The sequence below is a fragment of the Somniosus microcephalus genome, chromosome 4 (assembly GCF_052327205.1).
Source record: "Somniosus microcephalus isolate GS21.2 chromosome 4, FLI_Smic_1.0, whole genome shotgun sequence".
Classification (NCBI taxonomy): domain Eukaryota; kingdom Metazoa; phylum Chordata; class Chondrichthyes; order Squaliformes; family Somniosidae; genus Somniosus; species Somniosus microcephalus.
The window spans coordinates 6,115,747-6,179,572 of record NC_140990.1 but is presented as its reverse complement, the minus strand read 5'-3'; the positions used below and the strand labels follow the sequence as shown (position 1 = coordinate 6,179,572).

The 63,826-nt window shown below is 50.0% G+C and overlaps 1 pseudogene; it reads left to right on the top strand.

Annotated features, from left to right (window-relative positions):
* The first annotated feature begins 3,604 nt into the window (after positions 1-3,604).
* Positions 3,605-37,492, top strand: LOC147118216 (uncharacterized; annotated as a pseudogene).
* The last annotated feature ends 26,334 nt before the right edge of the window (positions 37,493-63,826 follow it).

Sequence of the window (63,826 nt, the reverse complement as noted above, 5' to 3'; positions counted from 1 at the left end):
TCAGGTCGAAACCCTTCGTCAGGACTGAGAGGAAACACAGGAAATGAAACAGATTAAAAGGCCAGTTTGGAGGCTGGGAAATGGGGACGAAAGAACAAAAGAGAAGTGAAGATCGGACCAGTAAAGAGACAAAAGATGGCTCGAGATGTTTATTCAATGGATGCAGTGTGAAGTGTGAAATGTTCGGGCAGAATGAGAGACAGCTGCCATGTAGGAGAGAGAAAAAGGGGGAAGGGCTGAAACAAAGGGGTGGATAAAAATATATAAAAATATATAAAAATGTAATCGGGGCCGAGGTTATGATCTGAAATTGTTGAACTCGATATTGAGTCCGGAAGGCTGTAAAGTGCCTGATCGGAAGATGAGGTGCTGTTCCTCGAGCTTACGCTGGGTTTCCGTGGAACAATGCAAGAGCCCGAGGATGGTGAGGTCTGAGTGGGAATGGGGCGGTGAATTAAAGTGACAGGCGACCGGAAGCTCGGGGTCACCCTTACGGACTGAATGGAGGTGTTCCACAAAGCGGTCACCCAATCTGCGTTTGGTCTCACCAATGTAGAGGAGACCACATCGTGAGCAGCGAATTCTCTCTGTATCCACTCTATCAACATTTTTCATAATTTTAAAGACCTCTATTCGGTCACCCCTCAGCCTTCTTTTTTCAAGAGGAAAGAGACCCAGCCTGTTCATCCTTTCCTGATATGTATACCCTCGCATTTCTGTTATCGTCCTTGTAAATTTTCTCTGCACCCTCTCCAGTGCCTCTCTATCCTTTTTATAATATGGCGACCAGAACTGTACGCAGTACTCTAAGTGTGGTCTAACCAAGGTTCGATACAGGTTCAGCATAACTTCACTGCTTTTCAATTCTATACCTCTAGAAATCAAACCTCGTGCTTGGTTTGGTTTTTTATGGCCTTGCTAACCTGTGTCGCAACTTTTAGTGATTTGTGTATTTGTACTCCGAGATCCCTTTGCTCCTCTACCCCACCTCGAGTCGCACCCTCCAAGTGATAAGTGACCTCCCCATTCTTCCTACCAAAATGTAATACCTCACATTTAGATTATGAAAGTAAATTAGCAAAAAATATAAAAACAGCTAAAGTAAATGTTGGTCCCTTAGAGGATGAGACCGGGAAATTAATGGTGGGAAATATGGAGATGGCAAAAACACTGAATGAATATTTTGTATCAGTCTTTACAGTAGAAGACACTAAGAATATCCCAACACTGGACAAACAGGGGGCTAAAGGGGGGGAGGAGCTAAACACGATTAAAATCACTAAGGAAGTGGTACTCGGTAAAATAATGGGGCTCAAGGCAGATAAATCACCTGGACCTGATGGCTTACATCCTAGGGTCTTGAGGGAAGTGGCGGTAGGGATTGTGGATGCATTGGTAATAATTTTCCAAAACTCCCTGGACTCAGCAAAGGTCACGGCAGACTGGAAAACTGATAATGTAACACCCTTATTTAAAAAGGGCAGTAGACAGAAGGCTGGAAACTATAGACCGGTTAGCCTAACATCTGTGGTCGGTAAAATTTTGGAGTCCATTATTAAGGAGACAGTAACAGGACATTTAGATAATCATAATTTAATAGGACAAAGTCAGCATGGTTTTATGAAGGGGAAGTCATGTTTGACAAATTTGCTGGAGTTCTTTGAGGAAGTAACGTATAGGGTGGATAAAGGGGAACCAGTGGACGTAGTGTATTTAGACTTCCAAAAGGCATTTGACAAGGTGCCACACAAAAGATTATTGCTTAAGATAAAAAATCACGGGATTGGGGGTAATATTCTGGCATGGATAGAGGATTGGCTATCTAACAGAAGGCAGAGAGTTGGGATAAATGGTTCATTCTCAGACTGGCAATCAGTAACTAGTGGTGTTCCGCAGGGGTCAGTGCTGGGTCCCCAACTCTTTACAATCTATATTAATGATTTGGAGGAGGGGACCGAGTGTAACATATCAAAGTTTGCAAATGATACTAAGATGGGAGGGAAAGTAGTGAGTGAGGAGGACATAAAAAACCTGCAAGGGGACATCGACAGGCTAAGTAAGTGGGCAGAGATTTGGCAGATGGAATACAATACTGGAAAGTGTGAGGTTATGCACTTTGGCAGGAAAAATCGTAGAGCAAGTTATTATCTTAATGGCAAGAAACTGGAAAGTACTGAAGTACAAAGGGATCTGGGGGTCCTGGTGCACGAAACTCAAAAGGTTAGTATGCAGGTGCAGCAAGTGATTAAGAAGGCCAATGGAATGTTGGCTTTCATTGCTAGGGGGATAGAATATAAAAATAGGGAGGTATTGCTTCAGTTGTACAAGGTATTGGTGAGACCGCACCTGGAATACTGCGTACAGTTTTGGTGTCCATACGTAAGAAAGGACATACTTGCTCTCGAGTCAGTACAAAGAAGGTTGGCAGACAGGAAGCAAAGAGTTGGAATAAACAGCTCTTTTTCCGAGTGGCAGGCAGTGACTAGTGGGGTACTGCAGGGATCGGTCCGAGGACCCCAGCTATTCACAATATATATAACTGATCTAGACGAGAGAACTAGATGTAATATCTCCAAGTTTGCAGACGACACAAAGCTGGGTGGGTGTGTGTGCTGTGAGGAGGATGCCGAGAAACTCCAGTATGATTTGGACAGGTTGGGTGATTGGGCAGAAGCATGGCAGATGCAGTGTAATGTGGATAAATGTGAGGTTATCCACTTTGGTGGCAAAAACAGGAAGGCAGATTATTATCTGAACGGCAATAGATAGGGAGAAGGGAGAAGTGCAACGACACCTGAGTGTCCTTGTGCACCAGTCACTGAAGGTAAGCATGCAGGTGCAGCAGGCGGTTAAGAAGGCAAATGGTATGTTGGTCTTCATAGCGAAAGGGTTCGAATACAGGAACAAGGATGTCTTGCTGTAGTTGTGCAGGGCCTTGGTGAGACCACACCTTGAGTATTGTGTGTAGTTTCGGTCGCCTTATCTGAGGAAGGATGTTCTTGCCATGGAAGGAGTGCAGCGAAGATTCACCAGACTGATACCTGGGATGGCAGGAATGACGTCTGAGGAGAGATTGCGTCGATTGGGCTTATACTCGCTGGAGTTTAGAAGAATGAGAGGGAATCTGATTGAAACTTATAAAATTCTAACAGGACTAGACAGACCAGATGCAGGAAGGATGTTCCCGATGGTCGGGGAGTCCAGAACCAAGGGTCACAGTCTAAGGATAAAGGGTAGGCTATTTAGGACTGAGAAGGCAGTGGAGGCCAATTCATTAAATATATTCAAGAAGGAGTTAGATATATTTCTTAAGGCTAAAGGGATCAAGAGATATGGGGAGAAGGCAGGTACAGGGTACTGAATTTGGATGATCAGCCATGATCTCATTAAATGGCGGAGCAGGCTCGAGGGGCCGAATGGCCTACTCCTGCTCCTATCTTCCATGTTTCTATGTTTCCCTCACTGATTGCGGCTCTTCACCAACACCGACTTTACAAAGAAAGCCCCGCGCGGCAGCCTGGAGCTCAGGGGCCCAGCACGCAGGCACGGGGGAGGATGATTGACAGGGGCCCAGGGTGTCTGTGGAGCAGGAAAGGGCGCGGCCATGGGGCGCATGCGCGGGGTCAGTCACAACTCAGCGCGGAGACCGGAGCGCTTTCTGGAGCGCGGGGGCTTGTGGGGATTGCAGCCGCCATTACTGTTGATACTTTCAACCAACCTGTGCAGCAGCTGGGGCCTGAAAATCAGCTTCACTGCCCCTGGGCTGGGAAAGGGGGACATGAGGCAACATTCTCCCTCTTACCCCTTTCTACACTCCTTTTACACGGTTTTAGAAGTGAAGCATTTACAGACAGGGAGCTCAGACCATGATCTGACAGAGTCGCTCTATTCATCGGGACCTGAATATCATCAGCTTCTGCACATGGAAGGAGAGAGCAGCGATCACAGCACGGCCGGTGTGTGTCCTGTGCAGGCGCAGTGTGGGCCACCGGATAAATCCCCCTCAGAATCTTATATGTTTCAATCAGATCACCTCCCATTCTTCTAAACTCCAATGAGTATAGGCCCAACCTGCTCAACGTTTCCTCATACGTCAACCCCTTCATCCCAGGAATCAACCTAGTGAACCTTCTCTGAACTGCCTCCAATCCAAGTATATCCTTCCTTAAATATGGAGACCACAACTGTGTGCAGTACTCCAGGTGCGATCTCACCAGTGCCCTGTACAGTTGTAGCAAGACTTCCCTACTGTTATACTCCATCCCCCTTGCAATAAAGGCCAACATTCCATTAGCCTCCCTAGTTACTTGCTGTACCTGCATGCTAACTTTTTGTGTTACTGTTGAATCTGTGTTGACTGCCCTATCAGGCAGTGCATTCCAAATCCGAACCACCCGTTGCAGAAGAAAAGTTTTCCTCCCGTCGCCTCTGGTTCTTTGACCAATCACCTTCAATCCGAGCCCTCTTGTGATTGGACCTTCCGCCATTGGAAACAGTTTCTCTTTATTTACTATTTAAACGCTTCATGAGTTTTACCGCCTATCAAATCTCATCTTGGCCTTCTCTGCTCTCAGGAGAACAACCCCAGCTTCTCCAGTCTATCCACGGAACTGTCATCCCTCATCCCTGGAACCATTCTAGTAAATATCTCTGCACCCTCTCCAAAGCCTTCACATCCTTCCTAAAGTGTGCTGCCCAGAATTGGACACAATATTGCCCTGGGGCTGAACTCGTGTTTTATAAAGGTTTAGCATAACTTCCTGGCTTTTGTACTCTCTGCCTCTATTTATAAAGCCCAGGATCCCATGAGCTTTATTAACTGCTTTGTTAACCTGTCCTGCCACCTTTAAAGAATTGAGCACAAGCTCCCTTGTAGCACCCCCTTTAAAATTGTACCATTTAGCAGGTATTTTCTCTCCTCATCCGAGCAAAATGTCTCAGCTCCCACTTTTCTGTATTCAATTTTATCTACACTCCTTTTACAGGGTTTTAGAAGTGGAGCATTTACAGACAGGAAGCTCAGACCAAACATCACATCAAGAACAGACAGAGTCACTCGATTCATCAGGACCTGATTCAATCGCTCCTCCAATCTGCTGGCACACCAGAGAGTTCACACTGATGAGAGACCTTTTAAATGTTCCGAGTGTGGGAAGAGCTTCAAAATCTACAAGTACCCAAAGAGACACCAGTGGCTACACACTGGGGAGAGCCCATTCACCGGCCCCGTGTGTGGAAGGGATTCACTCAGTCATCCGCTCCGATGATACACCAGCAAATTCACACTAGGGAGAGACCTTTAAACCACTCCGTGTGGGAAGGGATCAATTGCACCCTCCGTGCTGCTGAGACACCAGCTTGTCCACACCGATGTGAGACCGTTGACCTGCTCCATGTTTTTGAAGCGATTCTCTCATTCTGCCACCCTCCTGAGACACCAGCTTGTTCACAGTGAAGAGAGACCGATTAAATGTTCTGACTGTGGAAAGAGATTTAAAAGGCCCCAGGACCTGAAGAGACACCAGCTGGAGAGAGCAGGAGAGATTCTGTTCACCTGCTCCGTGTGTGGGAAGAGATTCACTCAGTCCTCGAATCTGCTGGCACACCAGCGAGTTCACACTGGGGAGAGGCCGGTGAAACAGTCCGACTGTGGGAAAAGCTTTCAAATGTCCCAGAAGCTGAAGGGACACCAGCTGGAGAGAGCAGGAAAGAGGCCATTCACCTGCTCCATGTGTGGGAAGGGATTCGCTCGGTCATCCCACCTACTGATACACCAGCAAGTTCACACTGATGAGAGACCGTTTACATGTTCTGTCTGTGGGATGAGCTTTAAAAGCTCCAGGAATCTGAGTAGACACCAGCGAGTTCACACTGATGAAAGGCCATTTAACTGTTCCGACTGTGGGAAGAGCTTTAAAACCTCTGAGGCTCTGAAGGAACACCAGCAAGTTCACTCTGTTCAGAGGCCATTTACATGTTCTGCCTGTGGGATGAGCTTTAAAAGCTCCAGGAATCTGAGCGGACACCAGCGAGTTCACACTGGGGAGAGACCATTCACCTGCTCCGTGTGTGGGAAGGGATTCACTCGGTCATTCCACCTTCTGACACACCAGTGAGTTCACACCGGGGAGTGGTCATTCACCTGCTCCGTGTGTGGGAAGGGATTCACTTGGTCATCAAGCCTGGTGAGACACCAGCAAGTTCACACTGGGGCGAGGCCATGCACCTGCTCCGTGTGTGGGAAGGGATTCACTCAGTCATCCCACCTACTGAAACACCAGCGATATCACACTGATGAGAGACTATTTAAATGTTCTGTCTGTGGGATGAGCTTCAAAACCTCTGAAGATCTGAAGCAACACCAGCGAGTTCACTCCGATCAGAGACCATTTACATGTTCTGTCTGTGGGATGAGCTTTAAAAGCTCCAGGAATCTGAACGGACACCAGCGAGTTCACACTAGGGAGAGACCATTCACCTGCTGTGTGTGTGGGAAGGGATTCACTTGGTCCTCGAATCTGCTGACACACCAGCGAGTTCACACTGTTCTGTAGCACAGGGCCCTGAAGACAACTGGGGTGACATGAACATGGAATGGATGAATGTTTTATAAATTCTTGTACTGCTGTTTAATCTTTAAGATTGTTGTGATGATGATTCCCTTTGTTTCACTGTTCATAGAAACATAGAAGATAGGAGCAGGAGTAGGCCATTCGGCCCCTTGAGACTGCTCCGCCATTCAATGAGATCATGGTTGATCATCCCTGTCCCTGCTTTCTCCCCATATCCCTTGATCCCTTTAGCCTTAAGAAATATATCTAACTCCTTCTTGAATATATTTAATGAATTGGCCTCTACTGCCTTCTGTGGTAAAGAATTCCATAGGTTCACCACTCTCTGGGTGAAGAAATTCCTCCTCATTTCAGTCCTAAATGGCTTACCCCTTATCCTTAGATGGTGTTACATAAAATGTACAGCACAGAAACAGGCCATTCGGCCCAACTGGTCCATGCCAGTGTTTATGCCCCACACCCACCTTACTTCAATTAACCCAATCAACATCTCCTCCCATTCCTTTCTCCCTTGTGTGGCTTCCCCATAAATCCATCTGTGCTGTTCACCTCAACCACTCCCTGTGGTAGCGAGTTCCCCATTCTCACCATTCTCTGGGTAAAAATTTTCTTCTGAATTCCCTCCTGGATTTATTAGTGGCTTTAATATTTATACCCACATAAAAATGATGAGAATCTGCTAAGCTGACCAGTATGTTGTTGTACGTTGTCTTTTTCTGCTGAATGAAACATTACTGAGCCCCTGTACCCGTGTTATGGGATGAAGTGCCAGACAAGTGAAGGCACAACGTCTGGGTGTGAATCTGATAACCTCATGGACCATATAGGTGTGATAACCAGACGGGCTTGTGGTTATAGTCTGGTCACAGATGGACTAAATTCCCTGAATTAGCAGGAGTTCAGCAGGCGGTCAACAGACGGGTCCAAACAATCCCATTTCCTGAGCGGTAACCAAGCTTGTGTATAAGAACAGGCCACTTAATCCGTTGTCAGTTGGAACAGACTCGAGAAGATCGCGCGCGAATCCACTGTACTTCTATTCTCCAGATTGAGAGAATTATCACCCGATCTGTGTTATGCGGCGCTCTTAATAAAGCCTGGAGAGACATTTGTGTTTTTGTGAGCTTGATTATCTGGTATCTGAAACCCTGGGACTCCCGATCATTGGAGTCAACCTCAGTGTGTGGAAAGGGATTCCCTGGTGTATCCCACCCGCTGACACACCAGAGTGTCCACAGTGTGACTGCGGTGGGTCAATTCCACTGTTTCCGATGCCTTTAATCACATCCAGGACTGAACCATGTTAATTCAGGCAACTGGGGCTTGTTAATGTTAAGAGCCCCCAATAACTGGGCTGGATTTAAAGATCATTCCCTGTTCTCTCAGTACTAGTGAGCAGAGAGAAGCTGATGTTATAGAATCATAGAGCACAGTGGGATGCATTTTGGCCCATCGTGCTGGTGCCGGCTCTCTGAAAGAGCGATGCAATTAGTCCCACTGCCCTGCTCTTTCCCCACAGCCCTGCAAATTTCTGCTTTTAGTATATATCCAATTCCCTTTTGAAAGTTACTATTGAATCTGCTTCCACCTCCCATTCAGGCAGTGCATTCCAGATCATCACAATTCGCTGTGTAAAAAAAAGTCTCCTCATTTCCTCTCTAGATTCTTTTGCCAATGATCTGAAATCTGTGTCCTCTCGTTACCGACCCTCCTGCCAGTGACAACAGCTCCTCCTTGTTTGCTCGATCAAAACCCCATATAATTTTGAGCACCTCGATCACAGCGCCACTTAACCGTCTCTGCTCCAAGTTATATTGCCAATGTTTTGTGAATTGTTGCTGTGAAAGAAAAGACAGCCATCCGTGGCTAAGTAAAGTAATAAAGGATAGTATCCGACTGAAAACAAGGGCATATAAAGTAGCCAAATCTAGTGGGAGGATAGAAGATTGGGAAGCATTTAAAAGCCAGCAAAGAATAACTAAAAGATTAATTAAGAAAGGGAAGATAGATTATGAAAGCAAACTAGCAAAAAATATAAAAACAGTAGCAAGAGTTTCTACAGTTATATAAAAAGAAAAAGGGTGGCTAAAGTGAATGTTGGTCCCTTAGAGGACGAGACCGGGAAATTAGTAGTGGGGAACATGGAGATGGCAGAAACGCTGAACAAATATTCTGTATCAGTCTTTACAGTAGAGAACACTAAAAATATCCCAACACTGGACAAACAGGGGGCTATAGGGGGGGGGAGAAGCTAAACACGATTAAAATCACTAAGGAGATGGTACTCGGTAAGATAATGGGACTAAAGGCGGATAAATCCCCTGGACCTAAAGGCTTACATTATAGGGTCATGAGAGAAGTAGCGGTAGGGATTGTGGAGGCATTGGTGGTAATTTTCCAAAACTCCCTGGATTCAGGAAAGGTCCTAGCAGATTGGAAAACTGCTAATGTAATGCCCTTATTTAAAAAGGGAGGTAGACAATAGGCTGGAAACTATAGACCAGTTAGCCTAACATCTGTGGTTGGTAAAATGTTGGAGTCCATTATTAAGGAAGCAGTAACAGGATATTTGGATAATCATACTTTAATCGGACAGAGTCAGCATGGTTTTACGAAGGGGAATCCATGTTTGACAAATTTGCTCGAATTCTTTGAGGACATAACAAACAGGGTGGATAAAGGGGAACCAGTGGATGTGGTATATGTGGACTTCCAAAAGGCATTAGACAAGCTGCCACACAAAAGATTACTGCACAAGATAAAAAATCACGGGATTGGGGGCAATATACTGGCATGGGTGGAAGATTGGCTATCTAACAGAAAACAGAGAGTTGGGATAAATGGTTCATTCTCGGGTTGGCAATCAGTAACTAGTGGTGTTCCGCAGGGGTCGGTGCTGGGACCCCAACTCTTTACAATCTATATTAACAATTTGGAGGAAGGGACCGAGTGCAATGTATCCAAGTTTGCCGACGATACAAAGATAGGAGGGAAAGCAGTGAGTGAGGAGGACATAAAAAACCTGCAAAAGGACATACAGACTGGGTGAGTGGGCAAAAATTTGGCAGATGGAATATAATGTTAGAAAGTGTGAGGTTATGCACTTTGGCAGAAAAATCAAAGAGCAAGTTATTATCTAAATGGAGAGAAACTGCAAAGTGCTGCAGTACAAAGAGATCTGGGGGTCCTGGTGCATGAAACACAGAAGGTTAGTATGCAGGTACAGCAGGTGATCAGGAAGACCAATGGAATCTTGGCTTTTATTGCAAGGGGGATGGAGTATAAAAGCAGGGAAGTCTTGCTTTAGTTATACAGGGTACTGGTGAGGCCACACCTGGAATACTGCGTACAGTTTTGGTTTCCATATTTAATAAAAGATATACTTGCTCTCGAGGCAGTTCAGAGAAGGTTCACTCGGTTGATTCTGAAGATGAGTGGGTTGACTTATGAGGCAAGGTTGAGTAGGTTGGGCCTCTACTCATTGGAATTCAGAAGAATGAGAGGCGATCTTATCAAAACATATAAGATTGTGAGGGGGCTTGATCGGGTGGATGCGGTGAGGATGTTTCCACTGATGGGTGAGACTAGAACTAGGGGGCATAATCTTAGAATAAGGGGCTGCCCTTTCAAAACTGAGATGAGGAGAAACTTCTTCACTCAGAGGGTGGTGAATCTATGGAATTTGCTACCTCAGAGAGTTGTGGAAGCTGCGACATTAAATGAATTTAAAACTGAGATAGACAATTTCCTAGCTGATAAGGGAATAAGGGGTTATGGGGAGAAGGCAGGGAAGTGGACGTGATTCTAGGTTCAGATCAGCCATGATCCTATTGAGTGGCGGAGCAGGCCCGAGGGGCCGTGTGGCCTACTCCTGCTCCTACTTCTTATGTTCTTATGTAGGATGCCTTTTGGCCCATCGTGCTGGTGCCGGCTCTCTGAAAGAGCGATGCAATTAGTCTCACTGCCCTGCTCTTTCCCCACAGCCGTGCAAATTTCTGCTTTTAGTATATATCCAATTCCCTTTTGAAAGTTACTATTGAATCTGCTTCCACCTCCCATTCAGGCAGTGCATTCCAGATCATCACAATTCGCTGTGTAAAAAAAAGTCTCCTCATTTCCTCTCTAGATTCTTTTGCCAATGGCCTGAAATCTGTGTCCTCTTGTTACCAACCCTCCTGCCAGTGACAACAGCTTCTCCTTGTTTGCTCGATCAAAACCCCATATAAAGGGACAAAGACCAGCATTCTTCCTCCTCTCTCTCTCTCTTGTGAGTATTTGTGGTGGGTGAGAGGGTGGGGGGTGAGTCAAAGGGGACTGCGGCCCCTTTTCAACAAAAAACATTGCTTGGCCATTTAAAGGGGAATGGGTGCCCCCCAGGTATTTAAAGGGGCAGTGCCTCTTTCTGTATCATGTAAGAGCAGGGAGGTTCTGCTTGAACTGTACAAAAACACCAGTTAGGCCACCGGCTAGTGTGCTGCGTGCAGTTCTGGTCGTCCCCATTGCAGGAAAGATGTGACTGCTCGAGACGGGAGATTTTCGAGGATGTTGCCAGGACTAGAGAATTTCAGCTACAAGGAAAGATTGAATACATAGAAACATAGAAGATAGGAGCAGGAGTAGGCCATTGGGCCCCTCGAGCCTGTTCCCCCATTCAATGAGATCACGGCTGATCATCCAAATTCAGTACCTGGTCCCTGCCTCCTCCCCATATCCCTTTAGCCTTAAGAAATATATAAGTACAGGAGTAAAGAAGTCTTACTCCAATTATATAGGGCCTTGGTGAGACCACACCTGGAGTACTGTGTACAATTTTGGTCTCCTTACCTAAGGAAGGATATACTTGCCATAGAGGGAGTGCAATGAAGGTTCACAAGATTGATTCCTGGGATGGCGGGACTGTCGTATGGGAAGAGATTGAGTAAACTAGGCCTGTATTCTCTTGCATTCAGAAGAATGAGAGGGGATCTCATTGAAACTTATAAAATTCTAACAGGACTAGACAGACTAGATGCAGGAAGGATGTTCCCGATGGCGGGGGAGTCCAGAACCAGGAGTCACAGTCTAAGGATAAGGGGTAAGCCATTTAGGACAGAGATGAGGAGGAATTTCTTCACCCAGAGAGTGGTGAACCTGTGGAATTCTCTACCACAGAAGGCAGTGGAGGCCAATTTATTAAATATATTCAAGAAGGAGTTAGATATATTTCTTAAGGCTAAAAGGATCAAGGGATATGGGGAGAAGGCAGGGACAGGGTGATATACCTATCAATTCATCCAATGAAAAGCGACGAGTTAAGATAGTAACTATAGGTTTTTATTGGCTAAATAACAGAGCCCACCCTCGTGGGTGATCAGGTCCAACAAGGAGGAATACCAGCCAGTCAACCACCTTTATACCTGGGCAAGCAGGCGGAGCCATGGGCGGAGTCAGCTGTGGTCAGCCCAGGTATAACAGCGTGACAAGAGGTGACCTTGTGTAGTGATACAACAGTGTAAACAGTGATAACCATAGTGTAACGATATAAACAGTGATAACCATAGTGTAACGATAGTGAACGATAAAAGTGGTTTACCACATTCACCCCTTGTTTAGATTTGAGTCCGGCGGGGTGAAGTGTACTACCAGTTCGGGTATGTCAGTCTGTCCGGAGGCCTCGTAAGTCTTTCTGATCGGCGCAGCAGCGGCGGCGGTGATGCAGTATCCGATGTTAATGCTGGTGTCTGCGTGGTCGGCGAAGGCTCGTGGGGTTCCGGCATGCCGTCTACCTGAGCTGGATTTGGGGGGGTGGTGGGGGGTAATGGTGGTGTCTCAGGGGTGCCCGAGGGTGCAAGGTCTCGTAAGGAGACTGTGTCCTCCCGCCCGTCTGGGTATGCCACATAGGCGTACTGGGGGTTGGCGTGCAGGAGGTCCACCCTCTCGACCAGGGGGTCCATTTTATGGGCCCTCACGTGCTTTCGCAGCAAGACTGGCCCCCGAGAAGTCAGCCATGTTGGTAGCGAGGTTCCCGTAGTCGACTTCCTGGGGAAAACAAACATTCGTTCATGGGGGGTGGCGTTAATGGCCGTGCAAAGCAGTGACCGGATGGAATGCAGCGCTGCCGGGAGGACTTCCTGCCAGCGAGAGGTTGGCAGGCCCTTAGACTTTAAGGCGAAGAGAACGGCCTTCCAGACAGTCGCGTTCTCTCTTTCCACCTGGCCGTTCCCTCGGGGGTTGTAGCTGGTGGTCCTGCTTGCAGCAATACCTCTCGCTAGTAGGAACTGGCGAAGTTCCTCGCTCATGAAGGATGAGCCCCGGTCGCTATGTATATAGTTCGGGAACCCGAACAAGGCGAAGAGGTCGTTCAGGCATTTGATGACCGTGGTACTGGTCATGTCTGGGCAGGGGAAGGCAAAGGGGAAACGGGAGTACTCATCAATGATGTTGAGGAAGTACACATTACGGTCAGAGGACGGGAAGGGGCCCCTTAAAATCGATGCTCAAGCGCTCGAAGGGGCGGGTGGCCTTGATCAGGCTTGCTCTGTCTGGCCTAAAGAAATGCGGTTTGCATTCGGCACAGGTTTGGCAGTTCCTGGTCATGGTCCTGACCTCCTCGATGGAGTAGGGCAGGTTGCGGGCCTTAATGAAGTGGTAAAGTCTGGTGACCCCGGGGTGGCAGAGGTCATTGTGGAGGGTCTGCAGTCTATCAATTTGCACGTTGGCGCATGTACTTCGTGATAGGGCATCTGGGGGTTCGTTCAGTTTACCAGGCCGGTACAAGATATCATAATCATAGGTGGAGAGCTCGATTCTCCACCTCAAGATCTTGTCGTTCTTGATTTTGCCCCTCAGCTTGTTATTAAACATAAAAGCGACCGAACGCTGGTCGGTGAGGAGGGTAAATCGTTTGCTTGCCAGGTAATGCCTCCAGCATCATACTGCCTCCACGATTGCCTGGGCCTCCTTCTCGACCGAAGAGTGTCAGATCTCAGGGCCCTGGAGGGTCCTTGAGAAGAAGGCCACAGGTCACCCCGCCTGGTTAAGGGTTGCAGCTAGGGCGAAGTCGGATGCATCGCTCTCCACTTGGAAAGGGATAGACTCATCCACCGCGTGCATTGTGGCCTTAGCAATGTCTCCCTTTATGAGGGAGAAGGCTGTGCACGCTTCTGCCATCAGGGGGAAGGAGGTGGACTTCATGAGGGGTCTGGCTTTGTCCGCATAATTCGGCACCCATTGGGCATAGTAGGCGAAGAGCCCCAGGGTTCTCTTCAGCGCCTTTGGACAGTGGGGGAGGGGAAGCTCCATGAGGGGGCGCATTCTTTCGGGGTCGGGGCCGATGACTCCGTTCTCTACTACGCAGCCGAGGATGGCAAGACACGAGGTGTTAAACACACATTTCTCCTTATTGTAAGTGAGGTTCAGCCGTTCGGCCGTACGGAGGAATTTCTCCAGATTAACATTGTGGTCCTGCCGGTCGCGGCCGCAGATGGTGACGTTATCTAGATAAGGGAACGTGGCCTGCAGCCCGTTCTGGTCAACCATCCGGTCCATCTCCTTTTGGAAGACCAAAACCCCGTTGGTGACGCCGAAGGGAACCCTAAGGAAGTGGTAGAGGCGGCCATTCGCCTCGAAGGCGGTATACTGGCGGTCCTCAGGGCGGATAGGGAGTTGGTGATAGGTCGACTTAAGGTCGATGGTGGAGAATACCCGGTACTGTGCAATCTGATTGACCATATCAGATATGCGGGGAAGGGGGTATGCGTCCAGCTGGGTGTACCGGTTTATGGTTTGGCTGTAGTCGATGACCAGGCGGTTTTTATTGCCGGTCTTAACGACTATGACCTGGGCACACCAGGGGCTGTTGCTCCTCTCGATGATGCCCTCCTTCAGGAGACGCTGCACCTCAGAGCTAATAAAAGCTCTGTCCCCGGCGCTGTACCGCCTGCTCTTGGTGGCGACGGGTTTACAGTCGCGGGTGAGGTTAGCAAACAGGGAGGGGGCAGGACCTTGAGGGTGGATAGGCCGCAGGTGGTACGCGGTGGGCAGTTTAAAGGCTGCTGGTTGTCGACTGTGAGTGGGGGAGGGGTCCACCGTATGCCAAAGTGACACTTTGAAGGTGGGATTGGAAGTCCAGCCCTAGTAGGATGGCAGCGCACAGCTGGGGCAGGACGAGGAGTTTAAAATTTTTATACTCCGTGCCCCTAACCGACAGGGTCACAACACAGTAGCCGCTGATGTCTGTAGAATGGGACCTCGACGCCATCGAGATCCGGTTGCGCGTTGGCCGGACAGTGAGGGAGTAGTGGCTCACCATGTCTGGATGGATGAAACTCTCCGTGCTTCCGCTGTCGAACAGGCAGGTCGTGGCGTGGCCGTTTACTTTGATGTCCATCATGGACTTGGACAGGTGATGCGGGCGAGCTTGGTCCAGTGTGACGGAGGCTAGTGTATGGCTGAGCGAGCTGCTGTAGTCTGCGGGTGAGGCGGTGGTCGGGTCTGGAGACAAGGTGGCGGTCGAGTGTGGTGGACAAAATGGCGGCGCCCACGACATTGAATAAAATGGCGGAGAAGATGGCCGCCCCCACAACTCACATGAGGCACTGCTGGCATCGGTGGCCTTGATCAAAGATGGCTGCCCCCACGACTCACACGAGGGGATACTGGCATCTGTGGCCTTGATGAAAGATGGCCGCCCCCACAACTCGCATGAGGCACTGCTGGCGTCTGTGGCTCTCCCCCTGCAGGCCTTCGCGAAGTGGCCTTTCTTGTGGCAATCGGAGCAAGTCGCATTTCTTGCAGGGCAGCGCGTCCTCGGGTGTTTCGCCTGGCCACAGAAGAAGCAGCCGGCGGCCCGATCGCGGGGCTCCGATGTCGCAGCCGGTACCGGGGGTGGCGGTCCCAATCGGTTCTGGGACGCCGATGCTGAGGTAGGTCCCAGAGGCGGCGGTGCGAGGGGTATTGCAGCCGGGGTCGGGCCCGAGTCCCAGGGTCGCGCAGCACAGTACCTGGAGTACGCCTTGAGGTCCCGATGGGCCACCTCCAGAGAGCGAGCGAGGGCTGCAGTTGTATTCAGGTCGAGGTCCTTTGATTCGAGCAGTCTTTGCCGTGAGTAGTCGGACCGAAGGCCTTTCACGAAGGCATTGCGGATATTCCCTTCAGTATTTTCTGCAGCCGTTACAGCTTTAAAGTCACAGTCCCTGCCAAGTGTTTGTAGCGCCCGTAAAAATTCATCTACAGACTCTCCTGGCTGTTGCGAGCGGGATCTTAGGAGATGTCTGGCATACATAGAATTTACCGGGCTCTGGTACTGCTCTTTCAGCAGGTTGAGGGCGTCCTCGTATGTAGTAAGGTCCTGGATGAATGCAAATACTTTAGGGCTCACTTGGGCGGTCAGAACTCTTAGTTTGGATCCCGGAGGCACGCTGGATTCTCCCAGGTAGGATTCGAAACAGCTCAGCCAGTGTTTGAAGTCGAGGGCTGAGTTCGCTGCCTGTGGGTTTAGATCCAGGTACAGCGGTCGGAGGGCTCGCAGCCAGGCCGGCTGCTGTGGCTGTTGTAGCTGGCCATTTGGCTGGTCGTTTGGCTGCTCTGATCCACTCATTTCAAAATTTAGCCAATAAAATTGATATACCTATCAATTCATCCAATGAAAAGTGATGAGTTAAGATAGTAACTATAGGTTTTTATTGGCTAAATAACAGAGCCCACCCTCGTGGGTGATCGGGTCCAACAAGGAGGAATACCAGCCAGTCGACCACCTTTATACCTGGGCAAGCAGGCGGAGCCATGGACGGAGTCAGCTGTGGTCAGCCCAGGTATAACAGCGTGGCAAGAGGTGACCTTGTGTAGTGATACAACAGTGTAAACAGTGATAACCATAGCGTAATGATATAAACAGTGATAACCATAGTGTAACGATAGTGAACGATAAAAGTGGTTTACCACACAGGGTGCTGAGTTTGGATGATCAGCCATGATCTCATTGAATGGCAGAGCAGGCTCGAGGGGCCGAATGGCCTACTCCTGCTCCTATCTTCTATGTTTCTATGTCTTAAAAGAGGATAGCGAGGCGGAGAGGTTCAGGGAGGGAATTCCAGAGCTTAGGGCCGAGGCAACAGAAGACACGGCCACTGATGGTTGAGCGATTATAATCAGGGATGCTCAAGAGGGCAGAATTGGAGGAACACAGATGTCTCGGGGCGGGGGGGAGGAGGTTGTTTTCTTTGGAACCGAGGAGGCTGAGGGGAGACCTGATTGAGGTGTAGAAAAGTATGAGGGGCCTAGATAGGAAGGACCTATTTCCCTTGGCAGAGAGGTCCACAACCAGGGGGCATAGATTTAAAGTAATTGGTCGGAGGTTTAGAGGGGAGTTGAGGAGAAATGTTTTCACCCAGTGGGTGGTGGGGGTCTGGAACTCACTGCCTGACAGGGTGGTAGAGGCAGAAACTCTCATCACATTTTAAAAGTACTTGGATATGCACTTGAAGTGCCGTAACCTACAAGGCTACGGACCAAGTGCTGGAAAGTGGGATTAGTGTGGATAGCACTTAATCGGCCGGCACGGCCAAGATGGGCTGAATGGCCTCCTTCTGTGCCGTAATTTTTCTGTTATTCTATCGCGGGGGGCGGGTGGTTGTGAGGCTGAAGGGAATAACTAAGATAGGGAGGGGCGAGGCCATGGAGGGATTTGAAAACAAGGATGAGAATTTTGAAATCAAATCATTGCTTAACCGGGACCCAATGTAGGTCAGCGAGCACAGGGGTGATGGGTGAATGGGACTTGGCATTGAGTTACGGCACGGGTAGTTTTGGATCACCACAAGTTTACATAGGGTAGAATGTGGGACGCCAGCCAGGAGTGCATTGGAATAGTCGAATCTCGAGGTAACAAAGGCCCGGGTGAGGGTTTCAGCAGTGGATGAGCTGAGGCAGGGGTGGAGACAGGCCATGTTACCGAGGTGGAAATAGGCGGTCTTTGTTATGCTGCAGGTATGTGTTTGGAAGCTCATTTCAGGGTCAAATACGACACCAAGGTTGTGAACAGTGTGGTTCAGCCTCAGAGAGATGTTAGGGAGAGGGATGGAGTCAGTGGCTAGGGAATGGAGTTTGTGGCAGGGGCTGAAAACAATGGCTTCGGTCTTCCCAATATTTAATTGGAGAACATTCCTGCTCACCCAGAACCGGATTAGAGATCGTGGAGGGGTCGAGAGAAGTGGTGGTGAGGTAGAGCTGGGTGTCGTCAGCGTACATGTGGAAACTGACGCTGTGTTTTCAGATGATGTCACCAAGGGGCAGCATTTAGATGAGAAATAGGAGGGGCCCAAGGATAGATCCTTGGGGGACACCAGAGGTAATGATGCGGGAGTGGGAAGAGAAGCCGTTGCAGGTGATTCTGTGGCTACGATTAGATAGATAAGAATGGAACCAGGCGAGTGCAGTCCCACCCAGCTGGACAATGGTGGAGAGGCGTTGGGAGAAGGATGGAGTGGTCAACCGTGTCAAAGGCTGCAGACAAGTCAGGAAGGACGAGGAGGGATAGTTTACCTTTGTCACAGTCACAAAGGATGTCATTTGATGAGACTTGATTTGACTTCAGGGCCAAGTCAGTGAGGTGGATTGGGCTGTTTCTGGCCCGCTGGTTATTGTGGGCACAGCTAGACACCAGTGGGACCGGCTCTACCCTGTTCTTTGAGGCAAAATAAGCCAAAAAAAATTCATGCTTCCCCCCTTACCCTTTCTACACTCCTTTTACAGGGTTTTAGAAGTGGAGCTTTTACAGGCAGGAAGCTCAAACCAAACATCACGTCAAGATCTGACACAGTCGCTCGATTCATCAGGACCTGATTCAGTTGCTCCTCCAATCTGCTGGCACACCCGCGAGTTCACACTGATGAGAGACCTTTTAAATGTTCTGAAAGAGCTTCAAAATCTACAAATACCTGAAGTGGGGAGAAACCCGGGCCCCGTGTCTGGGAAGGGATTCACTCAGCCATCCGCTCCAATGATACACCAGCAAGTTCACACTAGGGAGAGACCTTTAACCCGCTCCGTGTGTGGGCAGGGATTAATTGCACCCTCCGTGCTGCTGAGACACCAGCTTGTCCACACCGATGCGAGACCGTTGACCTGCTCCGTGTTTTTGAAGCGGTTCTCTCATTCTGCCACCCTCCTGAGACACCAACTTGTTCACATTAAATGTTCTGACTGTGGGAAGAGATTTAAAAGGTCCCAGGATCAGAAGAGACACCACCTGGAGAGAGCAGGAGAGATTCTGTTCACCTGTTCCGTGTGTGGGAAGAGATTCACTCGGTCCTCTAATCTGCTGGCACACCAGCGAGTTCACACTGGGGAGAGGCCGGTGAAACATTCCGACTGTGGGAAAAGCTTTAAAGGTCCCAGGAGCTGAAGGGACACCAGCTGGAGAGAGCAAGAAAGAGGCCATTCACCTGCTCCGTGTGTGGGAAGGGATTCACTCAGTTATCCCACCTACTGAGACACCAGTGAGTTCACACTGATGAGAGACCATTTACATGTTCTGTCTGTGGGAAGAGCTTAAAAAGCTCTGAGGATCTGAAGGTACATCAGCGAGTTCACACTGATGAGAGACCATTTACATGTTCTGTCTGTGGGAAGAGCTTTAAAAGCTCCGCGGAACTGAAGGTACACCAGCGAGTTCACACTGATGAGAGACCATTTACATGTTCTGTCTGTGGGAAGAGCTTTAAAAGGTCCGGGGTGCTGAAGATACACCAGCGAGTTCACACTGGGGAGAGGTCATTCACCTGCTCCATGTGTGGGAAGGGATTCACTCAGTCCTCGAATCTGCTCGAACACCAGCGAGTTCACACTGGGGAGAAACCGTTCACCTGTTCCGTGTGTGGGAAGGGATTCACACAGTCCTCGACTCTGCTCGAACACCAGCGAGTTCACATTGATGAGAGACTATTTAAATGTTCTGACTGTGGGAAGAGCTTTAAAACCTCTGGGGATCTGAAGGTACACCAGCAAGTTCATATTGATGAGACACCATTGACATGTTCTGTTTGTGGGAAGAGCTTTAAAAGCTCCACGGAACTGAAGGTACACCAGCGAGTTCACACTGATGAGAGACCATTTACATGTTCTGTCTGTGGGAAGAGCTTTAAAAGGTCTGGGGTGCTGAAGATACACCGACGAGTTCACACTGGGGAGAGGCCATTCACCTGCTCCGTGTGTGGGAAGGGATTCACTCAGTCATCAAATCTGCTTGAACACCAGCGAGTTCACACTGGGGAGAGACCGTTCACATAGAAACATAGAAGATAGGAGCAGGAGTAGGCCATTCGGCCCTTTGAGCCTGCTCCACTATTCAATGTGATCATGGCTGATCATCCGAATTCAGTACCCTGTCCCTGCCTTTTCCCCATATCCCTTGATCCCTTTAGCCTCAAGAAATATATCCAACTCTTTCTTGAATATATTTAATGAACTGGCCTCCACCGCCCTCTGTGGCAGAGAATTCCACAGGTTCACCACTCTCTGGGTGAAGAAATTCCTCCTCATTTCAGTCCCAAATGGCTTACCCCTTATCCTTAGACTATGACCCCTGGTTCTGGACTCCCCGGCCATCAGAAACATCCTTCCTGCATCTAGTCTGTCCAGACCTGACAGAATTTTATAGGTTTTGATGAGATCCCCTCTCAATCTTCTAAACTCCAGTGAGTATAAGCCCAATCGACACAATCTCTCCTCATACGTCATTCCTGCCATCCCAGGTATCAGCCTGGTGAATCTTCGCTGCACTCCCTCCATGGCAAGAACGTCCTTCCTCAGGTAAGGTGACCAAAACTGCACACAATACTCAAGGTGCGGTTTCACCAAGGCCCTGTACAACTGTAGCAAGACATCCTTGTTCCTGTACTCGAACCCTCTTGCTACGAAGGCCAACATACCATTTGCCTTCTTAACCACCTGCATGCTTACCTTCAGCAACTGGTGCACAAGGACACCCAGGTCTCTGCACTTCCCCTTCGCCCAATCTATTGCCATTCAAATAATAATCTGCCTTCCTGTTTTTGCCACCAAAGTGGAAAACCTCACATTTATCCACATTATAGTGCATTTGCCATGTTTCTGCCCAATCACCCAACCTGTCCAAATCGTACTGGAGTTTCCCGACATCCTCCTCGCAGCTTACCCTCCCGCCCAGCTTTGTGTCGTCTGCAAATTTGGAGATATTACATCCAATTCCCTCGTCCAGATCATTAATATATATTGTGAACAGCTGGGGTCCTAGGACCGATCCTTGCGGTACCCCACTAGTCACTGCCTGCCACTCGGAAAAGGACCCATTTATTCCAACTCTTTGCTTTCTGTTCGCCAACCAGTTCTCTATCCAAGTCAATACCTTGCCCCCAATCCCATGTGCTTTAATTTTGCACGCTAATCTCTTGTGTGGGACCTTATCGAAAGCCTTCTGAAAGTCCAAATACACCACATCCACTGGTTCTCCCTTATCTATTTTACCAGTTACATCCTCAAAAAATTCCAGTAGATTAGTCAAGCATGATTTACCTTTTGTAAATCCATGTTGACTTTGTCCGATCCTGTCACTGCTTTCCAAGTGTTCTGTCTGTGGGAAGAGCTTTAAAAGATCCGGGGTGCTGAAGATACACCAGCGTGTTCACACTGGGGAGAGGCAATTCACCTGTTCCGTGTGTGGGAAGGGATTCACACAGTCCTCGACTCTGCTCGAACACCAGCGAGTTCACATTGATGAGAGACTATTTAAATGTTCTGACTGTGGGAAGAGCTTTAAAAGCTCTGGGAATCTGCTGATACACCAGCGAGTTCACACTGGGGAGAGGCAGTTCACCTGCTCCGTGTGTGGGAAGAGATTCACTCAGTTCTCCAACCTGCTGAGACACCAGCGAGTTCACACTGGGGCGAGGCCGGTGAAACATTCCGACTCTGGGAAAAGCTTTAAAAGGTCCCAGGAGCTGAAGGGACACCAGCTGGAGAGAGCAGGAAAGAGGCCATTCACCTGCTCCGTGTGTGGGAAGGGATTCACTCAGTTATCCCACCTACTGAGACACCAGCGAGTTCACACTGATGAGAGACTATTTAAATGTTCTGACTGTGGGAAGAGCTTTAAAACCTCTGGGGATCTGAAGGTACACCAGCGAGTTCATACTGATGAGAGACCATTTACATGTTCTGTCTGTGGGAAGAGCTTTAAAAGCTCCACGGAACTGAAGTTACACCAGCGAGTTCACACTGATGAGAGACCATTAAAATGTTCTGACTGTGGGAAGAGCTTTAAAAGCTCCGCGGAACTGAAGGTACACCAGCGAGTTCACACTGATGAGAGACCATTTACATGTTCTGTCTGTGGGAAGAGCTTTAAAAGGTCCGGGGTGCTGAAGATACACCAGCGAGTTCACGCTGGGGAGAGGCCATTCACCTGCTCCGTATGTGGGAAGGGATTCACTCAGTCCTCGAATCTGCTCGAACACCAGCGAGTTCACATTGATGAGAGACTATTTAAATGTTCTGACTGTGGGAAGAGCTTTAAAAGCTCCGGGAATCTGCTGATACACCAGCGAGTTCACACTGGGGAGAGGCCGTTCACCTGCTCCGTGTGTGGGAAGGGATTCACTCAGTTCTCCAACCTGCTGAGACACCAGCGAGTTCGCACTGTTCTAGTCATAGTCATAATGGCACAGAAGGAGGCCATTCGGCCCATCGAGTCCGTGCCGGCTCTCTGTAGAGCAATCCAGTCAGTCCCACTCCCCCCGCTCTATCCCCGTAGCCCTGAAAATTTATTTCCCTCAAGTGCCTATCCAGTCTCCCCTTGAAAACATTGAGGCCTAGAAATTGGGTTGGTAACGCCGGCGCTGAGCGCCTAAAGAGACCTAGAATTGGGGTGAATCCCTATGTTGGGGTGAACGCTATGAGGATAGCGCCAACTCAGATATTGACTATACATTTAGCACCTGCGCTAAGTGTTTGCGCGCGCCCGCGAGCGCAAGCAGCTCGTGACGTCATTTCAGTGTGCAATGCCTTTTGGGAGCGCCTGAGCGCATATTGGGTGGCGCCCGGAGCCTTAGCGCCCAGCGCTATTAGTGACAGTTCGAGGGAGGGCTAACAGGCCCTTCTCGGAGTAGGGCGGTGCTATTTAAAGGGGACAGCTCTCGTGCAGAATCTTCTGCCACTTGGCCTGCTCATTGCGATCGCTGCTAGAGAGAGTTGGCGAGCTAATGTGGAGCGGAGTTCTGGGAATTTAGCTTTACAGTACTTGGGACCTTCAACCCTGTCCGAAGCACTTGCAGCACTACACCTAAAAGCCTTTTGACCAGCTGGCATCGGAATGGGAGCTTGTTTGGAGGGCAACGGCCTCACCGCCCAACACTGTGAAGGGGCAGAGAGACGGCGGGAGAGAAGGCCGGGATTGGCCAGAATGAGGAGGGGCAATGGAGGTCAGCCAATCCGACGGGATGCTGCGAGGGTCTTTAGGCAGCAGGTGATGAGCCTTGACATGTCGGAGGAGCAGTGTTTGCGAAGGCTCCAAATCTGGAGGGACATTGTTACTGATCTGTGCCACCTGCTTGGTCAGGATCTGCAGCCGCGTGAACGCTGCAGAACCTCTCTGTCCGTGATGGTTACACTGACTGATGGCCTCCATTTTTATGCCAGCGGATCCTTTCAGTCAGCCATTGGGGACAATGCGACTTTTCGCTCAGGCTACAGTCCGCTGTTGCATCCGGCAAGTGACAGATGCCCTTTATAGGCGAACGCGTCAATTCATTACCTTCCCTCGGACCCTGCACAAGCAGGCGGAGGAGGAGGAAGAGCAGGCGGAGGAGGAGGAAGATGGAAGGGCTGCTGAAAGTGGAAGGTCCATACGTCAGAGGCTCCTCTGGACTCGTGTCGACACCCCTGTGGCGGAATGATGAGAGTCTTAACTCATGCGCACTTTGGATGTTTGAGGGCCTCTGAATGCCAGCATCACTGAAAGTAGTCACATGCACCATGCAACATTGAAACTTCTGTTTATTGACACAAAAGTCTTTCATTACAGCTAAACAACGTAATGTGAGCAGAAACCATAACTTTCAAAATAACTGTGAACTGTTCGGCAAAGCCGCAAAACTCAACAAACCTTCTGCAAATATAACAGCAGGTGAGGGTGTCCTTGAATTTGGACAAACAAACGTCTCAGCACCTCCCTCTACAACTGGCCCCTTGAGGGAGAATGACTTCTCTTTCGCGCCCGGCCCCTTCCCTCCCTGCTGCTCCTACGTAATTGGACCCCAGTGGCGGGCTCAAGGCTGGGGGACGCTTGCTGACTGTCTGGAAGCGCAGAAGCCCCTGAGGGATGGCCTGGCCGACCTCTGGGCTTGGAGGGTGCGGGCACAGGATGCTTACTGTGACCATGGCTGGAAGCAGTGTGGCCTGCAGGTGGTGGCAGCTGCAATGCAGGCATCCCAGCACTGGCATGTGCAATGGTCTCCTGCCGAGAGAGGACACCTGCACCATGGTCGGACGACACACTGGCTATCTGAGGGGAGTGGCTCGGCTCATCCGCCACAATCGCATGCTCCACTGATTCCTGGCCTTGTACGGGAGTGGAAGGGCCCGGGGTGATCCTATCTGATGCAGAGAGGGTGGCTGCAGTGAGAGATCGCGTTGCGTCAATCTGGCTGTGGAGGAGCCCAGCAAGTGACTGCGTGGCAACAGTGAGGACCTGTGTGCCAGGTGCCAGTGCTTCGGAGAAGGCCTGGACAGTTCTTCCCATGGCTTTGGACAAGGCAGATGCTGACCGCTCCACTGCCTCGGACAAGCCCTGCACAGACCTTTCCAGGGATTGTCCGAAGCCCTGAACAGTCCTTTCCATTGCCGACTCAAAGCCGTGGACAGTCCTCTCCATTGTTGGGCCAAAGCCCTGGATAGTCCTGTCCATTGTGGCCCCGAAGCCCTGGATAGTCCTGTCCATTGTGGCCCCGAAGCCCTGGATAGACCTGTCCATTGTTTCCCCGAACACCTGGAGAGTCCTCTCCATTGTTGCCCCAAAGCCCTGCAGAGTCCTCTCCATTGTTGCCCCGAAGCCCAACATACTCCTAGCCAATGAATCTATTGACTCAGGCATCTTCTCCACTGCAGCCATCAGCTCCGTGTGTCTGACCCGGGCCTGTTTGCTCATCTCAGCCAGGCGACGGACCTCTTCTGCACTCTGTGCAGCAGTCATGACGACCTGCCTTGCCCTGCAGGGAGACGGTGGCCGAACTTGCCTACCCCCGTGCGTTGCTGCATGCCGCTTGGTCCGGCAACTGGTTCATCCTCAGAGCCACCCCCCCTCCCCTCCAGGGGACTACTATCCCCAGTCTGCAGATGTCTCAGCTCCCCGGATTCTGCAATGGCTGGTCCGGATTCTTCCTGGTCCTCGCCTCCGGTGGCACTGGCACTGGCAGCTTCAGCGTGTTGAGCCCGAGTTGGTGCTCCTTCATCTGAAAGTGGGAGGTGGAAGAGTGGCTTTAGCAAAAGGACAGCTTTGCTGAAAGGCATGCCAGATTGCGGCAAGGCTCTGACATGGCTGCACACTGAGGATGCATGCTGGCGGGGGGACCAAGTGGAAGGCAACAGGTGGAAAAGGTGAGAGTCTTACCCTCGCTGTCGGAAATGGGGTCAGCAGATGCAGTGGTCGCAGGACCAGACAGACGTCCTCCAAGTATCTGGTGCACACTCTCCTCCAGATCCGTGAGAGCCACTTGTGCAGGTCCGCCACCGGTTCGACGCTGCTCCTTTCGAATCATCGTCAGCTTGGACTGCAGGGGAAAGAAGGGGAGGTTCTGTTACACGATGCCTTGAGACCTCATCGCATGCCCCCCATGGTGCAAGAGCCCTTACATGTGGCCTTGAGACCTCATCGCATGCCCCCCATGGTGCAAGAGCCCTTACATGAGGCCTTGAGACATCTGTCCATGTGTGTGCCCAGAAAGGGCCATGGGTGCATGCTGACAGATGGCCATTGGTGCATCATTGCAGCAGGGTGCCCGAAGTCAGCTGCAGATGGAGGGAAGCACAAGTTTGGTAAACCATCACTCACCCTAACGATCCGTGTGAGGTCGTTGAATTTCTTCCTGCACTGAACAGAGGTCCTGGTCACCATGCTGCTGGAGTTGACCCTCACAGCAACCTCCCTCCAAGATCGTCGATAAGCCTTCTGATTCGGCCTCTTGCCATTATCCGGATACAGGACCTCTCGACGGTGTTCAACTGCAGCCACCAAGTGGTCCAGAGCCTCAGTGCTGAAGCGCTCTGTTCTCTGCCTAACCTTCTCCATGATGAACAAGTTTGTACCGCCAGACAAGGGCGAGCGCCGAATCTGAGGCCTACAGGGCGTTGGGTGTTGAAGCTCAGGCTGACTGACCCACCCCTTTAAGAGCCAGCCGGCACCTGGAGGTCTCGTGCTTTCCCATAATTGAGTTCACCTGCGCTGCGCCCGTCCGCGTCGATATTGAGTAGCGCCTGACCTTTTGCGCCTTAAGAGCACCGTGCAACGGCTGATTTTGCGCCTCAATCCCCTTTGGGGGCGATGCAACCCAATATCGCGCCAGGCGGCGATAAGTTTCGTCTGGCTATAAACTTTGCGCATCGCCAGTTCTAACGCCTCATGCGGGGCTATACCCAATTTCTAGGCCTCAGTGTCTCCGCTTCCACCACTTCCGTCGGCAGCGAGTTCCAGGTCCTCATCACTCGCTGCGTAAAAAAGTTTTTCTTCACATCCCCCTTGTATCTGTTGCCCAAAACCTTAAATCTGAGTCCCCTAGTCCTTGTACCATCAATTAGTGGGAACAGCCTTTCCCCGTCTAGCCTTTCCAAACCTGTCATAATCTTGTACACCTCTTAGCAAATCACCCCAGGTCCACTCTGAGCATACCCAGTCTTTCTAGTACACCCTGTCTGTCAATTTTCACCCCTTCCATTGCTTCTACCTTTTCCACTTCTACTGATATTTTGTCAGCATCCACCTCCTTAGTAAACACCGATACAAAGTACTCATTGAGTATTCTAGCCTTGCCCTGCGCCTCTAAGCATATATCACCTTCTTTGTCCCTAATGGGCCCCACCCCACCTCTCACTACCCGCTTACTGTTTACATGCCGGTAGAAGATTTTTGGGTTCCCTTTTATGTTAACTGCCATTCTACTCTCATTCGCTCTTTGCCAATCTTATTTTCATCTTCACTGCCTCTCTCAACTTATTGTATTTGGTCTGGTTCTCCCTTGAAGAATTCACCTGACATTCATCATTTTTTGTTTCATCATCTTCTCTATCTCCCTCATCATCCAAGGAGCCCTTGCTTTGGTTCCCTTACCCTTCCCTCTTGATGGAATGTACCTGGCCTGTACTTGGAACATCTCCTCCTTAAAGATCACCCATTGTTCCGTTACAGTTTTTCCTGTCAGTCTTTGGTTCCACTTTAACCTGGCTAGATCCTTTCGCATCCCATTGAAGTTAGCCCTATTCCAGTTTAGAAGTTCCACTCTAGATTGTTCCTTGCTCCTCTCCATTGCTAATCTAAATCTTATGATACGATGATCACTCGTACCCAAGTGTTCTCCCACAGATACTTGGTCGACCTGGCCCACCTCATTCCCCAGCACCAGATCCAGCAATGCCTCCTTCCTTGTTGGGCCAAGAACATACTGGTCAAGGAAATGCTCCTGAACGCATTTCAGAATTTCCTCCCCCTCCTTTCCCTTTACCCTAGCATTATCCCAATCGATATTTGGGTAATTAAAGTCCACCAGTATCACCACTCTATAGCTCTTTCATGTCTCTGCGATTTCCCTGCAGATTTACTCCTCTACCTCCCTCTCACTAGTTGGAGGTCTATAGAATACCCCCAATAGCGTGATCAAACCCTTTTTTGCTCCTCAACTCTAACCACATGGATTCTGTCCTTGTCCCCTCAAGAACATCCTCCCTTTCCAACACTACAATGTCTTCCTTAATCAGCACTGCCACCCCACCTCCCTTTTTTCCTTCCCTATCTTTTCTGAACACCTTGTACCCTTGAATATTAAGTGCCCACTCCTCACCGTTTTTAACTTCGTTTCCGTTATTGCCACAACACCATATTGCCACAATGGTGTTGAGCTTCTTGAGTGTTGTTGGAGCTGCACTCATCCAGGCAAGTGGAGAGTATTCCATCACAATCCTGACTTGTGTCTTGTAGATGGTGGAAAGGCTTTGGGGAGTCAGGAGGTGAGACACTCGCTGCAGATTACCCAGCCTCTGATGCGCTCTTGTTGCCACAGTATATATGTGGGTGGTCCAGTTAAGTTTCTGGTCAATGGTGACCCCCAGGATGATGGGGGATTCGGCGATGCTAATGCCGTTGAATGTCAAGGGGAGGTAGTTAGACTCTCCCAGAACATGGTCCTGATCACACTCAGTTCTGAATGGTGCTCCCCAGAATAAGGTTGTATGACTTTGTTATTGGGTGAAATAGTCATGTCTGAATGTCAATAAAGATCATTTATATCAGTTCTAGAGCCTCACGTGATTCTTCCATGGCAGGTACAGCAGGGGTTAGATACAGAGTAAAGCTCCCTCTACACTGTCCCATCAAACACTCCCAGGGCAGGTACAGCACGGGTTAGATACAGAGTGTCAGCCGTGGCTCAGGCGGCAGCACTCTCTCCTCTGAGTCAGAAGGTTGTGGGTTGAAGTCCCACTGCAGAGACTCGAGTCTAAAACTCTGTGCTGCCCCTCCAGTGCAGTGCTGAGGGAGTAAAGCCCAGTGCAGAGTAAAGTTCCCTCTGCACTGCTCCACTAACAGGCCTGAGCCCCAAACTCAGAAGAGCGCCCTCTGCTGTATTCCACTTGTCTCAGCAGTGGGAGAAGCAGGCGGCGGAAGTCCCCCCCCTCGGACACCCCGATTGGTTGGAGGACCCGCCGCCACCTCAGTCCTCCAAGCTCCGCCCGCTCTCTCCCTATTGGTCGGAGCTCCCGTCAGTCACCGCCGTGGAGTTGATGACGTGCCCCAGTCCGGCTCCCTGCAGAAGATAAGGGGCTGCGGCCGCTCAATCCACTCTGCTCAGTTCCAGGAGGGCGCTGGGATGGTGCGGTTTGTATTTTCTTTTTATTTATCTCCCCGCCCGCGCTTCTCTCCACCATATATAAAAAAACCCTGATAAAACTCACTTTCCGCGGGTGATCCGGACTCTCGCAGTTACCCGGGCCTTCCCCAGAATGCAAGGCCCTGCGCAGTCGCGGTAGCGGCTCATCCTTGGGAGTGGGGCCCGGCGGCACATGCGGTGTAGGTGGAGGGGGCGGGGCCTGTTCAGAGCCTGCGCTCACCTTGGAGCGGCACATGTGGAGTAGGGGGAGGGGGCGGGGCCTGTTCAGAGCCCGCGCTCACCTTGGAGCGGCACATGTGGAGTAGGGGGAGGGGGCAGGGCCTGTTCAGAGCCCGCGCTCACCTTGGAGCGGCACATGCGGAGTAGGGGGAGGGGGCAGGGCCTGTTCAGAGCTCACATCCAACAATGAGAACAACAACAACTTGTATTTCTATAGCACCTTTAACGTAGGAAAATGTCCCAAGGCGTTGCACAGGGGTATAGTAAGACATTGCAAAATGTGACCCCGAGACACATAAGGAGAAATTAGGGCAGATGGCCAAAAGCTTGGTCACAGAGGTGGGTTTTGATCAGCCATGATCTCATTGAATGGCGGAGCGGGCTCGAGGGGCCGAATGGCCTACTCCTGTTCCTATTTTCTACGAAAGAGAGGCGGAGAGGTTCAGGGAGGGAATTCCAGAGCTTAGAGCCGAGGCAACAGAAGACACGGCCACTGATGGTGCAGCGATTATAATCAGGGATGCTCAAGAGGGCAGAATTGGAGGAGCGCAGATGTCTCGGGGAGGAGTAGGTTGTTTTCTTTGGAACCGAGGAGGCTGAGGGGAGACCTGATTGAGGTGTATAAAATTCTGAGGGACCGAGATAGGAAGGACCTATTTCCCTTGGCAGAGGGGTCCACAACCAGGGAGCGTAGATTTAAAGTAATTCGTCGGAGGTTTAGAGGGGAGTTGAGGAGAAATGTTTTCACCCAGAGGGTGGTGGGGGTCTGGAACTCACTGCCTGACAGGGTGGCAGAGGCAGAGACTCTCATCACATTTTAAAAAGTACTTGGATGTGCACTTGAAGTGCCGTAACCTACAAGGCCACGGACCAAGTGCTTTAAAGTGGGATTAGTGTGGATAGCACTTAATCGGCCGGCACGGACAAGATGGGCCGAATGGCCTCCTTCTGTGCTGTAATTTTTCTGTGATTCTATCGCGGGGGGTGGGTGGCTGTGAGGCTGAAGGGATTAACTAAGATAGGGAGGGGCGAGGCCATGGAGGGATTTGAAAACAAGGATGAGAATTTTGAAATCGAAACATTGCTTAACCGGGAGCCAATGTAGGTCAACGAGCACAGGGGTGATGGGTGAACAGGACTTGGTGTTGAGTTACGACACGGGTAGTTTTGGATCACCTCAAGTTTACATAGGGTATAATGTGGGAGGCCAGCCAGGAGTGCGTTGGAATAGTCAAGTCTAGAGGTAACAAAGGCCCGGGTGAGGTTTTCAGCAGCGGATGAGCTGAGGCAGGGGCGGAGACGGGCAATGTTACCGAGGTGGAAATAGGCAGTCCTTGTTATGCTGCGGATATGTGTTCGGAAGCTCATTTCAGGGTCAAATATGACACCAAGGTTGTGAACAGTGTGGTTCAGCCTCAGAGAGATGTTAGGGAGAGGGATGGAGTCAGTGGCTAGGGACCGAAAACAATTGCTTTAGTCTTCCCAATATTTAATTAGAGAAAATTTCTGTTCACCCAGAACCGGATTCGAGATCGTGGAGGGGTCGAGAGAAGTGGTGGTGAGGGAGAGCTGGGTGTCGACAGCGTACATGTGGAAACTGACGCTGTGTTTTCAGATGTCACCAAGGGGCAGCATTTAGATGAGAAATAGGAGGGGCCCAAGGATAGATCCTTGGGGTACACCAGAGGTAACGATGCGGGAGCGGGAAGAGAAGCCGTTGCAGGTGATTCTGTGGCTACGATTAGATAGATAAGAATGGAACCAGGCGAGTGCAGTCCAGCCCTGCTGGACGACGGTGGAGAGGCGTTGGAGGAGGATGGAGTGGTCAACTGTGTCAAAGGCTGCAGACAAGTCAGGAAGGATGAGGAGGGATAGTTTACCTTTGTCACAGTCACAAAGGATGTCATTTTTGACTTTGAAACTTGATTTGACTTCAGGGCCAAGTCAGTGAGGTGGATTGGGCTGTTTCTGGCCCGCTGGTTATTGTGGGCATGGCTGGACACCTGTGGGACTGGCTCTACCATGTTTGTTCTTTGAGGCAAAATAAGCCAAAAAAAATTCCTGCTCCCCCCTTACCCTTTCTACATTCCTTTTACAGGGTTTTAGAAGTGGAGCATTTACAGACAGGAAGCTCAAACCAAACATCACGTCAAATTCTGACAGAGTTACGCGATTCATCAGGACCTGATTCAGTCACTCCTCCAATCTGCTGGCACCCCAGCGAGTTCACACTTATGAAAGACCTTCTAAATCTTCTGAAAGAGCTTCAAAATCCACAAATACCTGAAGCGGGGAGAAACCCTGGCCCTGTGTGTGAGAAGGGATTCACTCAGCCATCCGCTCCAATGATACACCAGCAAATTCACACGAGGGAGGGACCTTTACCCCACTCCGTGTGTGGGCAGGGATTAATTGCTCCATCCGTGCTGAAGAGACACCAGCTTGTCCACACTGATGAGAGACCATTGACCTGCTCCGTGTTTTTGAAGCAATTCACTCATTCTTCCACCCTCCTGAGACACCAGCTTATTCATAGTGATGAGAGACCGATTAAATGTTCTGACTGTGGGAAGAGATTCAAAAGGTCCCAGGGTCTGAAGAGACACCAGCTGGAGAGAGCAGGAGAGATTCTGTTCACCTGCTCCGTGTGTGGGAAGAGATTCACTCGGTCCTCGAATCTGCTGGCACACCAGCGCGTTCACACTGGGGCGAGGCCGGTGAAACATTCTGACTGTGGGAAAAGCTTTCAAATGTCCCAGGAGCTGAAGGGACACCAGCTGGAGAGAGCAGGAAAGAGGCCATTCACCTGCTCCGTGTGTGGGAAGGGATTCACTCGGTCATCCCATCTGTTGAGACACCAGCGCGTTCACACTGGGGAGAGGCCATTCACCTGCTCCATGTGTGGGGAGGGAGTCAATCAGTCATCCAACCTCTTGAGACACCAGCGAGTTCACACTGAAGAGAGACCATTTAAATGTTCTGACTGTGGGAAGAGCTTTAAAACCTCTGGGGAACTGAAGCAACACCAGAGAGTTCACACCGATGAGAGACCATTTAAATGTTCTATCTGTGGGAAGAGCTTTAAAACCTCTGGGGATCTGAAGAAACACCAGCGAGTTCACTCTGATGAGAGACCATTTACATGTTCTGCCTGTGGGAAGAGCTTTAAAACCTCTGGGGATCTGAAGCAACACCAGCGAGTTCACACCGATGAGAGACCATTTAAATGTTCTGTCTGTGGGAAGAGCTTTAAAACCTCTGGGGAGCTGAAGGAACACCAGCGAGTTCACACCGATGAGAGATCATTTTCATGTTCTGTCTGTGCGATGAGCTTTAAAAGCTCCAGGAATCTGAACGGACACCAGCAAGTTCACACTGGGGAGAGCTCGTTCACCTGCTCCGTGTGTGGGAAGGGATTCACTCGGTCATCCCACCTACAGAGACACCAGCGAGTTCACATTGTTCCATAGCGCAGGGCCCTGTAGACAGCTGGGGTGACGTGAACATGGAACGGATGAATGTTTTATAAATTCTTGTACTGCTGTTTAATCTTTAAGACTGTTGTGCTGATGATTCCCTTCTTTTGACAGTTCATGGTGTTACATAGAATGTACAGCACAGAAACAGGCCATTCGGCCCAACTGGTCCATGCCAGTGTTTATGCCCCACACCCACCCTACTTCAATTAACCCGATCAACATCTCCTCCCATTCGTTTCTCCGTTGTGTGGCTTCCTCATTAATCCATCTGTGCTGTTCACCTCAACTACTCCCTGTGGTAGCGAGTTCCCCATTCACACCATTCTCTGGGTAAAGAAGTTTCTCCTGAATTCCCTCCTGGATTTGTTAGTGACTTTTATATTGATAGCCCCATAAATATGATGAGATTCTGTTAAGCTGACCAGTATGTTGTTGTACTTTGTCTTTTTCTGATGAATGAAACATTACTGAGCCCCTGTAGCCGTGTTATGGGATGGAGTGCCAGACAAGTGAAGGCACAACATCTGGGTGTGAATCTAATAATAACCTCACGGACCGTATAGGTGTGATAACCAGACGGGTTTGTGGTTATAGTCTGGTCACAGATGGACTAAATTCCCTGAATTAGCAGGAGTTCAGGAGGCGGTCAACAGATGAGTCCAAACAATCCCATTTCCTGAGCAGTAACCAAGCTTGTGTACAAGAACAGGCCACTTAAGCCGTTATCAGATGGAACAGACTCGAGAAGGTCACGCGTGAATCCACTGTACTTCTATTCTCCAGATTGAGGGAATTATCACCCGATCTGTGTTATGCAGCGCTCCTAATAAAGTCTGGAGAGACAATTTGTGTTCTTGTGAGCTTGATTATCTGGTGTCTGAAACCCTGGGACTCCCGATCATTAGAGTCAACCTCAGTGTGTGGAAAGGGATTCCCTGGTGTATCCCACTCGCTGACACACCAGAGTGTCCACATTGTGACTGCGGTGGGTCGATTCCACTGTTTCTGATGCCTTTAATCACATCCAGGACTGAACCATGTTAATTCAGGCAACTGGGGCTTGTTAATGTTAAGAGCCCCCAATAACTGGGCTGGATTTAAAGATTATTTCCTGTTCTCTCAGTACTAGTGAGCAGAGAGAAACTGATGTTATAGAATCATAGAGCACAGTGGGATGCCTTTCGGCCCATCGTGCTGGTGCCGGCTCTCTGAAAGAGCGATGCAATTAGTCCCACTGCCCTGCTCTTTCCCCACAGCCCTGCAAATTTCTGCCTTTAGTATATATCCAATTCCCTTTTGAAAGTTACTATTGAATCTGCTTCCACCTCCCATTCAGGCAGTGCATTCCAGATCATCAAAATTCGCTGTGTAAAAAAAGTCTCCTCATTTCCTCTCTCGATTCTTTTGCCAATGATCTGAAATCTGTGTCCTCTCATTACCGACCCTCCTGCCAGTGACAACAGCTTCTCCTTGTTTGCTCGACCAAAACCCCTCATAATTTTGAGCACCTCGATCACAGCTCCACTTAACCGTCTCTGCTCCAAGTTATATTGCCATTGTTTTGTGAATTTTTGCTGTGATCGAGGTGCTGGATGTCCGTGCCTGGGGAATGGGACATTCTATCCTCGTGAGCACCGAGTGTCAGCATCCAGCAATCCCTGGTCAGGGACTGTCTTTTTAAACTGCCTCACCTGAGCTTTTTGACTCCCTGATTTCATTATTAAACATTTCAGAGTTTTTGCAGAGTGACCAAGGCTAAACAGATAAATGTGAGGTATTACATTTTGGTAGGAAGAATGGGGAGGTCACTTATCACTGGGAGGGTGCGAGTCTAGGTGGGGTAGAGGAACAAAGTGATCTCGGAGTACAAATACACAAATTACTAAAAGTTCCGACACAGGTACACCCTCGCATTTCTGGTATCATCCTTGTAAATCTTCTCTGCACCCTCTCCAGTGCCTTTATATCCTTTTTATATAGTATGGCGACCAGAACTGTACGCAGTACTCCAAGTGTGGTCTAACCAAGGTTCGATACAGGTTTAGCATAACTTCACTACTTTTCAATTCTATACGTCTAGAAATAAACCCTAGTGCTTGGTTTGTTTTCATTAGGGCAAAGGAGGTTGAGCTGTGATTTGACAGAGGTGTACAGGATTATGACGGGTTTGGATAGGTTAGGCAGGGAAAGGCTGTTCCCACTAGTTGATGGTACAAGGACTAGCGGACACAGATTTAAGGTTTTGGGCAAGAGATACAGGGGGAACGTGAGGAAAAACTTTTTTACGCAGCGAGTGGTGAGGACCTGGAACTCGCTGCCGACGGAAGTGGTGGAAGCGGAGACACTCAATGTTTTCAAGGGGAGACTGGATAGGCACTTGAGGGAAATAAACTTGCAGGGCTACGGGGATAGAGCGGGGGAATGGGACTGACTGGATTGCTCTACAGAGAGCCGGCATGGACTCGATGGGCCGAATGGCCTCCTTCTGTGCCTCTATGACTCTATGTGGTTGCTGTGGATCACACTGGGGTCCACCAGCTCCCACATGCTACAGCTGCAACACATCACCTGCCCCGCCATCTCTATTGTATTTTATTTAACTAATTAGGTTTTTAAGTTTTGAAATACCCAATTGTCTATTAATAGTTTTTAATCTCGTTAATAACCTTGTTTAATTTATTAAATGTAGTTATATGCTTTAGGTCTTTACTGTAACTTAGCCCACAGTCCTAATTAAACCCTTGTTGTTTATTTTTTTTATGTATCAAGCAGCACCTCTTACCCCCACCTCATCGAATTCGCTCACTCACCCAATTCCCGAGTTAAGTACTCTGTAGAAGCAGTACTCCGTAGAACTGGACTCCGTGCTACTTACCTCCCGAACATTTCTCCTTCCGCACTCAAAAGGCCGATGAATTTCAGGTCCTGATGAATGGAGTGACTCTCTGAGATCTTGATGTGAAGTTTGGTTTGAGTTTCCCCGTCTGCCAATCCTGCCCTTCTCACAGCCTGTGAAAGGAGTTTACAAAAGCCATCACTGAGAGTCCAGGACAGAAATTGACAACATTCTCTCCTCCTGCTCCCTGGCCCAAGGGGGCCGCGCATGCGCCCCGCTGCACACTCGGCCTCTCAAGATGGCGGCTGTTGAGCCGGGCCTGTCACGGGGAGAAAGCCCCGCAGCTGCCGCCCCACTTGGGGCAAACTCGGGACCCGTAGGTTCTTATTCGGGGGCTTGAGGCCTACACCAGGTGTTTATAAAGCCTCCCCGCTGGTTATTGCTCCCCTGCGCCCCTCCACCTCACCGCTCCGGTTAGAAGATGAGATTAAATTGTTATAGTTTATTATTCTATTAAAAAATTAAGTGGATGATTAACATGGGTTAGATACAGATTAAGACTCCCTCCGCACTGTCCCATTAAACACTCCCAGGACAGGTACAGCAGGGATGAGATACAGAATACAGCTCCCTCTACATTCATGGGATGTGGGCGTCACTGGCAAGGCCAGCATTTATTGCCCATCCCGAATTGCCCTTGAGAAGGTGGTGGTGAGCCGCCTTCTTGAACCGCTACAGTCCTTGTGGTGAAGGTCTCCCACAGTGCTGTTAGGGAGGAAGTTCCAGGATTTTGACCCAGTGACGATGAAGGATCGGCGATATATTTCCAAGTCAGGATGGTGTGTGACTTGGAAGGGAACTTACAGGTGGTGGTGTTCCCATGTACCTGCTGCCCTTGTCCTTCTAAGTGGTAGAGGTCGCGGGTTTGGGAGGTGCTGCCGAAGAAGTATTGGCGAGTTGCTGCAGTGCATCTTGTAGATGGTACACACTGCAGCCACAGTGCGCTGGTGGTGCAGCGAGTGGATATTTAAGGTGGTGGCTGGGGTGCCAATCAAGCGGGCTGCTTTGTCCTGGATGGTGTCAAGCTTCTTGAGTGCTGTTGGAGCTGCACTCATCCAGGCAAGTGGAGAGTATTCTATCACACTCCTGGCTTGTGCCTTGTAAATGGTGGAAAGGCTTTGGGGAGTCAGGAGGTGAGACACTTGCCACAGGATACCCAGCCTCTGACCTTTGGAATTCTCTTCCACAGAGAGCTGTGGAGGCTGGGTCATTGAGTGTGTTTAAGGTGGAGATAGACAGATTTTTGAATGATAAGGGAGTCAAGGGTTAGGGGGAGCAGGCAGGGAAGTGGAGTTGAGGCCAAGATCAGATCAGCCATGATCTTATTGAATGGCGGAGCAGGCTCGAGGGGCCAAATGACCTACTCCTGCTCCTACATCTTATGTTCTTGTGTCTCTCATCAGCTCCGGCCGCCGCGCTGAGTTGTGGCTGACCCCGTGCATGTGCCCCATGGCACCGCCCTCTCCTGCTCCACAGGCGCCCGGCCTGCACCGCGCATGCTCAGCACACACCCTGGGCCCCTGTCAATCATCCTCCCCCGCGCCTGCGTGCTGGGCCCCTGAGCTCCAGGCTGCCGCGCGGGGCTTTCTTTGTAAAGTCGGTGTTGGTGAAGAGTCACAATCAGTGAGGGAAAGTGAGTTTTCCCCCAGATCCGATTGAGATCAGAGGAGGGGAGAGAATAAAGGGGAATCCAAACCTGAGAGTCCGCGGATCCGGGCCCCGAGCAGAGCTACTTCAGTTTGGCGGAGCGCGCTCCAGCGACACGTGGCCCAGGGCCTGATTGACGGGAGCTTCTGACCAATAGGGAGCGAGTGGGGCGGGGCTGGAGGAGCGAGCCGGCGGTGGGTCCTCCAACTAATCGGGGAGCCTGAGGGGCGGGACTTGTGCCGGCTGATTGTCTGATCCGCAGGGCAGCGAGTTTCTCCAGTCCCTTGTTCAGGGCCCGGGGCCAGGGGAGGCTGTGGGCCTTTATTCCCCTCATTGGACACAAGGCTCTTTGGCTCACAACACACGGGCTCAGATTGCAATACAGACTTTTTAAATTCATGAATCAAAGGGACAGGGTCTCTCATTCTGTTGTGCGACAGTTCCTGGGACAGACTGTATCTCCCCCTCTCCTCCACACAGGGATTTGTGCTGGTTAAAGGGACCGCGATTCTCCTTGTTCTGCGAGTTTGTAATTAACTTTATCCCATATTACAGACTCCAGGACTTTACAAATAACTCCTCGAGTCTTGGTTATGATCTTCCAGAATTCCTTAGATTCTAGAATGGTCCCCAGGGATCGGATGGTATCAAATGTAACCCCGCCGTTCAAGAAAGGAGGGCAAGAGAAAACAAGGACCCCTGGGCCAGTTGGCCTGACATCAGTGGTATGTGCAAAAAAGATTCACAAGGATGACACCAGAACTGAGAGGATATACCGATCAGGAAAGGCTGAACAGGCTGGGGGCTCATTTCTCTGGAAAAGAGAAGACTGAGGGGTGACCAGATAGAGGTCATCAAGATTATGAAAGGGTTTGATAGGATAGACATGGAGAAAATGTTTCTACTTGTCGGGGGAGACCAGAACTCGTAGTCATAGATATAATAATATGAGAGAGAGAAATAGCACCAGAGTAAAGAAAAGTTCAGAAATAGGAGGAATCAGATGGGGCAAAAGCAAGGCAGACTAAGATGGGTTTGGAGGGCATGTGTGTAAATGTACATAGTCTGGTAAATAAGGTTGGTGAGCTGCAGGCACAAGGTGCCACAGGGGACTCTGATATAGGGGCAATAACAGAGACCAGACTCAAAGAAAGGGAGGATTGGGGTCTTAATATTCCTGGCTACAAGGTATTCAGGAAAGATAGAGAAGGAAAAAGAGAAGGGGTGGCAGTATTGATCAAATAAACTATTACAGCACTGGAGAGGGTGATGTAGTCGAGGGAGCAAAGATTGGTTTGAATTCAGGAACAATAGAGGAGCGATTACACTACTGGGTGTTTACTACAGGCCACCAAATAGTGGGGAGGAGATAGAGGAGCTATTACACTGCTGGGTGTTTACTACAGGCCACCAAATAGTGGGAAGGAGATAGAGGAGCAAATTTGCAGGCAAATTACGGAAAGATGCAAGAATTACAGAGTAGTGATAATGGGGGACTTCAATTATCCGAATATAGATAGTAACAGTGTAAAGGGCAAATTGGGGAGGAATCCCTGAAATGTGTACAAGAGAACTTTCTGGATCATTGTGTTTCCAGCTGATGCGCTATCAATTACTCATAAAAGACAGAGAGTTAGGAGAGTAACTAAAAGACTTTTATTAACAAAGAACAGAGCATGCCTCTTGTGGTTGACTGGTTTCCAAGAAGGCAGGGGGCTGCAGAGCAGTCACCTTTATACCTGGGCCTGTGGGTGGAGCCAGGGGCGGAGCCAGCAGAGGCATGCTGAGGCATGCCTAGATACAACAGTGTGCAACAACAACAACGGTGAACAACAATAACAGTGGTTTACCACATTCACCCCTTGTTTAAAATTGAGTCCGGTGGGGTGAAGTGTACTAAAGGTTCGTGTAAGTAAGCCTATCAGGTGGCCTTGTATGCCGTCCTGATCATCGTGGTGGCGGCGGTGATGGTGCAGCATCCAACGTTGAATCTGGCGTCTCATTGAGTGGTTGGGTGGTCAATGATGGGTCCTGGGGCTGCGGCATGCCATCTACCGGGGTTGGGTTGTGGGTAGTGGTGGATGGCAATGGTAGTGTTTCAGGGGCACCCGAAGGTGCGAGGTCTCGTATGGAGACTGTGTCCTCCCGCAATGGTAGTGTTTCAGGGGCACCCGAAGGTGCGAGGTCTCGTATGGAGACTGTGTCCTCCCGCCCGTCCGGGTATGCCACGTAAACATACTGGGGGTTGGCGTGGAGGAGGCTCACCCTCTCGACCAGGGGGTCCATTTTATGGGACCTCGCGTGCTTCCGCAGTAGGACGGGTCCTGGAGACGTCAGCCATGTCGGTAGCGAGGTCCCCGGTGTGGACTTCCTGGGGAAAGTGAACATTTTTTCATGGGGGGTGGCATTGGTGGCCGTACAAAGCAGTGACCGAATGGAGTGGAGTGCCGCAGGGAGGACCTCCTGCCAGCGAGAGGTCGGAAGGCCCTTAGATTTTAAGTTTAAGAGGACGCCCTTCCAAACCGTCGCGTTCTCTCTTTCCACCTGGCCGTTCCCCCGGGGGTTGTAGCTGGTGGTTCTGCTTGTAGCAATACCTCTTGTGAGCAGGTACTGACGGAGTTCGTCGCTCATAAAGGATGAGCCCCGGTCGCTATGGATATAGCTAGGGAAGCCGAACAAGGCGAAAAGGTCATTCAGACATTTAATGACCGTGGTACTGGTCATGTCTGGGCACGGGATGACAAACGGGAAACGGGAGTACTCATCAATTATGTTGAGGAAGTACACGTTGCGGTCAGAGGAGGGAAGGGGCCCTTTAAAATCGATGCTCAGGCGCTCGAAGGGGTGAGTGGCCTTGATCAGGCTTGCTCTGTCTGGCCTATAAAAATGCGGTTTGCACTCGGCATTGATTTGGCAGTTCCTGGTCATGGTCCTGACCTCCTCGATGGAGTAGGGCAGGTTACGGGATTTGATGAAGTGGAAGAACCTGGTGACCCCCGGGTGGCAGAGGTCGTTGTGGAGGGTCTTCAGTCTATCAACCTGCACGTTGGCGCATGTACCACGTGATAGGGCATCTGGGGGCTCATTGAGTTTCCCGGGCCGGTACAAGATATCGTAATTGTAGGTGGAGAGTTCAATTCTCCACCTCAAGATCTTGTCGTTCTTGATTTTGCCCCTCTGATTATTATTAAACATAAAAGCTACTGAACGTTGGTCAGTGAGCAGGGTAAATCGTTTTCCGGCCAGGTAATGCCTCCAATGTCGCACCGCTTCCACAATGGCCTGGGCCTCCTTTTCAACAGAGGAGTGTCGAATCTCGGGGCCCTGGAGGGTCCTTGAGAAAAAGGCTACGGGTCTTCCCGCCTGGTTAAGGGTTGCAGCTAGGGCGAAGTCGGATGCGTCGCTCTCCACTTGGAAAGGGATGGACTCATCCACTGCGTGCATTGTGGCCTTCGCAATATCTTTTTTTATGAGAGTGAAGGCTGCACATGCCTCTGCTGTCAGGGGGAAGGAGGTGGACTTGATGAGGGGTCTGGCTTTGTCCGCATAGTTGGGCACCCACTGAGCATAGTAAGAGAAAAACCCTAGGCATCTCTTCAGTGCTTTTTGGCAGTGGGGGAGGGGAAGCTCCATAAGGGGGTGCATTCTGTCGGGGTCGGGGCCGATGACTCCGTTCTCCACTACGCAGCCAAGAATGGCGAGGCGCGTGGTGCGAAACATACATTTGTCCTTGTTGTATGTTAGATTCAGCCGCTGGGCCGTACGGAGGAATTTCTCTAGGTTAACGTCATGGTCCTGCTGGTCATGGCCGCAGATGGTGACGTTGTCTAGATAGGGGAAGGTGGCCTGCAGCGCGTTCTGGTCAACCATTCGGTCCATCTCCCCTTGGAAGACCGAAACCCCGTTGGTGATGCCGAAGGGGACTCGGAGGAAGTGGTAGAGACGACCGTCAGCTTCAAAAGCTGTGTACTGGCGGTCCTCAGCCCTGATGGGGAGCTGGTGGTATGCCGACTTCAGATCAATCGTCGAGAACACCCGGTATTGTGCTATCTGATTGACCATGTCAGATATGCGGGGGAGTGGGTATGCATCTAACTGGGTGTAGCGATTGATCGTCTGGCTGTAGTCAATAACTAGGCGCTGTTTTTCGCCAGTCTTCACTACCACCACTTGTGCTCGCCATGGGCTAGTGCTACCCTCAATAATCCCTTCCTTCAGGAGTCTTGCTACTTCGGATTTAATGAAGCTCCTATCCCCGGCACTGTACCGCCTGCTTTTGGTAGCGATGGGCTTACAGTCGCGGGTGAGGTTAGCGAACAAGGGGGGGGGAGACTTTAAGCGTGGAGAGGCTGCAAATGGTGCGCGGCGGGCGATTTAAAAGCTGCTGGCTGCAGACTGTGAGTGGGGGGAGGGGTCTGCCGTACGCTAATGTGACACTTTTAAGGTGGCACTGAAAATCCAACCCCAGTAGAACGGCAGCGCAGAGATGGGGCAGGACAAGAAGTTTAAAATTTTTGTATCCTGTGCCCCTTACTGAAAGGGTCACTACACAGTAGCCACCGACGTCTGCTGAATGGGATTTGGAAGCCATAGAGATCCAATGGCGCGTTGGCAGGACCGGGAGAGAGTAACCGCGCACCGTGTCGGGGTGGATAAAGCTCTCCGTGCTCCCGCTGTCGAAAAGGCAGGTAGTGGCGCGGCCGTTTACCGTAATGTCCATCATGGACCTGGACAGTTGGTGAGGGAGAGATTGGTCCAGCGTCACGGAGGCCAGCGTATGGTCGAGCGAGTCATTGTGGTCGTCAGATGAGGCGGTGGTTGAGTCCGGGTCACCCACGATTGGAGTTGGAGGCGTCCAAGATGGCGGACAAAATGGCTGCGCCCATGATCCCGATCCCCACGCGGCTGGAGGTGTCCAAGGTGGTGGACAAGATGGCTGCCCCCACGGTTCACACGCGGCACTGCTGGCGTTAGCGGTTTTACCTTTGCAGGCGCTGACGTAGTGTCCTTTCTTCCCGCAGCCAGAGCAGGTAGCGTTTTTCGCCGGGCAGCGTGCTCTGGGGTGTTTTGCCTGGCCACAAAAGTAACATTTCGGGCCCTTGGACATCGCTGCAGCAGTTGTTGCCGGGGGTCCCATGACCCAAGGTTGCGGCGTCCACGGTGCGGAGCGGTTAGGGGAGAATGTGTCCATATTCCGGTGGGCCGCGTCTAGCGAGAGCGCAAGGGACACTGCCTTCTTCAGGTCGATTTCGCCCTTCTCCAGCAGTCTCTGCCGGGAGTAGTCGGATTTGAGGCCCTGTGGTAAACCACTGTTTGTATTCCACTGTGTACATGCCTGTACATGTCTCGGCTGACTCCACCCACGAGTCCAGGTATAAAGGTGACTGCTCCACAGTCCCTCTGTATTCTGGACCGGTCGACCACTCGAGGCACACCTTCATTCTCTTGTTAATAATAGCCTGTTAGTTACTCGCTTAATCTCAGTCTTTTGAGTTATTGATAGCGCATCAATTTTATTAACAAGATTTTTATAATGGAGAAGATCCTCACACCAGCATGCCTAGACTTAGACCATCAGGAGTCGGATGCATCCACCAAGTTTACTCACTGGCTGAGGTGCTTTGAAAAATTCCTGATCGCCTCCGCTGCAACGGTCAAATCGGACGAGGACAAACTGGATGTCCTGACCTCCAAAGTGAACCACCGAGTGTACTCGGTCATCCAGGACGCGACCTCGTACGCGGATGCTATCAAGCTCCTCAAGGACCAGTACACACGCCCAGTGAACGAAGTGTACGCCAGGCACCTTCTGGGGAGTCGTAAACAACAACCTGGGGAATCGACCGAGGAATACCTTCAGGCACTGTCTGTGCTTGGCCGGGCCTGTGGTTGTAAGGATGTAAAGGCCGCCGTGTACACAGAGGAACTTATCCGGGATGCTTTTGTAGCGGGCCACAGGTCCAATTACACCCGACAGCGATTGTTGGAGCAGAGTGACCTCGACTTCAACAAGGCCTCTGAACTCACACTATCATTGGACGCAGCCTACCGGGGCATGAATGCCTACTCCTCTGCACCGTGGACACCGCGGGGAACGACAGCCTGGGACACGGTAGGACCGTCTCATAGCACCGTGCCACCCCAGCCACATCCCAGCAACTGCCCAACTACCGCAGCAGTGTCCCAAGGCCAGACAGCAGTGCCCCAAGGCCAGAAATGCTACTTCTGTGGCCAGGCCAAACACCCCAGAGCGCGCTGCCCGGCAAAAAATGCGATCTGCTCGGGCTGCGGGAAGAAGGGACACTACACCAGCGTCTGCAGGGCCAAAGCCACCCCGAACCCCAGCAGCGCCGCGTGTGGGCCGTGCGGGCCGCCATCTTGGGCGTCCCCAGCCATGTGCGAACCACCGGAACAGCAGCCATTTTGGACGCCTCCAGCCACATGGGGATCATGGACGCCGCCATCTTGGATGACAGCCGGGACGCAGCAGGCCCCCAACGCCGCCTCATCTGATACCTGCAGCGACACACCGACCCCTACGCTGGCCTCCGTTACGCTGGACCAAGCGAGACCGCACCAGCTGGCCCGGTCCACAATGGACATTAAGGTAAATGGTCACAAAACAATCTGCCTTTTTGACTCTGGGAGCACGGAGAGCTTCATCCACCCCGACACGGTGCGACATTGCTCTCTCCCAGTCCTGCCTGCGCACCAGCGGATTTCTATGGCCTCCGAGTCCCAGTCGGCGGACATTGGTGGCTACTGCGTGGTGACACTCGTAGTAGATGGGACTGTGTATGATAATTTTAAACTTCTGGTCCTGCCCCACCTCTGCGCTGCCGTTCTACTGGGGTTAGATTTTCAGTGCCACCTTAAAAGTGTTACGATGGCGTACGGTGGACCCCTACCCCCACTCACAGTCCGCAGCCAGCAGCTTCCAAATTGCCCACCACGCACCAGGTGCAACCTCTCCACACTCAGAGTCACCCCCCCCCGCATTGTTTGCTAACCTCACCCCCGACTGTAAGCCCATCGCCCCAAAGAGCAGGCGATACAGTGCCGGGGACAGGGTTTTCATTAAAACCGAGGTGGAGCGGCTCCTGAAGGAAGGGATTATTGAGGGCAGCACCAGACCCTGGCGAGCCCAGGTTGTGGTCATTAAGACCGGCGAGAAGCAGCGCCTGGTCATCGACTACAGCCAGACAATAAATCGCTACACCCTGCTGGATGCCTACCCACTCCCCCGCATAGCTGATATGGTCAACCACATCACGCAGTACTGCGTCTTCTCGACCATTGACCTGAAATCAGCGTACCACCAGCTCCCCATCCACCCTGAGGACCGCCAGTATACTGCCTTTTAGGCAAATGGCCGCCTCTATCACTTCCTTAGGGTTCCCTTTGGCATCACCAACGGGGTCTCCGTCTTCCAAAGGGAGATGGACCGGATGGTCGATCAAAATGCGTTGCAGGCCACTTTCCCATATCTGGACAATGTGACCATCTGCGGCCATGACTTGCAGGACCATGACGCAAACCTCGAAAAATTCCTCTGCACCGCCAAACTCCTCAACCTGACGTATAACAAGGAGAAGTGCATATTCCGCACAACCCGCCTCGCCATCCTTGGCTGTGTTGTGGAACACAGAGTCATCGGTCCTGACCCCGACCGGATGCGTCCCCTTATGGAACTCCCACTGCCTCAAGGCCCTGAAGAGGTGCCTAGGGTTTTTCTCTTATTACGCCCAGTGGGTCCCCTACTATGCGGACAAGGCCCGTCCGCTGATCAAGTCCACCTCTTTTCCCGTGACGGCAGAGGCCCGCTTAGCCTTCCACCGTATCAAGGAAGACATTGCCAAAGCCACCATGCACGCAGTGGACGAATCCATCCCCTTCCAGGTGGAAAGCGATGCGTCCGACTTTGCCCTGGCCGCTACCCTCAATCAGGTGGGGAGACCCGTGGCCTTCTTTTCACGAACCCTCCAGGGCCCGGAGACCAGACACTCCGCTGTTGAGAAGGAGGCCCAGGCTATTGTGGAGGCTGTGCGTCATTGGAGGCACTACCTGGCCGGAAAACGATTTACCCTGCTCACTGACCAGCGTTCAGTTGCTTTTATGTTTAACAACAAGCAGAGGGGCAAAATCAAAAAACGACAAGATCTTGAGGTGGAGAATCGAACTTTCCACCTACAATTACGAGATCTTGTACCGGCCTGGGAAGCTCAATGAACCCCCGGATGCTCTATCGCGCAGATCGATAGACTGCGGGCCCTCCACAATGACCTCTGCCACCCGGGGGTCACCAGGTTCTTCCACTTCATCAAGGCCCGCAACCTGCCTTACTCCATTGAGGAGGTCAGGACCATGACCAGGAACTGCCAAATCTGCGCTGAGTGCAAGCCGCACTTTTATAGACCAGACAGGGCTCACCTGATAAAAGCCACTCGCCCCTTCGAGCGCCTGAGCGTTGATTTTAAAGGGCCTCTCCCCTCCTCCGACCGCAATGTGTACTTCCTCAACATTATTCATGAGTGCTCCTGTTTTCCGTTCACCATCCCCTGCCCAGACATGACCAGTGCCACGGTCATTAAATGTCTGAACGACCTCTTCACCCTGTTCGGTTTCCCCAGCAATATGCATAGCGACCGTGGCTCATCGTTTATGAGCGACGAACTCCATCAGTACCTGCTCGCTAGGGGTATTGCCACAAGCAGGACCACCAGTTACAACCCCCGGGGGAACGGACAGGTGGAAAGAGAGAATGCGACACTTTGGAAGGCCGCCCTGCTAGCCTTAAAGTCTAGGGGCCTTCCAACCTCCCGCTGGCAGGATGTGCTCCCCGATGCGCTCCACTCTATTCGGTCACTGCTCTGCACTGCCACTAAAGCCACCCCTCATGAGAAAATGTTTGTCTTCCCAAGGAAGTCCACATCGGGGACATCACTACCGCCATGGCTGACGTCCCCAGGGCTGGTCCTACTGAGAAGACATGTGAGGACCCATAAAACGGACCCCCTGGTCGAGAGGGAGACCTCGCACCCTCGGGGGCCGCAGTAACCCACTACCCACTACCACCACCCCCCACGATCCGATATCCAGCCCCAGCAGACGGCAGGCCTGGGCCCCGCGACCCGCTCGACACCTACGAGGACTACACACCAGTGCCCCAGCCTACGCGGGACTCGACGCCAGAAGCTTCACTACCCCTGCCATCGCCACGTCGATCACAGCAGCAGACAAGACCTCTGGAGAGACTCCAATACTTTTAATACACTTCACCCCGCCGGACTCAATTTTAAACAAGGGGTGAATGTGGTAAACCACTGTTTGTATTCCACTGTGTACATGCCTGTACATGTCTCGGCTGACTCCTCCCACGAGTCCAGGTATAAAGGTGACTGCTCCACAGTCCCTCTGTATTCTGGACCGGTCGACCACTCGAGGCACACCTTCATTCTCTTGTTAATAATAGCCTGTTAGTTACTCGCTTAATCTCAGTCTTTTGAGTTATTGATAGCGCATCAGGCCCACAACGAAAGCGTCTCGGATAAGTCCCTCCGCGTGTGTCGCGGCCGATACCTCTTTACAATCGCAGGCTCGGCCGAGTATCTGTAGTGCCCGTAGGAATGCCTCCAACGATTCCCCGGACTGCTGTTTGCGGGATCTCAGGTGGTGTCTGGCATAAACCGTATTTACCGGGCGTGTGTATTGTCCTTTTAGCAGATCGATAGCCACCGTGTAGGTAGTCGCATCCTGGATGAGTGTGTAGCCTTGGTGGCCCACCTTGGAGGCCAGGATTTTTAGTTTGTTTCCATCTAGTGTCACGGCTGAGGCTTCCAGGTAAGCTTCGAAGCAACGCAGCCATTGTGCGAACTTGGTAGATGAACCCGCCTCTTGAGGGTTTAGGTCCAGGCACGTTGGTCTGAGGGCATGCAGCAGCGCCTGCTGCTCAGCGTTTGGTGCCGTCGTTTGCTGCAGTGCCTGCTGCTCAGCGTTTGGTGCCGACATTTTGTTTTTGTTAATAAAATTGATGCGCTATCAATTACTCATAAAAGACGGAGAGTTAGGAGAGTAACTAAAAGGCTTTTATTAACAAAGAACAGAGCATGCCTCTTGTGGTTGACTGGTTTCCAAGAAGGCAGGGGGCTGCAGAGCAGTCACCTTTATACCTGGGCCTGTGGGTGGAGCCAGGGGCGGAGCCAGCAGAGGCATGCTGAGGCATGCCTAGATACAACAGTGTGCAACAACAACAACGGTGAACAACAATAACAGTGGTTTACCACACCAGCCCAATGAGGAAGGAAGCAGAGCTGGATCTAGTTCTGGGGAATGAAGTGGGGCGAGTGGAGCGTGTTTCAGTGGGAGAGTATTTAGGGGATCAGTGATCATAATATCATCAGGTTTAGAATAGTTATAGAAAAGGACAAAGAACAATCAAGCATAAAAAATATTTAACTGGAGGAGGGATAACTGCAGTGAGAGGAAAATGGATCTGGCCCAGGTGGATTGGAGTCAAAAATTGGGAGGCAAAACAGAAAATGAACAATGGGAGGCCTTCAAAGAGGAGCTGGTTCGGGTACAGAGCAGACACATTCCTATGAGGGGGAAAGGAAGGGCATCCAAAGCTAGAGCTCCCTGGATGACTAAAGATAGAGGTTAAAGTGAGAGAGAAAAAGGAGGTTTATGACAAATGTAAGGTTGATAATACAGTGGGGAATCATGCTGAATATAGAAAGTACAGAGGAGATCTAAACAATGGAATAAGAGGGGCAAGGAGAGAGTATGAGAGCAGATTAGCAGCTAACATAAAAGGGAACCCAAAGGTCTTTTATAAACACTTAACTAGTAAAAGTGCAGTCAAAGGAAGGGAGGGGCTGATTGGGGACCTAAAGGGAGATTGTCTTGTGGAGGCAGAGGGCTGGGCTGAGGGACTAAATGAGAACTTTGCATCTGTCTTCACTGGAGAAGAGGATGCTGCCAATGTAGCAGTAAAGGAGGAGGCCGGAGCGATACTGGATAGGATACAAATAGATAAAGAGGAGGGACTTCAAAGGTTGGCAGTCCTCAAAGTAGAAAAGTCGCCCGGTCCGGATGGGATTTGTCCTCGGTTACTGAGAGAAGTAGGGGTGAAAATTGCGGAGGCTCCGGCCACAATCTTCCAATCCTCCTTGGACATGGGGGTGGTGCCAGAGGACAGGAGGATTGCAAATGTTACAGCCCTGTTTAAAATAGGGGAGAGGAATAAACCCGACAACTACAGGCCAGTCAGCCTAACGTCGGTGGTGGGGAAACTTTTAGAGACAATAATCCGGGACAAAATTCATTGGCCCTTAGAAAAGTCTGGGCTAGTAACTGAAAGTCAGTTTGTTAAAGGCAAATCGTGTCTGGCTAACTTGATGGAGTTCTTTGATGAAGTAACGGAGAGGGTTGAGGGTAGAGCGGTTGATGTTGTGTATATGGACTCTCAAAAGGCGTTTGACAAAGTCCCACATAATAGACTTGTTGGCCTTAGTCCATGGGATTAAAGGGACAGTGACAGCATGGATCTAGAATGGGCTCAGGGACAGAAGGCAGAGAGTAGTGGGGAACGGCTGTGTTTCAGACTGGAGGGAGGGATTCAGTGGGGATCCCCAGGGCTCACAATTAGGACCACTGCTCTTTTTGATCCATATTAATGACCGGGACTTGGGTGTACAGGGCTCAATTTCAAAGTTTGCAGAGGACATGAAACTTGGAAATGTCGTAAACAGTGAGGATAGTAGCAGACTTCAGGAGGACATAGACAGACTGGTGAAATGGGCAGACATGTGGCAGATGAAATTTAACACAGGAGTGTGAAGTGATTCATTTTGGTAGGAAGAATGAGGAGAGGCAATAAAACTAAATGGTCCAGTTTTAAAGAGGGTGCAGGAACAGAGAGGCCTCGGGGTGTATGTACACAAATCTTAGAAGGTGGCAGGACAAGTTGAGAAGGCTGTTAAAAAAGCATACAGGATCCTTGACTTTATTAATAGAGGAATAGAGTACAAAAGCAAATAGTTATGCTAAGCCTTTATAAAACACTGGCTAGGCCTCAGCTGGGCACCACACTTTAGGAAGGATGTCAAGGCCTTGGAGAGGGTGCAGAGGAGATTTACTAGAATGGTACCAGGGATGAGGGACTTCAGTTATGTGTAGAGACTGGAGAAGCTGGGATTGTTCTCCTTGGACAAGAGAAGGTTAAGGGGAGATTTACTAGAATGGTACCAGGGATGAGGGACTTCAGTTATGTGTAGAGACTGGAGAAGCTGGGGTTGTTCTCTTTGGAGCAGAGAAGGTTAAGGGGCGATTTACTAGAATGGTACCGGGGATGAGGGACTTCAGTGATGTGGAGAGACTGGAGAAGCTGGGGTTGTTCTCCTTGGAGCAGAGAAGGCTAAGGGGCGATTTACTAGAATGGTACCAGGGATGAGGGACTTCAGTTATGCGGAGAGACTGGAGAAGCTGGGGTTGTTCTCATTGGAGCAGAGAAGGTTATGGGGACATTAACTAGAATGGTACCAGGGATGAGGGACTTCAGTTATGTGGAGAGACGGGAGAAGCTGGGGTTGTTCTCCTTGGAGCAGAGAAGGATAAGGGGAGATTTGATAGAGGTGTTAAAAATCATGAATAGTTTGGATAGAGTAAATAAGGAGAAACTGTTTCCAGCGGAGGAAGGGTTGGTAACCAGAGGACACAGATTTAAGGTGATTGGCAAAAGAACCAGAGGTGACATGAGGAAACTTTTTTTCCACAGCGAGTTGTTGTGATGGGGAACGCGCTGCCTGATAGGGCGGTGGAAGCAGATTCAACAGGAGCCTTCAAAAGGGGACGGGATAAATACTTGAACTGAAATAAATTGCAGGGATATGGGGAAAGAGCGGAGGAGTGGGACTAACTGGATTGCTCTTCGAAAGAGCCGGCACAGACTCGATGGGCCGAATGGCCTCCTTCTGTGCTATTCTGTGATTCTATGAATACAGAGAGACAATGTCCCTTTAAATATCGAGGTGTTACGCTGAGGTAAGGAGACACATTGTCCCTTTAGTTACAAAGGAGAAGACAAAAAGGTCACAGACTCTTTAACTGACACCAATACTCCGAGAGAAGAGGATGTGACGGTCGATGTCCCTTTAACTGGGCCGCACATGCCTGTGATTAAAGGCATCGGAAACAGTGGAATCGACCCACCGCAGTCACACTGTGGACACTCTGGTGTGTCAGCGGGTGGGATACACCAGGGAATCCCTTTCCACACACTGAGGTTGACTCTAATGATTGGGAGTCCCAGGGTTTTGGATACCCAATAATCAAGCTCACAAGAACACAAATTGTCTCTCCGGGCTTTATTAAGAGCGCTGCATAACACAGATCAGGTGATAATTCCCTCAATCTGGAGAATAGAAGTACAGTGGATTCACGCGCGATCTTCTCGAGTCTGTTCCAACTGACAACAGCTTAAGTGGCCTGTTCTTATACACAAGCTTGGTTACCGCTCAGGAAATGGGATTGTTTGGACCCGTCTGTTGACCGCCTCCTGAACTCCTGCTAATTCAGGGAATTTAGTCCATCTGTGACCAGACTATAACCACAAGCCCGTCCAGTTATCACATCTATACGGCCCGTGAGGTTATTATTCGATTCACACCCAGACATTGTGCCTTCACTTGTCTGGCACTTCATCCCATAACACGGGTACAGGGGCTCAGTAATGTTTCATTCATCAGAAAAAGACAAAGTATAACAACATACTGGGCAGCTTAACAGAATCTCATCATATTTATGGGGCCATAAATATAAAAGGCACTAATAAATCCAGTAGTGAATTCAGGGGAAAAATCTTTACCCAGAGAGTGGTAGAATGGGGAACTCACTACCACAAGGAGTGGTTACGGTGAACAGCATAGATGCATTTAACGGGAAGCCACATGAGGGAGAAAGGAATGGGAGGAGATGTTGATCAGGTTAATTGAAGTAGGGTGGGTGTGGGGCATAAACACCGGCATGGACCAGTTGGGCCGAATGGCCTGTTTCTGTGCTGTACATTCTATGTAACACCATGAACAGTCAATCGAAGGGAATCATCAGCACAACAGTCTTAAAGATTAAACAGCAGTACAAGAATTTATAAAACATTCATCCATTCCATGTTCATGTCGCCCCAGCTTACTACAGGGCCCTGCACTACAGATCAGTGTGAACTTGCTGGTGTCCCTTCAGATTCCCGGAGCTTTTAAAGCTCTTCCCACAGTCAGAACATGTAAATGGTCTCTGATCGGAGTGAACTCGCTGGTGTTTCTTCAGACCCCCAGAGGCTTTAAAGCTCTTCCCACAGTCAGAACAGTTAAATGGTCTCTCATCAGTGTGAACTTGCTGGTGTCTCAACAGGTTGGCTGACAGAGTGAATCCCTTCCCACACACGGAGCAGGTGAACAGTTTCTCCCCAGTGTGAACTCGCTGGTGTTGCTTCAGATCCCCAGAGGTTTTAAAGCTCTTCCCACAGTCAGAACAGTTAAATGGTCTCTCATCAGTGTGAACTTGCTGGTGTCTCACCAGGTGGGCTGACAGAGTGAATCCCTTCCCACACACGGAGCAGGTGAATGGCCTTTTCCCAGTGTGAACTCGCTGGTGTCCGTTCAGATTACTGGAGCTTTTAAAGCTCATCCCACAGACAGAACATGTAAATGGTCTCTGATCGGAGTGAAGTCGCTGGTGTTGCTTCAGATCCCTAGAGGTTTTAAAGCTCTTCCCACAGGCAGAACATGTAAATGGTCTCTCATCGGTGTGAACTCGCTGGTGTTGCTTCAGATCCCTAGAGGTTTTAAAGCTCATCCCACAGGCAGAACATGTAAATGGTCTCTCATCAGTGTGAACTCGCTGGTGTAACTTCAGTTCCGTGGAGCTTTTAAAGCTCTTCCCACAGACAGGACATGTAAATGGTCTCTCGTCAGTGTGAACTCGCTGGTGTAACTTCAGTTCCACGGAGCTTTTAAAGCTCTTCCCACAGACAGAACATTTAAACGGTCTCTCATCAGTGTGAACTCGCTGGTGTATCAGTAGGTGGGATGACTGAGTGAATCCCTTCCCACACACGGAGCAGGTGAACGGCCTCTTTCCTGCTCTCTCCAGCTGGTGTCCCTTCAGCTCCTGGGACCTTTTAAAGCTTTTCCCACAGTCGGACTGTTTCACCGGCCTCTCCCCAGTGTGAACTCGCTGGTGTGCCAGCAGATTCGAGGACCGAATGAATCTCTTCCCACACACGGAGCAGGTGAACAGAATCTCTCCTGCTCTCTCCAGCTGGTGTCTCTTCAGATCCTGGGACCTTTTAAATCTCTTCCCACAGTCAGAACATTTAATCGGTCTCTCATCACTGTGAACAAGTTGGTGTCTCAGGAGGGTGGCAGAATGAGAGAATCGATTCAAAAACACGGAGCAGGTCAACGGTCTCACATCAGTGTGGACAAGCTGGTGTCTCAGCAGCACGGAGGGTGCAATTAATCCCATCCCACACACGGAGCGGGTTAAAGGTCTCTCCCTAGTGTGAACTCGCTGGTGTATCATCAGAGCGGATGACTGAGTGAATCCCTTCTGGAACACGGGGCCGGTGAACGGGCTCTCCCCAATGTGTAACCACTGGTGTCGCTTCAGGTGCTTGTAGATCTTGAAGCTCTTCCCACACTCAGAACATTTAAAAGGTCTCTCATCAGTGTGAACTCGCTGGTTCACTGGTGCGCCAGCAGATTGGAGGACCGATTGCATCAGGTCCTGAAGAATCCTGTAACTCCGTCAGATCTTGACGTGATGTTAGGTCTCAGCCTCCTGTCTGTAAAGGCTCCACTTCTAAAACCCTGTGAAAGGAGTGTAGAAAGGGGTAAGAGGGAGAACGTGGTCTCAATTTTTTTTATATAATCATTCATAGAAACATAGAAGATAGGAGCAGGAGTAGGCCATTCTGCCCTTCGAGCCTGCTCCGCCATTCAATTGATCCCTTCAGCCTTCACGGGATGTGAGCATCGCTGGCAACACCAGCATTTATTGCCCATCTCTAGTTGCCCTTGAGAAGGTGTGGCGAGCCGCCGCCTTGAACCGCTGCAGTCCGTGTGGTGAAGGTGCTCCCACAGTGCGGTTACACTTCTTTACAGTGGTTTGGTACAACTGAGGGGCTTGCTAGGCCACTTCAGAAGGCAGTGAAGAGACAACCACATTGCTGTGAGTCTGAAGTCACATCTAAGCCAGTCAGATTAGTGAACCAGATGGGTTTTTAACGACGGTTTCATGGTCACCATTACTAGCCTTTTAATTCCAGATTTATTTAATTAACTGAATTTAAGTTCTGCAACTGCCGTGCTGGGATTACATGGAAACTTAGAATATAGGAGCTGGAGTAGGCCATTCGGCCCCTCGAGCCTGCTCCGCCATTCAATGAGATCATGGCTGATCATCCAAATTCAGTACCCTGTCCCTGCCTTCTCCCCATATCCCTTGATCCCTTTAGCCTTAAAAAATATATCTAAGTCCTTCTTGAATATATTTAATGAATTGTTAAATATATTCAAGAAGGAGTTAGATATAGTTTTCACTTGAACTCACTTCTCCAGATCACTAGTCCAGGCCTCTGGATAACTAGTCCAGTAACATAACCACTATGGTACGGTACCTGTACTCATGTCCCCCTTTTCCCAGCCCAGGGGCAGTGAAGCTGATTTTCAGGCCCCAGCTGCTGCACAGGTTGGTTGAAAGGATCAACAGTAATGGCAGCTGCAATCCCCACAAGCCCCCGCGCTCCAGAAAGCGCTCCGGCCGCTGCGCTGAGTTGTGGCTGACCCCACACATGCGCCCCATGGCCCCCCCCTCTCCTGCTCCACAGGTGCCCGGCCCGCACCGCGCATGCTCAGCACACACCCTGGGCCCCTGTCAATCATCCTCCCCCACGCCTGCGCGCTGGGCCTGAGCTCCAGGCTGCCGCTCGGGGCTTTCTTTGTAAAGTCGGTGTTGGTGAAGAGCCGCAATCAGTGAGGGAAAGTGAGTTTTCCCCCAGATCCGATTGAGATCAGAGAAGGGGAGAGAATAAAGGGGAATCCAAACCTGAGAGTCCGCGGATCCGGGCCCCGAGCGGAGCTTCTTCAATTTGGCGGAGCGCACCCGTAAGACAAAGGTCCTCTACCAACCTGCCCCCACCACGCAGTGCTTCCCCCCGATTATGAAAATCCACGACAAGGCCTTGGACAACGTGGACCACTTTCCATACCTCGGGAGCCTACTGTCAACAAGGGCAGACGTCGACGACAACGTCCAACACCGCCTTCAGTGTGCCAGTGCAGCCTTCGGTCGCCTGAGGAAGAGAGTGTTTGAAGACCAGGACCTCAAACCTGGCACCAAGCTCATGGTCTACAGGGCAGTAGTGATACCCGCCCTCCTGTATGCCTCAGAGACATGGACCATGTACAGCAGGCACCACAAAGCAAAAAATAAACCCTTTTCAATTTAATTTAAAATAAGACAATACTTTAGAAAATATGATTAAATATAAAATAAATATTCACAACCTCCGCCTTTTTACTTCAGACACACCCCTCCTCCAGCATTCATCTGTGTGAAAGGCTCAGAGGGTGCGGAATTCTTGAAGTGCATCCAGGAGAGCTTTTTGAGCCAGCATGTAGAAAGTCCTACAAGAGAGGGGGCGGTACTGGACCTAATTCTAGGGAATGTAGCCGGGCAAGTGGTAGAAGTGTCAGTAGGAGAGCATTTTGGTGACAGTGACCATAATTCGGTGAGATTTAAGGTAGTCATGGAAAAGGACAAAGATAGACCAGAAATAAAGGTTCTAAATTGGGGGAAGGCCGATTTTTATATGATAAGGCAGGATCTGGCCAAAGTGGACTGGGATCAGGTACTTGTAGGAAAATCCACATCGGAGCAATGGGAATCTTTCAGAAAGAAAATAGAGAGAGTACAATGGCAACATGTTCCCGTAAAGGTCAAGGGTGGGACCAACAAGCCCAGGGAACCCTGGATGTCAAGGGACATACAAGAATGGATTAGGAAAAAAAGGGAGGCTTTTGGCAGATACAAAGGACTAAAAACAGTGGAAGCCCTAGAGGAGTATAGAAAGTGCAGGGGGGTACTTAAAAAAGCAATTAGGAGAGCGAAGAGGGGGCATTAAAAATCATTGGAGGGCGAAATAAAGTATAAGTATATTAAGGGCAAGAGGATAACCAGGGAAAGAGTAGGGCCCATTAGGGACCAAAGTGGCAATCTCTGTGTAGAGCCAGAAGATGTGGGTGAGGTTTTAAATGAATATTTTGCATCTGTGTTCACTATGGAGAAGGACGATGTTGGCATAGAAATCAGGCAGGGGGATTGTGATATACTTAAACAAATTAGTATTGCGAGGGAGGAGGTACTAGTGGTTTTAGTGGGCTTAAAAGTGGATAAATCCCCAGGCCCAGACAAGATGTATCCCAGCCTGCTGTGTGAGGCAAGGGAGGAGATTGCAGGGGCTCTGACACAAATTTTCAGAACCTCTCTGGCCACAGGGGAGGTGCCGGTGGACTGGAGGACAGCTAACGTAGTACCATTATTCAACAAGGGTAGTAGGGATAAACCAGGAAATTACAAGCCAGTGAGCCTAACATCAGTGGTAGGGAAATTATTGGAAAAAATTCTGAGGGACAGAATTAGTCTCCACTTGGAGAGGCAAGGATTAATCAAGGATAGTCAGCATGGCTTTGTCAGGGAGAGATCATGTCTAACCAATTTGATTGAATTTTTCGAGGAGGTGACTAGGTGTGTGGATGAGGGTAGTGCAGTTGATGTGGTCTACATGGACTTCAGTAAGGCTTTTGACAAAGTCCCACATGGGAGATTGGTCAAGAAGGTAAGAACCCATGGGATCCAGGGCAATTTGGCACATCGGATCCAAAATTGGCTTAGTGGCAGGAGGCAGAGGGTGATGGTCAAAGGTTGTTTTTGTGACTGGAAGCCTGTGTCCAGTGATGTACTGCAGGGATCAGTGCTGGGTCCTTTGCTGTTTGTAGTGTACATTAATTAATTAGATATGAATGTAGGAGGTATGATCAGTGTAATGTATATACCTTTAAGGGGGGAACTATCTTTTACAGCTCATGTATACTGCAGTACCGGCAGTGACCACACCTGTATATAGCACTGAGTAGTAATCTGTACAGATCAGTTCCCGTGTGAGCCACGTTGAGTAAACACCTGTTGTACCGTTCTCCTGCAGTCTGTGTCTTATTATACACAGACACAACATTGGCGACAAGGCAAGTTCGAACCTACCTGCAACTCTGCATCACCTCCTGGGGATTCGTTCCTGGAGATCAGTGGATTGGAGGTCAAGGCCAGAGACTCGGGCGTCGACCACGGGCAACCGCCCAGTCATCCAGTAGAGACTCGAGAATTGCGGGGGAGGCTGTTGAGAGCCAGGCTTGGCTTTCCAGTCGAGGTGGTCCAGCGAAACGGGCTGGCAACAGGTAGTGTGCAGACCCTTCCTGGACAGCGGCGGGCTAGAGCCCGACCGAGCGGCACAGCAAAGGGCCGAGCAGCGTCGGCGGGGGAGAGAGAGAGAGGGCAGAGCGCACAGGGCACAGCCGGTGTTCAGGGGCCAAGCAGCGTCGAAGAGAGGGAGAGACGCACAGAAACCCACGAGGCGCCGCCATTGCCACGAGGACCGCCGAGAGCGGCGTTAGCAGCAGCGGGGGAGGAAGGAAAGCGCGGGAGACGCCATTTTAAGCCATTGGGAGACACCATTTTAAACCACACCCAAAATGCCAAAGAGTGGCAGTATCACCGCGTTTGACAATGAAGTCGAAGATTGGACTACATATGTCGAATGAATAGAGGTATACTGCAAGGCAAATGAGGTGTCAGATGACAAGAAAGCGTCGGTATTGTTAAATTTAATGGGTGCAAAGACGTATGGTTTATTACGAAATCTAGTAACCCCAACGAAGCCAATGGAAAAGAGTTTTGAAGACATAGTAACGATACTACAGGAACATTTAAACCCCACACTGCTGCTGATAGCAGAAAGATTCAAGTTTCACAAACGGAACCAGCATAAGGATGAAAGCAATGCTGATTATTTAACAGAACTGCGCAAACTATCGAAACACTGCCACTTTGGAGCGGGACTGGCAGATACCTTAAGGGACAAGTTTATGTGTGGGCTTCAAAGTGAAGGAACACAGAAACGGCTTTTATCTGAAAAGGACCTTACGCTGGAAAAGGCTTTCAGCATTGCGGTATCATATGAAGCAGCAGCACGGGGCGCTGCAGAGATACAACAGAGACCGCAAGAATATGGCACAAACGAAATGTCATATGGAACAGAGAAGTGCTATCGCGGCGGCAGAACAACACACGACCAGAATGATTGCTGGTTCAAAGACAAAGTGTGCAGACAGTGTGGAAAAGTAGGACACATAGCACGAGTCTGCAGGTCGGGAAAGAAAACCAGCAATAAGAAACCTACCAAAGAAAAGTACAAGAAGGTACATAAGATGACGGAGAATAGTTCAGACGAACAAAAGAGCGATAACGACTCCGAAAGCAGAGAACTGAGTTGTCTGAAACTACATAATGTGATCACAACGGAGGATCACCGAACCATTTGGGTCACTCTCAAGATAGCAGGAGTCCAGGTAAAGATGGAATTGGACACAGGATCAGCCCTAACAGTCATAAACCAACGGGACTACGAGCGGCTATTCTCACACATACCCTTGAGAGACACAAAAATTATTTTGAAGACGTACACGGGGCAAAAAGGCTACCCCAAAGGAAAAATAAGGGTGACCGTTGATGTAAGAAAAAGGAGACTTACCATCAAGTAACTTTAAAGTAAGCTTTAAGTAACTTATAAACACACTATATACACAAGAGAGGTCTTTACCATGCCTCTGGTAGAAGCCTCTTACAATACTGAACAGACCAGTATTTATACCAGTCCAACAGGAAGTGACATATGACAGGAAGTGAGGTATGTACACAGTTCATAGTTCATAGTTCACAGGAAGTGATGACATAACTTCCCGGAAGTTATCATTTTTATCACATTCTTCCCTCCTGCAGGATTAGGAGGCTGTGGTCTACCTTTTGGTCCGCAGCCGCCGAACAAGGAAGAGTCGCACCCGTTTGGATTCCCGTCGTAGAGGGTCGCTGGTCCGCTTACATGCGGTTGGCCATTGGTCAGAGACTGTGTGGCCTGGATTGCCCTGTGAAGGGTCGGGGAGATCATGGCTTCGAGTACGAGCCCCAATAGGTTCAAAGTCGGACTGCCTCTGTTCAGAGGGAGGTGCAGAGCTGGTCTGTGGTGGATCAGTACTTTCATGCGCGGTACTGGGAGGGTCGCAACCTTGAGCACGGGGTTCTACCGGCACCAAGCTAGTTGGTGTCCAATCAGGATCCTGGAGAGGGGTACCCGATAGGTCCCAAGAGTTTCCTGGTGAAATGCCATCACCCGATGTCCCACTAGGTCCTGGTGGGCAGGGAGCCAGATCCCGTAATGATACGGTAGATTCTCGGCCGTCAGAATATCGTATGTTTGCATAGGTGGGGTTGGCATCGGTTAGTTCGACCTCGTCTACAAGAGGGTCATTTTTAGACGTCCGAACGTATCTTCGGAGTAATACAGGTCCAGGAGTAGTTAGCCATGACGGGAGTGATGTCCCATGAGATGAGCGACGCTGGAATCCAAAGAACCGCTCATGAGGTGTAGTATTTGTGGCTGTAGAAAGCAGGGACCGTATAGAGTGCAATGCATCCGGAAGCACTGTTTCCCATTGCTGGTCTGGTAGGCCCCGAGATCTTAAAGCGAGACGTACGGAATTCCAGATGATACCGTTATACCTCTCTACCTGCCCATTTCCGATGGGATGGTATGGTGTTGTTTTGCTTGTAGCAATTCCCCGTTCTGAGAGGTAGTCCTTGAGTTCCCTTGACATAAAGGATGGACCCCGATCTGAGTGAATATAAGCCGGCATGCCACAGAGAGAAAATACCTGCTCAAGGCAGCAGATTACTGTGGACGCCAGCATATTGGAGCAGGGGAAGGCAAACGGAAAACGTGAATATTCGTCGATCATGGTGAGCAAATATGTGTTCCGAGTTGAAGAGGGGCACTGGGCCCTTAAAATCGATGCTAAGTCGTTGCATCGGTTGGGTTGCATGTATGAGTATACCATCTGAGGGGCGGAAGAACTGAGGTTTTAATTCCGCACAAAGCCGGCATTCTGAGCATATTTTCTTTACATCTCCAGTGGAAAAAGGGAGATTCCGTGATCGTACGAAATGTAGCATGCGCGTAACGCCAGGATGACACAAACCATTGTGGACATCCATGAGAGTGGAGAATGACATAGTGGAGCAGAATGCCCGTGTGAGGGTGTCCGGGGCCACATTCTCCTTGCCAGGCCGATAGAGAATGGTATAACCAAAAGAGGCCAGTTCCATCCTCCAAAGTTGTATTTTATTATTCTTAATTTTGGTTCGTTTTCGATTATCGAGCATGAAGGCGACTGATCGTTGGTCCGTGATCAATGTAAAGTGCTGGCGAGCTAGAAAATGGTTCCACTTCCGTACTGCCTCTATGATGGCTGTGGCTTCTTTCTCAACCGGAGGATAATGTAGCTCGGCACCTTGTAAGGTCCTGGACATAAATGCTACAGGACGACCTGCCTGATTCAGAGTAGCCGAGATCGCCACCTCCGAGGCATCACATTCAACCACGAAAGGGAGATTCTCATCAATGGAGTGAAGAGCCGCTTTCTCCAACTGTTTTTTGAGAAGGTTAAAGGCTGCAACAGCCGCTGTTCCCAGTGGAAATGATCTAGCATGCAGCAAGGGTTGGATTTTGTCCGAAAAATGAGGAATCCATTTAGCGTAGTATGCAAACAGACCGAGAGCCCGACGTAAAGAAGCCGGATTCTTAGGTGACGGGAGCTCTTGGAGCGGGCAAAGTCTTTCTGGGTCTGGCTTAATGATACCATTGCCTACGCAGTAGCCAAGGATGTTGATGGTCGGTTGTGACTCAACAGATTTGGATTCATTCAGGGTCAAATTACGGCGATGGAGGGCATCCCGAAATTTTTGGAGGTTGGAGTCGTGTTCCTGTTGATCGTGACCTGCAATGGTAATGTTATCAAGATAGGGAAAAGTGTCCCTTAGGTTTTCCTGCTTAACCAGGCCATCCATTGCCCGTTGAAAGACAGCCACTCCATTAGTAACCCCGAATGGGAGGCGACGAAATTGGTACAGCCGTCCATTAGCCTCAAAGGCTGTGTACTGCTTATCTGAGACCTTCAAGGGTAACTGATGATAGGCACTTTTTAAATCGTAAGTTGAGAACACTTTGTATTCGGCCAGTTTATTAACCATATCATCAATGCGTGGCAATGGGTAGGCGTCCAAGTCGGTATATTGATTGATGGTTTGCGAATAATCGATGCATAGTCGCTGTTTGTGAGGTTTTAGAGGGTTCTTGACAATGACGACTTGAGCCCGCCAGGGCGACGAACATGGTTCAATGATATCCTCTGCTAGAAGTCGAGAGATTTCAGCCGCAATAAAAGATTGGTCTTCCTGATTAAAGCGCCGCGATTTCGTTATTATCGGTTGGCATTGAGGCGGAATACTGGCAAATAATGAGGGTTCATCAAGTGAAGCTGCTGATAATGCACAAAATGGTAATTTAGACGGTATATTAGAAATAGTAAGTCCGGGTTTGGATCCACCAAACTCAATGGTGAGTTTCTTATGCTGTTTTTGGAAGTCCAGCCCTAAGAGGAGATCACTACATAAGTCCTTGAGCACCGAAAGTCGGGTGGAGGGATACATACGACCATGAAGTGTCATATCAACAACACAAAAGCCGGAGATTCTGGTATTAAGTGATGACTGGGCCATCGCAATTGCCTGGTCCGATGGGAAGACATGTAGTTTCAATTTCGCAACAATCTGTTCCTTAATGAAACTATCAGTACTTCCTGAGTCAATTAAGGCATCTAAGGTATGCCCTTTAATTGAAATTTTTGTGGCTGCATGAGACAGGTTCTGTGGGCAAGCAGCTGTAATTGGTGTCGTTGCACAGAGAGTGGCTAAAACTCTTGGTGTGCTTCTTCGGGAGAGAGCTCGAGAGGAAGCTTGATAGGTCCTAGCTGGAGCATCTTGATAGGCCCTAATTGGGGCAGTTCGGTAGGCCTTAGCTGGATTGGCCCTCGTAGAGGCCCTTGATAGGCAAACTTTAGCAAAGTGTCCTTTTTTCCCGCAATAACTGCAGATTGCATTGCGAGCAGGGCAGGTTTTCCTAGGGTGAAAAGCATCTCCACAAAAGAAGCATTCCTTCCTAGATTGCCAAGAGGCTGCTAAAGTGGGGTCGTCCTCCTCCTCTTCATCAGAATTATCAGAATTAGATTCCCCCATGATAGGGTTCACCTGAGACCGCTTGAATTGTCTGGTTGCAGCTACAGCAGCAGATCGAGATCTGGGCAGCTGATAGAGGTCTGCATTTCTCTTTGCCAAATCCAGTGAACAAGCTAGGTCAAAAGCTTTTTGTAGCTCAAGTGTTTTACTTTCTAGTAGACGCTGGCGTATAAATGGAGAGGCAATCCCGCAGATGAAAGCATCACAAATCATTTCTTGGCGGTACAGCTCAGCTGAGGCTGCCTGAAAGTTACAATCTACGCTGAGCCTGCGAAGTTCTTGCAGGAATTCGTCAATTGATTCCCCTGGCCCTTGTCGGGCTGTGGCCAGTAGATGTCTAGCATAGACCTCATTTGGGGTCTTCGCATACAGCTTCTTAAGTGCCCGAATCACCTCTTCGTAATTATCCCAGTCATCAACATATTCGAACACTTTTGGGGTCACATAATTGACAAGTATCTTCAATTTAGCAGGAGCATCCGCTTTACATTCATCCAGAAAATTCTCAAAAGTACGATACCAATGCTTCCATACCCTGCCAGCTGCTGGTGTATTCGGGTCCAAGTCCAGACGAATAGGTCTAAGGAATTTCTCCATGATGGGTGGTTCCCTGGATCCTTAACTTCCGAGTTTGTCTGAAGGTCTAGTATTTGTCAGTGTAAATATTAAGTTACTTAAATTGATGTAAGAAAAAGGAGACTTACCATCAAGTAACTTTAAAGTAAGCTTTAAGTAACTTATAAACACACTATATACACAAGAGAGGTCTTTACCATGCCTCTGGTAGAAGCCTCTTACAATACTGAACAGACCAGTATTTATACCAGTCCAACAGGAAGTGACATATGACAGGAAGTGAGGTATGTACACAGTTCATAGTTCATAGTTCACAGGAAGTGATGACATAATTTCCCGGAAGTTATCATTTTTATCACAACCGTTATATATAACGGTAAGGAAACACCAAAACTAGACCTGTATGTATTGCAAGATGGAGGACCACCATTACTGGGACATGAATGGATCAGGAAAATACAACTGGATTGGCATTCCATACAGGCACTGACTGTGGCTGACAAAAAGGATGATGACGTCACACCTGGGCGACTGTCAAAGATCCTAACTGACGCGAAAGAAGTGTTCCAGCAAGGACTCGGAACACAAAGGCATAACAGCGACGATTAAAATTGAAGAAAACGCAAGCCCAAAATTTTTTAAGGCCTTATGCGATCCGCCCAGCCGTCGAAGCAGAGCTGGAGAGTCTGGAACGTTCAGGTGTACTGTCCAAGGTAGACTGGAGCAAGTGGGCTACACCCATCGTCCCTGTGATGAAAAAGTCGTTGAGCAGCATGCCTGGGGAACCAAGGAAGGTTCGCATCTGTGGGGACTTTCAAGGTAACAGTGAACCCGGTCCTTCACACCGTACAATATCCACTTCCGCGGATTGAAGATATTTTCGCCTCGCTATCTGGAGGGAAACGCTTCACTAAGATTGATCTGGCCCAGGCGTATCTGCAAGTGGAGGTAGAAGATGCATCAAAAAAATACGTCACAATCAACACCCATAAAGGTCTCTACCAATACAACCGGCTGGTATTCGGGGTAGCATCAGCTCCGGCTATTTGGCAGAGGGCAATGGAACAAGTCCTGCAAGGGATCCCAGGGATCCAGTGTTATTTGGACGACATCCTGGTCATGGGCGAAAATGACAGTGATCACCTTGCCAACCTGGAGCAGGTGCTCACTAGATTGCAGGAATATGGGCTCCGAGCTAACCACCCCAAATGCGAGTTTTTTAGAAAACAGATCTCGTATTGTGGCCACATTATCGATAAAGAGGGGTTGAGGCAGTAGTCAAGGCTCCAGCACCGGAAAATGTGTCACAACTGAGGTCATTCCTCGGGCTGGTAAACTACTACCATAAGTTCTTGCCAAATTTGTCTACAATACTACACCCACTGAATACCCTACTGCAAACTGGGGTGCCATGGAAGTGGAGTGACGAATGTAGATGAGCTTTCCAGAAGAGCAAGACAATAATCACAACGAAAGAGGTATTGGCCCATTACAACCCAGCATTACCAATTCGGTTGGCATGTGATGCGTCACCCTACGGCATTGGAGCGGTGCTGTCGCACAAATTCTCAGACGGCTCGGAGAGGCCAGTAGCCTTTGCGTCATGATCGCTAACCTCAGCCGAGCGTAACTACGCCCAGATTGACAGGGAGGCCCTCAGCCTAGTATGGGGAGTGAAAAAGTTCAATCACTATCTGCACGGGCAGAAATTCACCTTGCTGACTGATCACCAGCCTCTTGTCTCCATTTTTAATCCGAAGAAGGGCGTTCTGGTGATGACTGCGCAACGACTACAAAGATGGTCACTTTTTCTAGGGGCGCTCCACTGTGAGATTGAATATAAGGGCACGAAACAGCATGGAAATGCTGATGGGC